The sequence below is a fragment of the Amblyraja radiata genome, chromosome 9 (genome assembly GCF_010909765.2).
Source record: "Amblyraja radiata isolate CabotCenter1 chromosome 9, sAmbRad1.1.pri, whole genome shotgun sequence".
NCBI lineage: Eukaryota > Metazoa > Chordata > Chondrichthyes > Rajiformes > Rajidae > Amblyraja > Amblyraja radiata.
The window spans coordinates 21,810,513-21,870,795 of NC_045964.1; the positions used below are offsets into that span (position 1 = coordinate 21,810,513).

Here is a 60,283-nt window from a genome sequence, read left to right on the forward strand (position 1 = left end):
ATCAAACTTCGAGCTTCAATTTTCATGCAGGGTCAATATCCGAAAGTCTACACATCCCTTTTTGCCTTTCATATGCTGTTTCACTCGCTGAGTTCTTGCTAGTTATTTATTTTTTGCTTATCACAATAAATGATAAACCATAAGTTCTTTTTAGTAATTCAAGCTTATTAAATGCATTTAAATTCCGCTGCTGCTATGGTGAAGTTTGAACACACATCTCAGGGTTATCAATCAAGGCCTTTGACTTTTTAGCACAATAACCAACCACCAGAGTTGGAAATTATCAGTCTGCTCTGCAAAGCAAATGCGCCTCAATCATGACGTATCAGTTAAGTTATAATTTGATACAGAATATTGCATTTGGTACAGAATAACACATCCAGTCTCTGAGATAACATTGTTATGTAGCAGAACATTGCCTGAAGTGCGTTAGAGGAAGATCCAGACGTAGTGGTGTTTTGCAACATATGACAGTCTCAATTTTTAAAATAATCTTGCCCTCACTTAAAAGTTTCATTTCTGAACAAACGACAAACATAAAAATGCAAACAGATTTTTACTATGTTCTCAAAGCCATAAACAGCTCTAAATGACAGTCAGGAAGACGAACCCTTAATGGTGAAATCATACAGCTAATTCAATCATGATATTTAGGAACCTATATACTAACCAATGAGCAATGCAAATTCCTGATCGTAAATAAGTACGAAAAAAATGAATTTTCTCAGTATGTGAAAATTGTCTTTATGCTGTGAGTAGTATTGGTTTGAAATCCACCGACCAAAAGGGTGATGGAAGCCCTTTCAAATATAATTAAACAAATACTTGAAGGGAAAAATGCATTTTTGGGAGAAAGGGCTGAGACATAAAACTAACTGGACTGCTCTATGAAAAAGCTGTCGCTGGTTAGATGGAGAGAATGGCCTATTATAACTAGCAAATTCAGGCTGAAAGCCCTGCACTATAAACTACGAATCTACATTACTTGTCAATTGATTCTACCCTAAGCTTCCCTGCTTATTGGAATTCTTATTACATCCACTGCAGATAATTTATACTGGGATTTAAGAGCATGGGATGTAGTTGATAGCATGATATTAGCTAAAGCAATGCCACTCAAGCACTCTGGTCGAAAAGGAATAATTTAAACAATCAAACTTTGTGCTGCCAAACAACACGCAGATATCACAATTTTTATTCAAATTGCTTTTTTTTCCTTATTTCTCTTTTCTTACCTTCTAAATTCAAACTTTCATTTTTAATTGCTTTTCTGTAAAAAAAATATGACCCCAATTCCTTGCAGCTAGGCCACGTGTCCATGCAACCTCATAATTCAACATAATTCTATCATTCAACATTCATGTCCATTCACCCCATAATTAGAAAAATAAATTATCCCTATTTAGTCTAACAGTACCTTTCTAAATCCTAAAAATACTTCATTCATTTTTGCACACTATGCTTGCTTCACATTCAATATATTCTTTATAAAGTGCTGTGCGTAAAACTCCAAATGTGATCTAAACAGGGCTTAGAATCCTTGGTGGCTCTTTGGTTATAAAGTCTTATTAGCTGTTTTAATTACTTTTTAGCATCTTCCTAGACTTTTTTTTTTTGAACCAAGCAACTGCATTTCACTGATCTTTGCACATGGACCCTTTATTTTCTTTAGACTTCCACAATTCAGGGTTTCGCCAAAAGAAAATATTCTTTAGAATTTACTTTAGAGATACAGCATGGAAACAGGACCATTGGCCCACTGAGCCCAAGCCAACCAGCGAACACCCCATACACTAGCACTATCCTACACACTTGGGATAATTTACAATTTACAAAAACTAATTGACCTATAAACCTGTACGTCTTTGAAATGTTGGTGGAAACCGGAGCACCTGAAGGGAGAACGTGCCACTGTGCCGTCCTTACACAAATAGGCTGTTTTATATTTTTGTGCACACCCACTAACCGTAGTATTCCTACTAACAAAAGAGACAAAGGCTCTATTGAATCAATAGTATATTTTTGCAGTCCCACAAACATCAGTTCTTCTGTTTTAATAGCTTTGAGTGAGGGATAAATATTGGCCATTAGAATCTCAGCACTTTGTCTTTAAAATAACATTACAAGAGAAGATAGGCTCTTGATTTAATATATCATGAAAAAGAACACCCAAAAATGCAGTATTAGGCGAGAATTCTGTGCCCAGTTATGTGGAGTTGGACTTAAATGGTTTCTCTTTCCATGTTACTTGACTGGCTGAGATCTTCCAGCATTTCTGATTTTAGTTGGTGCCCAGATCTGTGAAGTTAGATGTGAGCAAGGACACATAAGCTACTTACAAAACAATAGATGTCAACAGATAGACATAAAGTGCGTCAGGTAGCATCTCTGGAGAGAAAGGATGGGTAACATTATTGGTTGGGACCCTTCTTCAACTAGCACAAAGTTGTTTGTTAACAATTGTTGCATTTGTGGTTTAGATTTTTTTTCTTCATGTAAACTGGAAGCCATAAACTGCAGACACAAATAAACTTACTTTGGATTTTTTAGGTCATCATAACCAACAAAATAAAAAATATGGCCAGTGAATTACATTGTATCACTTTCATTTTGATGGACAGGATTGCTACCATCTACAATTTACAAATGGTCATGATTAGAAGCTTTATCAAAGTAATTAACAATATTTAGGATGATGGTGGTCTTGTTGGTGTTGTCCACTAGTGATGCTTCAGGTTTCTTGTAAAATTGATATCATACATAAATTGTAGGACATCATGCTTGGTGGAAAACTTTGTTTAGTTTATTTAGTTTAGTATCAGGTGTGTCGACGTACAGTGAAAAGCTATTTTATCGTGTGCTATCCAGTTAGAGAAAAGACAATACATGATACAATCTAGTTTAGAATAAAGAGAATAATGTTTAGTGCAAGATAAAGTCCAGTAAAGTCTGATTAATGATAATCCAAGGGTCTCCAATGAGGTAGATGGTAGGTCAGGACCACTCTCTAATTGTGATAGGATGGTTCAGTTGTCTGACAACAGCTGGGAAGATACTGTCCCTGCACCTGGATGTATGCGTTTTCACACTTCTGTACCTCTTGCCTGAAGGGAGAGGGGAGAAGAGGGAGAGACTGGGATGAGACACATCCTTGATTATGCTGGTGGCCTTGCCGAGGAAACTTGATGTGTAGATGGAGTCAAAGGAAGGGAGGTTGGTTTACATGATATTCTCGGCTACGTCCACAACTCTCTGCAATTTCTTGCGGCCTTGGATGGAGTTGTTCCCAAACCATGCTGTGATGCATGCCAATAAAATACTTTCTACAGCGTATCTGGTGATAGTTGTTGGGGACATGCAGAACTCCCTAAGTTCGGTAGCAGTTTGGTGTGCTTTCTTGGCCTTTGCTTTGATATGGCTGGTCCAGGACAAGTGGCTGGTGATAATTACTCCTAAGAACGAACCTTCAACCATTTCTACTTTGGTGGTGTAAATGTATAACGGGGTATGGGTACCACTTTGCTTCCTGAGGTCAATCACAATCTCCTTTGTCTTCTTTACATTGAGGGAAAGGTTGTTGGCTTGGCACCACTACAGTAGTGTTGTTTGCAAATTAGTAAATTGAGTTAGATTGTTATTTGGTTGCATAGTTGTGGATGTGTGAGGAGTAATGAAGGGGGCTAAGAACACATCCTTGTGGGGAACTAGTACTGAGGACTATTGTCTCTTGCAACCATTTCCAAATTTATCTATGGCAGAAATCGGTGTCTGGCTTTATTTTTGACGATCCTTCCTGACAAATCTTTGAACAAAATTTTATTCTCTCCCGATATCTTTTTTCCTTTTCTCCCATGATCTCTCGATCAAGATTTTACCCCTGCCATTATCATCAATATCATTATCTGTTGGTTTGTCTCTTGTCAATTACTTATGTTGATACTTATTCATAATTTGGGCACATCAGCAGCATCAGAGAACGGAGCATAAAAGGCCGGCAATGGAGAAGTGTTTATTTATATATGTTGAACAGGCCACAGTATCGAATTTAGTTCATGTATGGATGAATTATTCATTTCTTATATTGAATTGCCTCTTAATGACACAGTGGAGAGACATTCAATAGCCAGGGAAAGTTAATAGTTGAAATTGATTGAACGAGGACATACCTAAGGGCAGTGAATAAAACAGTCGCCTAAATTGGGCAGCACCTTGCAAAGCATCACCAGAAAATTGCCACATCTCTACTGAGTGTTGGAAAACCATACCCCATGACCATTCAAAGTGGCAAATGAGCATTTGGGATGGTACTAACAACTCAAATCCTGCATCAGGAACATGTAGAGGGTTAGAATTAACTGCAGAAGAATCACACCACCTCACAAATACCCATCTGCTCTTCTCATCTGTGGTGGAGTCTGTGGAACTCACCTCATCTGTCACCTCAGAAACTACTGAACAGGAGTACAAGCAAGTTGCCGCAACCTTGAGTAACAGCCTAACAGGATCCTGCAGCTTAGTTATCAAAATATTATCAGGCTTTATTTTGAGGTTTACCAAATGCCACAGGATGTGAATGTGACAGCAGGAATTCTGGCCAGTCACAAGAAAATCCAGCTGTTACATGTTTATTGGCGGAGCTGTTTGCTTTCTCCTCAAGGAGGTAAATATGGTTATAATTTTTTCCATCTCAATGTTGTGATATTTATAGACTAGTTTGTATCTTTATCACTCAGGTGCCATTTTACATGCTTCAGTGCAAAAGCCACTTGGTGCCTGTTTTGTTAATCAGCCTTAGATTCTTCAGTGTTTGTGGTGTCCCATCGGGAACCCCGTTCCCCATGGGCCAATAATTGAATCTTCATTGCACCCTGTACAGCTTTATATTATCTTTGTGTTTCAGGGGGCACTCCAAATTTCTCAGTGTTATTTGGTAAGGCTTGTCGAGTTCAGACTGCACAGATTATATGTGTCATGTCTGATTAGTTTAACAAACATGGTCGCGTTTGTGGCTGACCTACAATTTAAAAAAAGGCTGCCCATTATTCGCAATTAGTACCATAATGTTCATGGACCAATTACAGGCAATAGTGCAAAGAATTTTCCAAGAAGGCTTATAACTGTGGAGACACAACGATTAAGAAATTGGGACTATTCTTACAAGATCAAGAGCATCAAAAGCCTCTATTTCAGGCACTTATGAACCTTTAAATTGGCACCATTGGGTAACAACCTGACGTCATTTAATCATAGGTACACAAAAATGCTGGAGAAACTCAGCGGGTGCAGCAGCATAAATTTAATTTAATTAAATTTCATTTAATCAAAAGTTCAAAGTTCAAAGGTTATTTATTAGTCACATACACCTAGGTGTAGTGTAGTGAAATGCTTCTTGCCAATGCAGCACATAAAGAAAGAATACAGACATAACATTAATAACATAACATTAATAACATAACATTAATCATCCCTTATTTAGGTGAAAAGCCTAATGGTTGATAGGAAGAAACTGTTCTAGAACCTGGAGATAACAGTTCTCAGGCTCCTGTACAGCGAGATGAGAGTGGCGTGGGTCTTTGATGATATTATCTGCCTTCTTAAAGCAGAGCTTCCTGTATATTTTGATGGTGGTAACATCAATACCCATGATGGACCGGGTAATGTCCACCACTTTCTGCAGCCTTCTTTGGTCTTGGGCGTTCAAGTTACTGAACCAGGCCATGATACAACCACAGTATGCTCTCTAATGTGACCTATAGAGGTTTGGCAGTGTATTTCATAAAATGGTTTACCAAAATTATATTCCTGATGACTTTGTTTGTATGGAATAAGTAGTAAAGCCAATGTTTAATTGATGAGTTCAGAATAATTAAACCATTTACTGCAGCAGAAGGATTTGTACCCAGGAGAATCAAATTTAAGGTAATTAGTGAAGGAGACAGCTGTGACCTCTTTATAAGCTGCATATTGTTATGATGAAATCTCAGTGCTTGAAAGAATGTGTGGAAGCAGATTTAATAATGACTTTCAAAATAGAATTGAGTAAATGCCAAGAGGCAAAAAGATGATTTCAACTAAGGAGAAAGGACAGAAGAACTTATGTAAGAGTTTCGATGGGCGTGTGAGAGGAAATGGACCAATATGGGCAAAACATGGGGTCCTTTACAGATAGTGGTGGAGAATTATTAATTACGAATAAGATAATGGCAGAGGAATTAAACAAATATTTTGTGCCTTTTGCTTCAAATTGCTAGAGAAGGAAGAGTCTAATGCAAGTGAGGAAGTAAAGAAATTAACATTATTCGAGAAATCTTACTGGAGAAATTAATAATCTGGAAATCTGATAAATCCCAAGGACTCAATGCTCCACATCGCAGAGTTTTGAAAGAGGTCATGTGATAGGAACAGAAAAATTTGAACAGAATTAGGCATAATATAATTCGGCCCATCAAGTCTGCTCTGCCGTTCAATCATTGCTGATCTACAGTATCTCTTCCTCTTAACCCCATTCTCATGCCATGTCCCCACACCCCCTGACACCCATACTAATCAAGAATCTATTTCTCACAGCTTTTAAAATATCCATAGACTTGGCCTCCAAGTCTATGGATATAATTCCACAGATACACCACCCTCTGACTATACAAATTCTCCCTCATCCCCTTCCTAAAGGAACGTCCTTTAATTCTGAGGCTATGACCTCTTGTACTAGACTCTCCCACTAGTGGAAACATTCTCTTCACATCCACTCTATCCAAGCCTTTCATTATTTGGTAAGTTTCAATGAGGTCCCCCTCATCTTTCTAAACTCCAGCAAGTACAGGCCCAGTGTTGTCAAACGCTCATTATATGTTAACCCAATCATTCCTGGGATCATTCTTGTAAACCTCCTCTGGACCCTCTCCAGAGCCAGCACATCCGTCCTCAGATATGGTGTCCAAAATTGCTCACATTACTCCAAATGCCGCCTGACCAGCACTTTATAGAGCCTCGGCATTACATCCGTTTTTGTATTCTAGCCCTCTTGAAATAAATGCTAGCATTGCGTTTGCCTTCCTTACTATCAATTTGACTTGCAAATTAGCTTTATGGGAATCCTTTTGCACCTCCAATTTCTCGATTCTATCCCCATTTAGAAAACAGTCTACGCCTTTATTCCTACTACCAGAATGCATGACTCCACACTTTGCTACACTATTTTCCATCTGCCACTTCTCTGCCCACTCTCCCAACCTGTCCAAGTCCTTCTGCAGAGTCCCTGCTTTCTCTATACTACCTGCCCCTCAGCCTATTTTCGTATCATCTGCAAACTTGGCCACAAAGCCTTCAATCCCCACATTCAAATCATTAATATACAACGTGAAGAGCAGCGCTCCCAGAACCGACCCCTGCGGAACTCCGCTAGTCACTGGCAGCCAACCAGAAAAGGCCCCCTTTATTGCCACTCTTTGCCTTCTGCCATCCAGCATTCAACTCCTCTGCCATTTCTTTATTCCCCATTATGACTTCTCCTGCACCATTTTCCTGTGGTCCACCATCCACTCTTGGCTCTTTCTTACTCTTTATATATCTGAAGAAACTCTTGCTATCCTCTTTTATATTATTGGCTAGCTTACCTTCGTATTTCATCTTTTCTCACCGTATTGTCCTTTTAGTTACCTTCGGTTGTTCTTTAAAAGCTTCCCAATCCTCTGGTTTCCTACTAATCTTTGCAATGTCATAAGCCTTCCCTTTTAGTTTTATGCTGTCCTTGACTTCCCTTGCCAGCCACGGTCGCCTCATTCTCCCCCAGAACCTCTTTGGAATGGAATGGAAAGATCCTGCATCTTCCGAATTATTCCAAGAAATTCCTGCCATTGCTGCTCCACCGTCATTCCTGCTAGGGTCCCTTTCCAGTCAACTTTGGTAGCTCCTCCCTCATGCCTCTGTAGTCCCCTTTGCTCAGCTGTAATACCGACACATCCAATTTCATCTTCTCCCTCTCAAATCGCAACTTAAATCTTATCATATTGCGGTCGCCACCTCCTAGTGGTTCCTTTACCCTCAGTCCCCTGATTAAATCCCATTCATTACACACTAAATCCAGAATTGCCTTTTCCCTGGTAGACTCCACAACAATCTGCTCTAAGAAACAACCTCGAAAGCACTCTACAAATATGTGATAAGTATACATTGGGTATGCAAGCAAATCATTTCACTGTGCCTAGTCACATGTGACATTAAAGTATTCAATTCCAAATTCCCTTTCTTGGGGTCCAGTACCAACCTGATTTTCCCAGTCTACTTGCATATTGAAATCTCCCATGACCATCGTAACATTGCCTTTCTTACATGCTGATTGTATCTCCTGATGTAACTTGTACCCTATATCCTGACTACTGTTTGGGTCCTGTAAATAACTCCCATTAGAGTCTTTTTACCCATGCAATTTCTCAGCTCTACCCACAATGACTCAACATCTTCTGCTCTTATGTCACCCCTTGCTATCGACTGAATTTAATTCCAACGATGCAAGGTGACAATGAACAAACAAATTTCTTTGGTTATCACCTTCCAAACTTTGATAAGTTTCTGAAATGGTTTCTACAATAGGAGTGGAGCAAATAATGTGACCTCATTGTGTAAGAAAGAAAACATGGAGCAACAAACCAAATTGTTGGCCTGACATTAGTACTTGGGAAATTGCCAGAATCTAGAATAAAATATGTGATATCAAGGGCACTTAGGAAATTATAATATATGATTGAACAGAGTCAACATGGATTTATAAAAAGGAAATTATGCTTAATTAATCCACGGGTATGTATCCTTTGTAGTAGTTGACAGTGATTAAGTGAAGTTGGTCTATTATAAGAAGGCATTCAGTCAGGTCCCACACCGGAGGTTACTGAACAAAGAACCTGTAGAATTGGGGCTAATATACCAGTGTGGATTGAGAATTGGTTCACATGTAGAAACCAAATAGCATTAAATGAGTCCTTCTACATTTGGCAGGCTGTGATTGGATTGGTTCTTGGGATGTGGTAGGGATTGGATCTTGGACCCAGATATCCATAATCTAGTTTTAATGATCAAAGTAAACCTTTACTCATTTGCTGCTGATAGGGCAATGTGGGAATGTAAGTAGTGATAAAACCAAGCAAATGCACAATTTGGACAAATGTTAAGTTATCCACGGTGCAAAAATACTGAGTTTGTTGAAAATGGAGACTGAGAAATGTTAATGTTTGAAGGGGCTTGGGTATCATTGTACATACGAATGAAACATTTTTTAAAGTGGATTTAGCAGGGGGGATGATTCTGCTGGATGAGGAATCTCAAATTAGGGTCACAGATTGAGGAGTGGGCCATATGGGAGTAAAATGATGTCACTTCTTTGAAGGTGAGTGTATTTCTACTCTGCAGAAGGATTATTCAGTTATTGATTGAATTCTAAACAGAAAAGGCCGTTTCTGGTTATTTGCGGAATAAAGGAATAGAGGAGGAAAGTGGTTTTGGGGCAGGATACAGGGTTTCTAGTTCTTTTTAAATTAATTACTTTTTTGCCAATAGGCATTTCTGGAACTGCAATAGATCGAAGATTTAACTATAATCAGCTCCCAATGGAGATCACCAGTTTCCCGTGTGGTAATTATTAAACCTTTAGTTACCCAACACAATACCTATAGTTCACTACCAAAGTGTGTGGTTCACCCATGGGCAAAATATTATTCATTCTATATGTTAGATCTGACATCACATTGAATATTCAGTAAGCGAAATGCTAGGACATTCTTGTTTATTAAGTCATTTGGAGTTCACTGAGAAGGGCTAGTTACAATTAAGAATTAAATACTGCAAAATAGTAACCCAGCAAGGTGCAATGTAACAAGGAAAGTGCCATACTTAATGCGACTTCAAACACTGAAGATTGTTACCCAGACATTTCCTAAAAATCCCTGAAGGTACATAAGAGAGTATTTGCTATTACGATGCCACTAACAGCAGTAGGTATAGCCAAATTCCCCATCCCAAATCGAACCGATATTCAGAAAATGAAGGATTTCCGCAGTGATCACCCGATCTGTATTATGTTCTCTCCAATGTAGAGCCTCCATCTTTGTTCAATGTTCAATGAAGTCGAACATATGCTAGAGGACCTATCAACCATGCACACTGCAGTCCACTGAACTCAATTTCAGATAACCAGGATTTTCTATTGTTCACTCATCCACTTCTATCATTGCTTGTGTTTTCTCTTTTCAAGAATGCTGCCTTGACTGTTGGGTATTTCCAGCATCTCTTTTATTTCAAATTTCAAGCTATCAACTTTTTTATTGTCCATGCCTGCATTAGTCTTGGAGGAGGGAATTTTGTTTATTTTGTGCTATACCCGTATGTGGTTTTACTCAGATAGGCACAACATAAAATATCTCGTAGATCAGTGGTGAGTCTATCAAATAAGTCGGTTTATCGAAGGCTGGCAAAAAAATAAAACAGGGAAGGCAGCTCAATCGTGGCTAATGAGGGAAATCAAGGATAGCGTTTAATCCAAGGAAAAAGCATATAAATTGGTCAGAGAAGTAGCAAACCGGAGGACTGGGAGAAATTTAGAACTCAACAGAGGAGAACAAAGGGGTTAATTAAGAGGGAGCAAAAAGAGCATGAAAGAAAGCTTGCGGGGAATATAAAAAGTGACTCTAAAAGCTTTTTTAGATATGTAAAAAGGAAAATATTAGTGGACGAATGTAGGTCCCTTACAATTAGAGACAGGTGAATCTATAATGGAAAACAAAGAAATGGCATAACAGTTAAACAAGTACTTTCTTTCTGTCTTCACTAAGGAAGATAAACAATCTTCCAGAAATACTAGGGGATTGAAGATCTAGTGGGAGGGAGGAACTGAAGGGAATCCACATTAGTCAGGAAATGGTGTTAAACTGTTGGGACTAAAGGTAAATAAATCTCCAGGGCCTGATGGTCTGCATTCCAGAGTATTTAAGGAGATGGCCCTGGAAATTGTGGCTGCATTGGTGGTCATTTTCCAATGTTCTCTCGACTCTGGATCAGTTCCTGTGGACTGGAAGGTAGCCAATGCAACCCCACTTTTTAAGAATGGAGGGAGAGAGAAAACGGGGAATTATACATCAGTTAGCCTTACATCGGTAGTGGGGAAGATGCTTGAGTCGATTGTTAAAGATGTTATAGCAGCACATTTGGAAAGCAGTAACAGGATCGGTCAAAGTGAGCGTGGATTTATAAAGGGGAAATCATGCTTGACTAATCTTCTGGAATTATTTGAGGATGTAACAAGTAGAATTAATGTGAGAGCCAGTGGATGTGGTGTATCTGGATTTTCAAAAAGCCTTTGACAAGGTCCCACACAAGAGATTAGTGTGCAAAATTAGAGCACATGATATTCGGTGTAGGGTATTGACATGGATAGAGAACTGGTAGGCAGACAGGAAGCAAAGAATAGGAATTAACGGGTCCTTTTCAGAATGGCAGGCAGTGACTAATCGGGTGCCGCAAGGCTCGGTGCTGGGAACCCAGTTATTTACAATATATATTAACGAATTAGATGAAGGAATTAAATGTGACATCTCCAAGTTTGCAGATGACACAAAGCTGGGTGGCAGTGTGAGCTGCGATGAGGATGCTATGAGGCTGCAGGTTGTCTTGAATAGGTTGGGTGAGTGGGCAGAAGCATGGCAGTTGCAATATAATGTGGATAAATGTGAGGTTATCCACTTTGGTCGCAAGAACAGGAAGGCAGATTACTATCTGAATGGTAAGATACCCTCAACAACTTCTCCTTCGACTCCTCCCACATCCTCCAAATCCAAGGCGTAGCTATGGGCACTCGCATGGGTCCCAGCTATGCCTGCCTCTTTGTAGGGTACGTCAAACAATCCTTGTTCCAGATGTACACTGGCCCTATCCCCGAACTCTACCTCCTCTACATTGACGACTGCATTGCTGCTACCTCCTGCACCCATGCAGAACTCACTGATTTAATCAACTTCACCACTAATTTCAATCCTGCACTCAAATTCACTTGGACCATCTCCGACATCTCCCAACCGTTTCTGGTCTCACCGTTTCCATCACAGGAAACAGACTATTGACCAACATCTACTACAAACCTACTGACTCCCATAGCTATCTAGACAACACTTCTTCCCACCCTGCTTCTTGTAAAGACTATCCCCTACTCCCAATTCCTCCGTCTATGCCGCATCGGCGCCCAGGATGAGGCGTTCCATACCATGTCCTCTTCCATTATAGATGAGGCTCTCACTAGGGTCTCCTCTATATCCCGTAGCTCCACTCTTACTCTCCATCCCCCTACTCGTAACAAGGACAGAGTCCCCCTTGTCTTCACCTTCCACCCCATCAGTCGTTGCATACACCATATAGTCCTCCAGCATTTTCGCCACCTCCAACGGGATCCCACTACTGGCCACATCTTCCCAACTCCACCCCTTTCTGCTTTACGCAGACCGTTCCCTCCAAAACACCCTGGCCAGCTTGTCCCTTCCCATCCAAACTACCCCCTCCCCAGGTACTTTCCTCTGCAACTGCAGGGGATGCAACACCTGTCCCTTTACCTCCCCTCTCGACTCCATCCAAAGACCCAAACAGTCTTTCCAGGTGAGGCAGAGGTTCACTTGCACCTCCTCCAGCCTCATCTACTGTATCCGCTGTTCCAGGTGTCAACTTCTCTACATCAGCGAGACCAAGCGCAGACTCTGCGATCGTTTCACAGAACACCTCCACTCAGTCCGTCTTAACCTACCTGATCTCCCGGTTGCTCAGCATTTCAACTCCCCCTCCTATTCCCAATATGACCTCCATTGTTAGAGTGAGGCCCAGTGCAAATCGGAGGAACAGCACCTCATATTTTGCTTTGGTAGTTTACACCCCAGCGGTATGAACATCGACTTCCCTAACTTCAGATAGCCCTTGCTTTCTCTCTCCATCCTCTTCTCCTTCCCAGTTCTCCCACTAGTCTTACTGTCTCCGACTACATTCTATCTTTGTCCTGCCCCCTCCCCTGACATCAGTTTGAAGAAGGGTCTCGACCCGAAACGTCACCCATTCCTTCTCTCCTGAGATGCTGCCTCATCCGCTGAGTTACTCCAGCATTTTGTGTCTACTATCTGAATGGTGTCAGATTAGGAAAAGGGGAGGTGCAACGAGACCTGGGTGTGCTTGTACATCAGTCACTGAAAGTAAGCATGCAGGTACAGCAGGCAGCCATTCATTGCAAGTAAGCAAGAGGATTTGAGTTTAGGAGCAAGGAGGTCCTACTGCACTTGTACAGGGCCCTGGAGAGACCGCACCTGGAGTATTGTGTCCAATTTTGGTCTCCTAATTTGAGGAAGGGCATTATTGCTATTGAGGGAGTGCAGCACAGGTTCACCAGGTTAATTCTCAGGATGGCGGGACTGACATATGATGAAAGAATGGGTCGACTGGGCTTGTATTCACTGGAATTTGGAAGGATGAGAAGGGATCTTATAGAAACATATAAAATTCTTAAAGGATTGGGCAGACGTCAGGAAATCCTTCAGAGGGGTGAACCCTCGAAAAGCGCCTGGACCTGATGGTATACCCGGTCGTGTTCTAAAAACCTGTGCGGACCAGCTGGCTGGAGATTTTACGGACATTTTCAACCTCTCACTTCTGAGGTCCCCATCTGCATTAAAAGGGCATCAATTATACCAGTGCCCAAGAAGAGTACGGTGACGTGCCTCAATGACTATCGACCAGTGGCACTAACGCCGGTGGTGAGGTTGATCATGGAGCAAATCAACTTATACCTCGACAAAAACCTGGACCCACTGCAGTTCGCTTACCGCCACAACAGATCAACGATGGATGCGATCTCGCTGGCTCCGCTCTGGACCACTTGGAAAATAAAAACTCATATGTCAGGCTGTTATTCATTGATTACAGCTCGGCATTTAACACAATCATCCCCTCCAAGCTGATTACCAAACTCGCAGAACTGGGTATCTGCGCATCCCTCTGCAATTGGATCCTCGACTTCCTCATTCACAGACCACAGTCTGTTCGTATTGGTGGAAATGTGTCAGCCTCGATAACAATCAGCACGGGAGCACCTCAAGGCTGCGTGCTCAGCCCCCTGCTGTACTCCCTCTATACTCATGACCGCGTAGCCGGTCACAGTGCGAACTCCATCATCAAGTTCGCTGACGACAACACTGTTGTGGGACGTATCACTGATGGGGATGAGTCAGAGTATCGAAGAGAGATCGAGCAACTGTCCATATGGTGCCAGCGCAATAACCTGGCCCTCAACACCAGCAAAACCAAGGAACTAATTGTGGACTTTGGAAGGAGTAGGATGGGGATCCACAGCCCCATTTATATCAACGGGTCGATGGTTGAAAGTGTCAAGAGCTTCAAATTCCTGGGCGTGCACATCTCTGAAGATCTTTCCTGGTTCGAGAACACTAATGCAATCATCAAGAAAGCTCATCAGCGCCTCTACTTCCTGAGAAGATTACGGAGAGTCGGTTCGTCAAGGAGGACTCTCTCTAACTTCTACAGGTGCACAGTAGAGAGCATGCTGACCGGTTGCATCGTGGCTTGGTACGGCAACTTGAGCGCCCTGGAGAGGAAAAGACTATAAAAAGTAGTAAACACTGCCCAGTCCATCATCGGCTCTGACCTTCCTTCCATCGAGGGGATTTATCGCAGTCACTGCCTCAAAAAGGCTGGCAGTATCATCAAAGACCCACACCATCCTGGCCACACACTCATCTCCCTGCTACCTTCAGGTAGAAGATACAAGAGCCTGAAGACTGCAACAACCAGGTTCAGGAATAGCTACTTCCCCACAGCCATCAGGCTATTAAACCTGGCTCGGACAAAACTCTGATTATTAATAACCACTTATCTGCTATTTGCACTTTATCATTTTATTTATTCATGTGTGTATATATTTATATTATAGTATATGGACACATTGATCTGTTTTGTAGTAAATGCCTACTATGTTCTGTGTGCTGAAGCAAAGCAAGAATGTCATTGTCCTATCAGGGACACATGACAATAAACTCACTTGAACTTGAACTTGAACTTGGCTAGATGCAGGAAAAATGTTCCCGATGTTGGGGTAGTCCAGTACCAGGTCTCACAGTTTAAGAGTAAGGAGTAGACCATTTAGGACTGAGATGAGGAAAAAATTATTCACCCAGTTGTAAATCTGTGGAATTCTCTGCCACAGAAGGCAGTGTAGGCCAATTCACTGGATGTTTTCAAGAGAGAGTTAGATTTAGCTCTTAGAGCCAAAGGAATCAAGGGATATGGGGAAAAAGCAGGAACGGCGTGTTAATTTTAGATGATCAGCCATGATCATATTGTATGGCAGTGCTGGCTCGAAGAGCCGAATGGCCAACTTCTGCACCTATTGTTCTATGTTTCTATTTTTCTATGTTAACAGTTGTTACAAGGAAACAGGTTCAAGGATCTGACTAATAGAACAGAAAAAAAGGCACACACTCGTTCGTCCCTTAACATCTTAAGGGACGAACTTAGGGGCCCATCTTACAGCAGCACACCACCCTCGCTCTCAGCCTCCGTCCGCGGCGTTGATCGCAACCCAGCCCATCAGTGAACCCCTCTCGTCAAGAACTACCTTATGGCTTGCCTTTATACAGTAAGAAATCAGTCGTTGAAATAACCGCCGGTAAGTCCTGGCCAATAGCGCTGCTCCCAAATTCAAATTACAACCAATGGCAGGGGACTGCATCCGAGCAAGTACCCCCCCCCCCCCCACCCTTTGGAAACAAAGTGTTATCAGCCGCAGACTGGCGTGCAAGGTAATACACACAGCGCTATCAGCTGCAGACTTGGCGCGTAAAGCAATACACATAGCGTTGCATACTTGGCGCGCAAAGGTTTAAACAGAGCACTCTCAACAGTGTGTGGGAATTTAAACAAAGCGCTGTCTGCTGCAGCGCTATGGTTCTAACTATAGCGTTACCGGCCACAGCGCTGTGGGCTTTATGCACAGTGTTATTGTTTTCAAACACAGCGCCGTGTGCTTTAAACACAGCGCTATGGGCTTTAAATACAGCACTATGGGCTTCAAACATAGTGTCACAGACTGTTCGGGCAAAATTCCCGTATAACATTCCACCCCTCGAAGTCTAGTTACCATCACATCCGGCCCGCAGGCATTACCTCGTTATATCCGGCCCACAGGCTTTAGTAAAGTCCACGCGGTCGTGATTCCAATCCGCACATACAACACAGTAATATAGTTGCCAACAAGATTGTCCCGATGGTTAATCCTCAGTGCTCCACTGTTGTCCACCAGCCTCCAAACATTGCGAAAAGCCACCATCCTCCCGGGCGGTTGTAATCGTGGTACAGACCCTTCGAATCTTCTTCACAGCTTCCTGGATGTGGTCAGCGAGGTTGGTGATGTTCTCTAAATCATCTGGAATATAAGTACAGCACTCCTTCCGAACACTGCAACCAGGCAAGCAACAGTATACCAACTTAATAATTCACCCATGACAATCACAGCACCCGATACAATAGTGATGGACCCGATTTCCGTCACAAGGTACTTGGGTCGGGGTGTTCCACTAGTATCTGGGGCCGGACCATTCAGTCCTGGTGATACTCCTCCGTGAGCACTTGGGCCTGCAGCGTGTCGGTCTGTTGTTGCTTTGTGATGGGGGGAAAAAGAACACTCACTCTCTTTTAGTTAGCCTCTGGGTGTTTAAGTATACCTCCCCGTTCCCCCGGCAACGCTACCCATCACATATTACCCGGTCCGCGCGCCACAATCTCCCCCTTTTCCGGCGGCTATTGGGAATACTGTACCCAGACCTTTCCTGATTCTTCCTCCACCAATTCCACTTCCTCAGTCTTTGGAGGGTCCGACACTGCCAAGTGTCACGACATAGGTGATCCTACTTGGCCGAGAGTTCAGGTTGCTCACGGCTGGTTGCAGGACTCCCAACCACCCCTGGAGGGTCCGCATCCATGTCAGCGACTCGATTTGCTGTTTCAGTAGTCCATTCATGCGTTTGATAAGTTCAGCAGTACGGGATGAGGAAAACCCATTTAATGCCAGATTCCACAGCCCATTCCTGGACTTGGGATCCAGCAAAGTGGGAGCAGTTGTCAGACTCCCATGGGATCCCATACACAGAGGACAGTTGCTTCAATCCTTTTACTGTGCTGTCCTGATCAGCGTGGCTGCAAGGGGTACACCATCAATACTCCTGAATAGCTATCCACCATGGTTAATACATTTTTTTTTCATTTGTTGTGGGAGTGGCCCAATATAATCAATCTGCCAAATTTGGCCGCATTTGGTGTCACGTCCAATTTGACCGCATGGGCCTATTGGGCAGCCTCGGGGCTTTATGTAGCAATGTTACAAAATTTTGAGATTTTAAAAATCAAGTCTGTAATTTATCCCATCAGATAAAGCATAAAAATAAGTTTAATTTGACACCTAATTCACTTTCATATCTCAAGTATTTAAAAAGTTATGGCCATTTTCATACTGGGAAATGAGCATCTTGTTCCCTATTGATTTTCTATGGACATAACAAAAAAGCTGTGATCGTGAACAGTCAAAAGCCCATAACTTTCTTAAAAATTAAGAGAACTGAATGAAATTTTCAGTTATCATAGATTGAAGCATTCTGAAACAAATATAAAATAATCTTACTTGGATGACCTGAAATTAAAGCATATAATTAGTTAGTTACCTAATTGTAGCTAATTTCAGACTTCAATTACTAGATCTAAACATCTATCCATTTCTTAATAAATGATTAACATTTTTAAATAGCCTAAATGTCCAAATAATATTCACAAATAATTCATAATAAAACATGATTTTAAAATCTCATTTACATTAATTTATAGGCCAAATGGAAGGAATTTAGTGTTTAATTGCTGTAAATAAATGCCCATTTAAATCAGCTTTCCAGTGGGTCCCTGTGGAACGCGCTGGTTTAGAACGTTCACATTGCGGTAGATTTGTGCCCCAAATGCCCAGAAAAATACTGCGCGATATAATGGGCCCAAATTGAGCTACTCGCAATATTAAACTTTGTATAAAGGGATCTTTAGAAGCCCTTTTTAATGTAAAAATATACAACCTAACTTCAGCTGTCTGCTTTATGAGACCCTGCGGTTGCTGGCTGTCGCGGGTTTAGAGATTGATTTTTAAACTACTATAACTATTATTCAAGGCCTTTAAACCTAATAATAGCTTTTGCGACGGGGTCTTCCAGCGATTTTTCGTTAATAATTAACTAGGCTGAACATTTTCGATTGGAACAGCTTAGAGAAAATCGCGTTTTAAACCCGCCCCCTCTAAACGGCGCCAAAATCGCGCACACCCTCATCAGCAGATCTTCAACGACGCTTCAGGTAGGCTTTGCAACATACCTACTTTATGTGTTGGCAAACCTTGCAGTTAGTAACCGCCTCTAGGGAAGAGCGGAAGGGGGACGAACGGGAATCCTCCAAGGGGGAGGGGAGGACTGTGGTGCAGGAGGACTCCCGCCCATTGGTTCGGGCCCCGGTCCCATGTTCTGGAGGGGTTTCTGGGGAGGGTGGCGATGGGGACCACTCGGGTGATATTGAGCAGGAGGAGATTCCTGTTGGTGAGTCCCGCATCAGGCACCCGAGGAAGCCCAGGGGCAACCCACCCAGGACGAGGTGCAGAGCACCCCTCTGGAGGTAGAGACTGTAGGCGGGGAGGGGGTAGGGGAAACCAGCCCTTTTCACCCTCAGGACCTGGCTCCAGAGGGACTCCCTGGGTACATCTGGGGAAGGCCCCTCTGCCACTGGCCCCAGGGTTGGGACTGAGATGGAGGAGAGATCAGTGGGTGGGGCAGAGGCAACCGCCGCACAGGGTGGGGCGTGAGTCTCGAGCACTAAGATTGTGTCTGGGGATGGGGATGGTGTCTCCATCTGCAGTGAGCGGGGGGAAGGGGACTCCTCAGTGGAGGAAATCCGCGAGTTCATCAAGGCCACCGGAGGAGCCCAACATCGGCCCAGGCTATACTCCCTCCAGTGGCCAAACTTACACGGGCTCACCAGCTCGCTGAACCTCATCCTCAAAAGGAGGGGGAGGGGAAAGGAGGTGCAGAGGAATGACCGGTGTCAGCTTAGGTCCTTCTTGGAAGCCCTGGAGGACGCCACGAGCAGTGTCTCTTGTAGCCAGGGTCCAGAGGACAAGGAGCACCGTCACTCCAGGAGGAGTGGCACTGCTGTCATTGACCGAAGGACTGGTGACGGGATCTAGGAAGTGGGCAGGGCCGAAGATATCCTGGTTGGGTTGCTCCTAGGCCTGGCCAAGCTGGCTATCCGCGAGTCACGGTGCCAGGCGGAAGAGGGTTTTGCCCGAGCCAGATACTTGCCCCTTTACCGGGGTTACGTCCGCGCCTGGGTGGTGTTATTTGTAACATAGATGTTTGTAATTTAATGTCTGAATAGTTTGGCGATTCTGTAATATGGTGGTTGATCCAAAAAAAAGCTGGTTACCAAGCCCACGCATCCCTCTGCAATTGGATCCTCGACTTCCTCATCCACAGACCAGTCTGTTCAAATTGGCAGAAATACTTGAGTACTTGGGTACTTTACACGCCAGCAGTATGAACATTGACCTCCAATTTCAGGTAGTCCTTGCTTTCTCCCTCCTTCCCTCCCCTTCCCAGCTCTCCCACAGACCACTGTCTCTGCTTCTTCCTTTCTTCTTCCCGCGACAACCCCCCCCCCCCACCCCCACATCAGTCTGAAGAAGGGTCTCGAACCGAAACATCACCTATTCCATCGCTCCATAGATGCTGCCTCAATCGCTGAGTTTCTCCAGCATTTTTGTCTACCTTCACCCTCATTAACAATCAGAACGGGAGCACCTCAAGGCTGCGAGTGCAACCCCCTGCTCTACTCACTCTATACTCATGACTGTGTAACCAGACATGGTGCGAACTCCATCGTCAAGTTCGCTGACGACACCACCGCTGTGGGACGAATTGCAGATGGCGATGAGTCAGAGTATAGAAGTGAAATCGACCGATTGACCAAAATGGTGCCAGCACAACAACCTGGCTCTCAATATCAATAAAACCAAAGAACTGATTGTGGACTTTGGAAGAGGAAGGATGAGGACCCACAATCCTGTTTATATCAATGGGACGATGGTGGAGAGAGTAACATATTTCCAAAGATCTTTCACAATCACAATAATACTTTATTAGCCAAGTATGTTGTGCAACATACGAGGAATTTCATTTGCCAAGTCAGTCATACAAATAAAAAGTAACAGAACACACAAAACACATTTTAACATAAATATCCACAACAGAGATTCCACTCTGACGGAAGCGAAAAAAAGTTAAATCTCTTCCCTTAGCTCTCCTGCGGTCAGAGGTCTTGAGCTTCACTTCCGTAGCCGGCGGCGTTTTAGGCCCTCCACGTCAGGGAGATCCAGCTCTGCATTGGGGGGATGTCAGCTCCTACTAGCCAGGAGAACGAAACCCACATCGGCGCTGATCGAGCCTCTGCATTCGTTGGAGCTCCCGAGACTGCGAGCTCTTGATAGTAAGTCCGCAGGCCGTAGTTGGAGCGATTCCAGGCAAGGGATTGCTCCAAAATAAGACATAAAACAAACCGGAGAACATTTACACAAACTTATAAAATGCACTAAAAATAAAAAGACGAAATAACAGACTGTTGGCGGGGCTGCCAATCGTTCGGCACTCCTGGACCCAGCACACAGATGCAAATATAAGGAAAGCACATCAGCGACTCTATTTCCTAAGAAGATTACGGAGAATCGGTGTGCCAAAGAGGATTCTTTTGAACTTCTACAGGTGCATAGTAGAGAGCATATTGACTGCTTGCATCATTGTCCAGTTGTGAACATTGCCCAGTCCATCACTGGCTCCCACCATCGAAGGGATTTATCGGGGTTGCTTCCTCAAAAAGGCAGCTAACATCATCAGAGACCCACACCATCCTTTCACCACTGCCATCGGGAAGAAGGTACAGGGGCCTGAAAACTGTAACGTCCAGGTTCAGGAACAGCTACTTCCCTACAGCCTATTAAACACTACAACCTCATATAGGCTCTGAACTACAATAGACTATTATTATTATTATTATTATTGTTGCACTATTTTGTTTGTTTTTTGAGTATGTGTGTCTGTCTGTCTATCTATCTGTCTGTCTGTCTGTCTGTCTGTCTGTCTGTCTGTCTGTCTGTCTGTCTGTCTGTCTGTCTATCTATCTATCTATCTATCTATCTATCTATCTATCTATCTATCTATCTATCTATCTACTTTTAAAACTGTGTGTGTGTGTTTGTTTGTTGGTGTATGTCAGATTAGATTTTCAGATGAGATTTTAGGCCTTTGATTCGTTGGTCTGCCGAAACCACACGCAAAAACTCAGAGATTTTTCCATTTCGCTAGCCATTTCACTTTTACATTCGCAAATCCACTCCTCATTAAATCCTTCCCTTCCCCCTTGGATGTGTGTGTGTGTGTGTGTGTGTGTGTAAATCATACTGCTCGAAAAAAACGACACCCTCTCTCTCCATCCCCAGGGCTCTCTTCCCTACCCACCCCCGCCCCCCCCCCCCCCCCCCCCCCGGCCTCTCTTTCACCCTCCCCCCCCCCCCGGCCTCTCTTTCACCCTCCCCCCCCCGGCCTCTCTTTCACCCTCCCCCCCCCCCCCCCCCAGCCTCTCTTTAACCCTCCCCCCCCCCCCCCGGGCTCTCTCTCCCCCCCCCCCCCCCCCCCCCCTCAGCCTCCCTCTCTCCATCCCCTTCCCCCAGGGACGGGATCCAACGGCACGGTCTAGTATACTTATAAAACTCTGATCTTGGATGTGTGTGTGTGTATAATCATACAGTTCGAAAAAAAACGACGCCCTGACGATAAAATTTTGTAGAGATTTATCCGGTGAAGTCAAAAATCGGCTTACATGAACATTTTGAGCTTTATTTCTTGAGTTATTAATCAAAATGTTAAAACATTTCAAATAACTTAGAAAATGAAACCGCTTTGGCTGATGACGTCACAATGGCAGCACGTTGTGTTCACGCGCTGCGAGTCACGTTGCCCGGCCGCGCCGCTTGCAAGACCTTTAAAAAAAAACCACGCTGTCTTCTTGCTCGCGCTGGGAGTGACGTCGCCCCCCCCCCCCCCGACCACCAGTTCTCGGGCCCTGACTGCAGCCTGAAGCGAGGTTTGGGAATCAGCCCTTCCCTCTGGCGATGCGCCCCCCCCACCCACCCAAGCCCCTCAAACTCTACCCCCCTCCCACTCTGCCCCCCCCACCCACCCAAATCCCTCAAACTCTACCCCCCCTCATGCTCCGTCTCTCCCCCACTCCCTCTCTGTGCCTGTGTCCCTCTCTGTCCCTATGTGTGCCTCTATGTGCCCCTGTGTGCCTGTTTCCCTATGTGTGCCTGTGTCCCTCTCTGTGCCTCTGTGCCGCTCTCTCTATCCCCCTCCCTCTCTTGCCGCGCCTGCGAGTTGGGGGCTATGCGTGAGTGGATAGGGCGGGGCATGGGGTGAAAGGAGTGAATGAATAATAATATAATATCAATGGGGGTGGTTAGTGTGTGTGTGTGGGGGTGGTTAGAGTGTGTGACACCGCAGACCGCCCCTCCCCCCACAACCCCATGTTGAGGGAACGGGACCCAACAGGTCCCACTTGGTCTAGTGTATATATATATATATATATATATATATATATATATATATATATATATATGGGTATGTTGTGAGTATATACACACTGAGCTTTTCTTTTCCCTCTCTCGTTTGTTATATCATACTATATTTGTATATTCTGTTGTGCTGCAGCAAGTAAGAATTTCATTGTTTTATCTGGGACATCATATCTATCTATTATATATTAAAACTGTGTGTGTGTGTGTGTTTTTGTGGGTGTATGTAGTTTGGCCTTTGATTCCTTGCTCCGCCAAAACAACACCGAAAAACTCCGATATTTTTTCCATTTCGCCAGCGATTTCACTTTTACATTCACTCATCCACTCCTCAAAACATTTGGACATTTTTATGTACACATCTATTTATCTATATATTAAAACTCTGTGGCTGGGTGTGTGTGTGGCTGTGTGTGTGTGTTTCTGCCAGCCTTTGATTCGTTGCTACGCCAACACCACACAGAAACGCCGAGATGTTTTCCATTTCGGTAGAGATTCCACTTTAACATCCACATATCCACTCCTGATTACATTTCGTCGTGTTTATGTACACATTTTTATTAAAATCCTTCTCCCCCCCCCCCCAAAAATTTCAAAATGTTAAAAAAAAAAACAGCTCTCACCCATAGAATGTTGGTGAACATTCCATCGTGTGATGTCACAATGCCCAATGCTCACAGATGTCCAATCGGAATGGACCCATTTACATATGCCTTTGCACCAGCCCCAGCCCCCACCCCCGCAGCCTGTGTCAAAGCGCGTCATCACGTGTGTGGGAATAGAGAAAGAGGATTGGAGGTGATAGGGAATGGGGAACAGATGGACTGCCTCTACCCCTCCCCTTTCCACTCTCCCTCCCCACTATTTCCCCTCTCCCCCTCCCTCCCCTACCCCATCTACCCTCCCCCACACCTCTCTCCCCATTCATCTCTCCTCCCCTCCCCAACCCCCCTCTCCATCTCCCTCTCCTCACCCCTCTCCTCCTCCTCCCAACCCCATCCCCCTTGTCCCTCCCCACTCTTCCCCCTCCCTCCAAACTCTTCCCCCTCTCTCCCCTACCCCATCTCCTGCCCTCCCTCCCCTGTCCCCACCCCTCTCTCCCTCTCCCCCTCCCACCCCACTTCTCTCCCCCCCTCTCCCCCAACCCCTCTCCCCCTCCCTCCACACTCTTCCCCCCTCCCTCCCCTACCCATTTCCCTCCTCCCCTCCCTCCCCCACACCTCTATCCCCCTCCCCATCCCTCTCTCCTCCACCCCTCTCCTCCCCCTCTCCATCTCCTCCCCCTTTCACCCCCATCCCTCTCCCCCACTCCCCTTCTCTCCCCACCCCATCTCCCTCCTCCCTCCCGCCCCCCTCCCCCACACCTCTCTCCTCCCCCTCCCCACCCCTCTCCTCCCCTTCTCCATCTCCCACACCTCCCCCTCCTACCCCCATCCCTCTTTCCCCACCCCCTTCCCTCTCCCCCACCCCTTCCCCCTCCCCCACTCTTCCCCCTCTCTCCCCTACCCCCACATCTCTCCCCTCTCTCCTCCCCCTCCTCCCACCCCATCCCTCTCCCACACCCCCCTTCCCTCTCTACCCCACCCCCTTCCCACTCTCCCCCTCCCCACTTCTCTCCCCCTCCCCACTTCTCTCCCCCTTACTCCACCCCTCTCCCTCCCCAACCCCTCTGTCCCTCTTCCACCACTCCCTCTACCCCTTCCCTCCCCACTCTACCACTTCTCTCCTCCCTTCCCCCACCCCCACCCTCTCTCACCCCTCCCCTCTCCTCACCCCTCCCACCCCAACCCCCCTCCCCAACCCATCTCTGCCTCTTCCACCACTCCCCCTACCCCTCTTCCGCACTCTTACCCTCCTCCTCCCTCACCACTATTCCCTACCCCTCATCCCTCTTCCCCCGCCCCCTCTCCCTCCTCCTTCCCCAACCCCTCTCATCCCCTCCCCCACCCCACTCTCCTCCTCCACCCCACTCTCCTCCTCCCCTTCCCCCCCTCTCCATCTCCTCCCCCCTCTCCCTCCTCCCCTTCCCCCCACCCCCTCTCTCTTGCACCACTCCCCACTACCCCTCTCCCCCCTTCCTGCTCTCCTCCTAGCTATGTCACTTTTACATTCACTCATACACTCCACAAAACATTTGGACATCCTCTTCTTCCGCTCCTCTCACAATCTCGAGCTCCATGGGCTCGGCGGCCTTGCTCGGGGTCCACGCCCGTCCACATCCTCGCTCGGGTCCGGCGCCTGGTGGGGAGGCTGCTGCCGCGGGCCAAGACCGGTTCGACGCCCGCCCACCGCCTCGCTCGGGGTCCTCAGGTCGATCCCCGCCCGTGGCCTCCCTCGAGTCCAGCGCCTGGTGAGGAGCCTGCTTCCTGGGCTGGAGCAGAGCCTGGAGCTGGAGTGAGGGCCAAACACGGGCTTTGGGATGGGGCCGTGACCAGGGCTAAAAAGAAGCCGCCCCACGCCCGCCAGCACTCTCTCTCTGCCCTCTCTCTGTCTCTGCCTCTGCCCACTCTTTCTCTGCACCTTCTCTACCCTCACACTCCCCGCCCCGCCCGTTCAAGACCTCTGCACACTACAACTGGGATCTGGAAATGGTGCCAAACCGGTGACTCTGTATACCAGGGGTCTCCAAACGATGCCTCTGCCCTCTCTCTGATTCTGCCCTTTCTCTCTGCGCACTCTGTCTTCTCTCTGCCCTCTATCTCTACCCCCTCCCTTTCTAGCCGCGCCTGCGCAGTTGGGGGCTGTGCGTCAGTGGATAGGGCGGGGGATGGGGTTAAAGGACCAAATGAATAATATTAATATATCTAGGTGGGGGGTTAGTGTGTGTCCCTTCCTGTGGCCCTCTGTGTGTGCCTGTGTCCCTCCGTGTTATCTCTGTGCCTCCGTGTTATCTCTCTGTGCCTCCATGTCCCTCTCTGTGCCTCCGTGTCCCTCTCTGTGCCTCTGTCTCCCTCGCTGTGCCTCCGTGTCTCCCTCTGTGCCTCCGACTCCCCCTCCGTGCCTGCGAATTGGAGGCTATGTGTGAGTGGATAGGGCAGGGCATGGGGTAAAAGGAATGAATTAATAATATTAATATAATACCAATGGGGATGGTTAGTGTGTGTGTGAGAGGGGTGGTTAGTGTGTGTGTGAGATGTTGGTTAGTGTGTGTGTGACGCCTCAGGCCGCCCCCTCCCCTCGCAACCGTGCGTTGGGGGAACAGACCCAACGGGTCTGCACTTGGTCTAGTATACTTATAAAACTCTGATCCTGGATGTGTGTGTGTATAATCATTCTGCTCGAAAAAACAATGCTCTAACGGTAAAAATGTTTACATATTCTTGTAGAGATTTATCCCATGAAGTAAAAAATCGCCTGATCTGAAATTATTACTCGTTATTAATCAAAATGTTCAAAAATTTTAAATAATATAGAAATTCGGCTGGCTTTGGCTGATGACGTCACAATGGCTGCATGTTGTTCACGCGCTGCAAGTGACCTCACACGCTCGCTCGCAGACCGGCTCCCCTCCTCCTCTCCCTCCACCCCCCTCCGCATGTGTAGGGGTGGTTAGTGCGTGTATGTGATGCCGCAGGCCTCCCCCAACCAAGCATTGAGGGGACGGGACCCAACGGGTCCCACTTGGTCCAGTAACTATTAAAAGTCTGATCTTGGATTGTGTGTGTGTGTGTGTGTTTAATCACATCTGCTCGGGTGAAAAAAATGACGACCCGACGGTAATTTTTTTTCATATTCTTGTAGTTTTATCCAGCCTAGTCCTAAATCGTCTTATCTGAAAAATTCATACTTTAACTCGTTATTTATGAAAATGTTCACAAATCTCAAATACTGTTGAAAATAAACGAGCTGATGATGTCACAATGGATCTGCTTGCTGCCGACTTGCTCACGCTGCGAGTGACTGTTTTCCACGTGTACTTTGGTCGCCGTGTTGACGCCCGCTCCCCCCCCCCCCCCCCCCGCTGCTAACCAAATCCTCCCCGCTAATACCTGCCCCCCCCATCCTCTCCTCTACACCCCCACCCCCCCACCCCCCCCCCTAGACAGGCCTGCGAGTTGGGGGCTATGCATCAGTGGATAAGGTAAAAGGAGCCAATGAATAATATTAATATAATATCAAGGAGGGTGGTGAGCGTGTGTGACGCCGCAGGCCTCCTCCTCTCTCCCCCCCCCCCCCCAGCGTTGAGGGACGGGACCCAACTGGCTAATATAATAAAACACTCTTGACTCAACTCCCCTTGTGGATGCGACCCCAAGGGTATCGCGACTGACCGTCTGTAGGGTGTCAGGGGGATGGTTGAGAGAAGACTTCCATCCCTCTTTCCGGGTGATGTTGGTTCCTTTCTCCCCAGACTCGCTCATCCCTCGACAGTGATCTTTCCACAAAGCATAGATGGCGGGAGTGGGTATCCCATCCACCCACTCCCTAGGGATCCCGGCCCTCTACAAGGCCCTAAACATCGCCTTAAGGCTGAGACGGAATGCCCCGCAGTCCCCATCTTGCGCACCCGTCTGGGGTAAAAGGAATGAATTAATAATATTAATATAATACCAATGGGGATGGTTAGTGTGTGTGTGAGAGGGGTGGTTAGTGTGTGTGTGAGATGTTGGTTAGTGTGTGTGTGTGACGCCTCAGGCCGCCCCCTCCCCTCGCAACCGTGCGTTGGGGGAACAGACCCAACGGGTCTGCACTTGGTCTAGTATACTTATAAAACTCTGATCCTGGATGTGTGTGTGTATAATCATTCTGCTCGAAAAAACAATGCTCTAACGGTAAAAATGTTTACATATTCTTGTAGAGATTTATCCCATGAAGTAAAAAATCGCCTGATCTGAAAAATTCATGCATTATTACTCGTTATTAATCAAAATGTTCAAAAAATTTAAATAATATAGAAATTCGGCTGGCTTTGGCTGATGACGTCACAATGGCTGCATGTTGTTCACGCGCTGCAAGTGACCTCACACGCTCGCTCGCAGACCGGCTCACCTCCTCCTCTCCCTCCACCCCCCTCCGCATGCGTAGGGGTGGTTAGTGCGTGTATGTGATGCCGCAGGCCTCCCCCAACCAAGCATTGAGGGGACGGGACCCAACGGGTCCCACTTGGTCCAGTAACTATTAAAAGTCTGATCTTGGATTGTGTGTGTGTGTGTGTGTGTGTGTTTAATCACATCTGCTCGGGTGAAAAAAATGACGACCCGACGGTAATTTTTTTTCATATTCTTGTAGTTTTATCCAGCCTAGTCCTAAATCGTCTTATCTGAAAAATTCATACTTTAACTCGTTATTTATGAAAATGTTCACAAATCTCAAATACCGTTGAAAATAAACGAGCTGATGATGTCACAATGGATCTGCTTGCTGCCGACTTGCTCACGCTGCGAGTGACTGTTTTCCACGTGTACTTTGGTCGCCGTGTTGACGCCCGCTCCCCCCCCCCCCGCTAACCAAATCCTCCCCGCTAATACCTGCTCCCCCCATCCCCTCCTCTACACCCCCCCCCCCCCCCCCCCCCCCCCCCCCTAGACAGGCCTGCGAGTTGGGGGCTATGCATCAGTGGATAAGGTAAAAGGAGCCAATGAATAATATTAATATAATATCAAGGAGGGTGGTGAGCGTGTGTGACGCCGCAGGCCTCCTCCTCTCTCCCCCCCCCCCCCCAGCGTTGAGGGACGGGACCCAACTGGCTAATATAACAATAAAACACTCTTGACTCAACTCCCCTTGTGGATGCGACCCCAAGGGTATCGCGACTGACCGTCTGTAGGGTGTCAGGGGGATGGTTGAGAGAAGACTTCCATCCCTCTTTCCGGGTGATGTTGGTTCCTTTCTCCCCAGACTCGCTCATCCCCTCGACAGTGATCTTTCCACAAAGCATAGATGGCGGGAGTGGGTATCCCATCCACCCACTCCCTAGGGATCCCGGCCCTCTACAAGGCCCTAAACATCGCCTTAAGGCTGAGACGGAATGCCCCGCAGTCCCCATCTTGCGCACCCGTCTGGGGTAAAAGGAATGAATTAATAATATTAATATAATACCAATGGGGATGGTTAGTGTGTGTGTGAGAGGGGTGGTTAGTGTGTGTGTGAGATGTTGGTTAGTGTGTGTGTGTGACGCCTCAGGCCGCCCCCTCCCCTCGCAACCGTGCGTTGGGGGAACAGACCCAACGGGTCTGCACTTGGTCTAGTATACTTATAAAACTCTGATCCTGGATGTGTGTGTGTATAATCATTCTGCTCGAAAAAACAATGCTCTAACGGTAAAAATGTTTACATATTCTTGTAGAGATTTATCCCATGAAGTAAAAAATCGCCTGATCTGAAAAACTCATGCATTATTACTCGTTATTAATCAAAATGTTCAAAAAATTTAAATAATATAGAAATTCGGCTGGCTTTGGCTGATGACGTCACAATGGCTGCATGTTGTTCACGCGCTGCAAGTGACCTCACACGCTCGCTCGCAGACCGGCTCACCTCCTCCTCTCCCTCCACCCCCCTCCGCATGCGTAGGGGTGGTTAGTGCGTGTATGTGATGCCGCAGGCCTCCCCCAACCAAGCATTGAGGGGACGGGACCCAACGGGTCCCACTTGGTCCAGTAACTATTAAAAGTCTGATCTTGGATTGTGTGTGTGTGTGTGTGTGTGTGTTTAATCACATCTGCTCGGGTGAAAAAAATGACGACCCGACGGTAATTTTTTTTCATATTCTTGTAGTTTTATCCAGCCTAGTCCTAAATCGTCTTATCTGAAAAATTCATACTTTAACTCGTTATTTATGAAAATGTTCACAAATCTCAAATACCGTTGAAAATAAACGAGCTGATGATGTCACAATGGATCTGCTTGCTGCCGACTTGCTCACGCTGCGAGTGACTGTTTTCCACGTGTACTTTGGTCGCCGTGTTGACGCCCGCTTCCCCCCCCCCGCTAACCAAATCCTCCCCGCTAATACCTGCTCCCCCCATCCTCTCCTCTACACCCCCCCACCCCCCCACCCCCCCCCCCCTAGACAGGCCTGCGAGTTGGGGGCTATGCATCAGTGGATAAGGTAAAAGGAGCCAATGAATAATATTAATATAATATCAAGGAGGGTGGTGAGCGTGTGTGACGCCGCAGGCCTCCTCCTCTCTCCCCCCCCCCCCCCCAGCATTGAGGGACGGGACCCAACTGGCTAATATAACAATAAAACACTCTTGACTCAACTCCCCTTGTGGATGCGACCCCAAGGGTATCGCGACTGACCGTCTGTAGGGTGTCAGGGGGATGGTTGAGAGAAGACTTCCATCCCTCTTTCCGGGTGATGTTGGTTCCTTTCTCCCCAGACTCGCTCATCCCCTCGACAGTGATCTTTCCACAAAGCATAGATGGCGGGAGTGGGTATCCCATCCACCCACTCCCTAGGGATCCCGGCCCTCTACAAGGCCCTAAACATCGCCTTAAGGCTGAGACGGAATGCCCCGCAGTCCCCATCTTGCGCACCCGTCTGGGGTAAAAGGAATGAATTAATAATATTAATATAATACCAATGGGGATGGTTAGTGTGTGTGTGAGAGGGGTGGTTAGTGTGTGTGTGAGATGTTGGTTAGTGTGTGTGTGTGACGCCTCAGGCCGCCCCCTCCCCTCGCAACCGTGCGTTGGGGGAACAGACCCAACGGGTCTGCACTTGGTCTAGTATACTTATAAAACTCTGATCCTGGATGTGTGTGTGTATAATCATTCTGCTCGAAAAAACAATGCTCTAACGGTAAAAATGTTTACATATTCTTGTAGAGATTTATCCCATGAAGTAAAAAATCGCCTGATCTGAAAAACTCATGCATTATTACTCGTTATTAATCAAAATGTTCAAAAAATTTAAATAATATAGAAATTCGGCTGGCTTTGGCTGATGACGTCACAATGGCTGCATGTTGTTCACGCGCTGCAAGTGACCTCACACGCTCGCTCGCAGACCGGCTCCCCTCCTCCTCTCCCTCCACCCCCCTCCGCATGCGTAGGGGTGGTTAGTGCGTGTATGTGATGCCGCAGGCCTCCCCCAACCAAGCATTGAGGGGACGGGACCCAACGGGTCCCACTTGGTCCAGTAACTATTAAAAGTCTGATCTTGGATTGTGTGTGTGTGTGTGTGTGTGTGTTTAATCACATCTGCTCGGGTGAAAAAAATGACGACCCGATGGTAATTTTTTTTCATATTCTTGTAGTTTTATCCAGCCTAGTCCTAAATCGTCTTATCTGAAAAATTCATACTTTAACTCGTTATTTATGAAAATGTTCACAAATCTCAAATACCGTTGAAAATAAACGAGCTGATGATGTCACAATGGATCTGCTTGCTGCCGACTTGCTCACGCTGCGAGTGACTGTTTTCCACGTGTACTTTGGTCGCCGTGTTGACGCCCGCTCCCCCCCCCCCGCTAACCAAATCCTCCCCGCTAATACCTGCTCCCCCCATCCTCTCCTCTACACCCCCCCACCCCCCCACCCCCCCCCCCTAGACAGGCCTGCGAGTTGGGGGCTATGCATCAGTGGATAAGGTAAAAGGAGCCAATGAATAATATTAATATAATATCAAGGAGGGTGGTGAGCGTGTGTGACGCCGCAGGCCTCCTCCTCTCTCCCCCCCCCCCCAGCGTTGAGGGACGGGACCCAACTGGCTAATATAACAATAAAACACTCTTGACTCAACTCCCCTTGTGGATGCGACCCCAAGGGTATCGCGACTGACCGTCTGTAGGGTGTCAGGGGGATGGTTGAGAGAAGACTTCCATCCCTCTTTCCGGGTGATGTTGGTTCCTTTCTCCCCAGACTCGCTCATCCCCTCGACAGTGATCTTTCCACAAAGCATAGATGGCGGGAGTGGGTATCCCATCCACCCACTCCCTAGGGATCCCGGCCCTCTACAAGGCCCTAAACATCGCCTTAAGGCTGAGACGGAATGCCCCGCAGTCCCCATCTTGCGCACCCGTCTGGGGTAAAAGGAATGAATTAATAATATTAATATAATACCAATGGGGATGGTTAGTGTGTGTGTGAGAGGGGTGGTTAGTGTGTGTGTGAGATGTTGGTTAGTGTGTGTGTGTGACGCCTCAGGCCGCCCCCTCCCCTCGCAACCGTGCGTTGGGGGAACAGACCCAACGGGTCTGCACTTGGTCTAGTATACTTATAAAACTCTGATCCTGGATGTGTGTGTGTATAATCATTCTGCTCGAAAAAACAATGCTCTAACGGTAAAAATGTTTACATATTCTTGTAGAGATTTATCCCATGAAGTAAAAAATCGCCTGATCTGAAAAACTCATGCATTATTACTCGTTATTAATCAAAATGTTCAAAAAATTTAAATAATATAGAAATTCGGCTGGCTTTGGCTGATGACGTCACAATGGCTGCATGTTGTTCACGCGCTGCAAGTGACCTCACACGCTCGCTCGCAGACCGGCTCCCCTCCTCCTCTCCCTCCACCCCCCTCCGCATGCGTAGGGGTGGTTAGTGCGTGTATGTGATGCCGCAGGCCTCCCCCAACCAAGCATTGAGGGGACGGGACCCAACGGGTCCCACTTGGTCCAGTAACTATTAAAAGTCTGATCTTGGATTGTGTGTGTGTGTGTGTGTGTGTGTGTGTGTTTAATCACATCTGCTCGGGTGAAAAAAATGACGACCCGACGGTAATTTTTTTTCATATTCTTGTAGTTTTATCCAGCCTAGTCCTAAATCGTCTTATCTGAAAAATTCATACTTTAACTCGTTATTTATGAAAATGTTCACAAATCTCAAATACCATTGAAAATAAACGAGCTGATGATGTCACAATGGATCTGCTTGCTGCCGACTTGCTCACGCTGCGAGTGACTGTTTTCCACGTGTACTTTGGTCGCCGTGTTGACGCCCGCTCCCCCCCCCCCGCTAACCAAATCCTCCCCGCTAATACCTGCTCCCCCCATCCTCTCCTCTACACCCCCCCACCCCCCCCTAGACAGGCCTGCGAGTTGGGGGCTATGCATCAGTGGATAAGGTAAAAGGAGCCAATGAATAATATTAATATAATATCAAGGAGGGTGGTGAGCGTGTGTGACGCCGCAGGCCTCCTCCTCTCTCCCCCCCCCCCCCCCCCCAGCGTTGAGGGACGGGACCCAACTGGCTAATATAACAATAAAACACTCTTGACTCAACTCCCCTTGTGGATGCAACCCCAAGGGTATCGCGACTGACCATCTGTAGGGTGTCAGGGGGATGGTTGAGAGAAGACTTCCATCCCTCTTTCCGGGTGATGTTGGTTCCTTTCTCCCCAGACTCGCTCATCCCCTCGACAGTGATCTTTCCACAAAGCATAGATGGCGGGAGTGGGTATCCCATCCACCCACTCCCTAGGGATCCCGGCCCTCTACAAGGCCCTAAACATCGCCTTAAGGCTGAGACGGAATGCCCCGCAGTCCCCATCTTGCGCACCCGTCTGGGGTAAAAGGAATGAATTAATAATATTAATATAATACCAATGGGGATGGTTAGTGTGTGTGTGAGAGGGGTGGTTAGTGTGTGTGTGAGATGTTGGTTAGTGTGTGTGTGTGACGCCTCAGGCCGCCCCCTCCCCTCGCAACCGTGCGTTGGGGGAACAGACCCAACGGGTCTGCACTTGGTCTAGTATACTTATAAAACTCTGATCCTGGATGTGTGTGTGTATAATCATTCTGCTCGAAAAAACAATGCTCTAACGGTAAAAATGTTTACATATTCTTGTAGAGATTTATCCCATGAAGTAAAAAATCGCCTGATCTGAAAAACTCATGCATTATTACTCGTTATTAATCAAAATGTTCAAAAAATTTAAATAATATAGAAATTCGGCTGGCTTTGGCTGATGACGTCACAATGGCTGCATGTTGTTCACGCGCTGCAAGTGACCTCACACGCTCGCTCGCAGACCGGCTCCCCTCCTCCTCTCCCTCCACCCCCCTCCGCATGCGTAGGGGTGGTTAGTGCGTGTATGTGATGCCGCAGGCCTCCCCCAACCAAGCATTGAGGGGACGGGACCCAACGGGTCCCACTTGGTCCAGTAACTATTAAAAGTCTGATCTTGGATTGTGTGTGTGTGTGTGTGTGTGTGTTTAATCACATCTGCTCGGGTGAAAAAAATGACGACCCGATGGTAATTTTTTTTCATATTCTTGTAGTTTTATCCAGCCTAGTCCTAAATCGTCTTATCTGAAAAATTCATACTTTAACTCGTTATTTATGAAAATGTTCACAAATCTCAAATACCGTTGAAAATAAACGAGCTGATGATGTCACAATGGATCTGCTTGCTGCCGACTTGCTCACGCTGCGAGTGACTGTTTTCCACGTGTACTTTGGTCGCCGTGTTGATGCCCGCTCCCCCCCCCCCGCTAACCAAATCCTCCCCGCTAATACCTGCTCCCCCCATCCTCTCCTCTACACCCCCCCCCCCCCCCCACCCCCCCCCCCTAGACAGGCCTGCGAGTTGGGGGCTATGCATCAGTGGATAAGGTAAAAGGAGCCAATGAATAATATTAATATAATATCAAGGAGGGTGGTGAGCGTGTGTGACGCCGCAGGCCTCCTCCTCTCTCCCCCCCCCCCCCAGCGTTGAGGGACGGGACCCAACTGGCTAATATAACAATAAAACACTCTTGACTCAACTCCCCTTGTGGATGCGACCCCAAGGGTATCGCGACTGACCGTCTGTAGGGTGTCAGGGGGATGGTTGAGAGAAGACTTCCATCCCTCTTTCCGGGTGATGTTGGTTCCTTTCTCCCCAGACTCGCTCATCCCCTCGACAGTGATCTTTCCACAAAGCATAGATGGCGGGAGTGGGTATCCCATCCACCCACTCCCTAGGGATCCCGGCCCTCTACAAGGCCCTAAACATCGCCTTAAGGCTGAGACGGAATGCCCCGCAGTCCCCATCTTGCGCACCCGTCTGGGGTAAAAGGAATGAATTAATAATATTAATATAATACCAATGGGGATGGTTAGTGTGTGTGTGAGGGGTGGTTAGTGTGTGTGTGAGATGTTGGTTAGTGTGTGTGTGTGACGCCTCAGGCCGCCCCCTCCCCTCGCAACCGTGCGTTGGGGGAACAGACCCAACGGGTCTGCACTTGGTCTAGTATACTTATAAAACTCTGATCCTGGATGTGTGTGTGTATAATCATTCTGCTCGAAAAAACAATGCTCTAACGGTAAAAATGTTTACATATTCTTGTAGAGATTTATCCCATGAAGTAAAAAATCGCCTGATCTGAAATTATTACTCGTTATTAATCAAAATGTTCAAAAATTTTAAATAATATAGAAATTCGGCTGGCTTTGGCTGATGACGTCACAATGGCTGCATGTTGTTCACGCGCTGCAAGTGACCTCACACGCTCGCTCGCAGACCGGCTCCCCTCCTCCTCTCCCTCCACCCCCCTCCGCATGTGTAGGGGTGGTTAGTGCGTGTATGTGATGCCGCAGGCCTCCCCCAACCAAGCATTGAGGGGACGGGACCCAACGGGTCCCACTTGGTCCAGTAACTATTAAAAGTCTGATCTTGGATTGTGTGTGTGTGTGTGTGTGTGTTTAATCACATCTGCTCGGGTGAAAAAAATGACGACCCGACGGTAATTTTTTTTCATATTCTTGTAGTTTTATCCAGCCTAGTCCTAAATCGTCTTATCTGAAAAATTCATACTTTAACTCGTTATTTATGAAAATGTTCACAAATCTCAAATACATTGAAAATAAACGAGCTGATGATGTCACAATGGATCTGCTTGCTGCCGACTTGCTCACGCTGCGAGTGACTGTTTTCCACGTGTACTTTGGTCGCCGTGTTGACGCCCGCTCCCCCCCCCCCCCCCCCCGCTAACCAAATCCTCCCCGCTAATACCTGCTCCCCCCATCCTCTCCTCTACCCCCCCCCACCCCCCCCTAGACAGGCCTGCGAGTTGGGGGCTATGCATCAGTGGATAAGGTAAAAGGAGCCAATGAATAATATTAATATAATATCAAGGAGGGTGGTGAGCGTGTGTGACGCCGCAGGCCTCCTCCTCTCTCCCCCCCCCCCCCCCAGCGTTGAGGGACGGGACCCAACTGGCTAATATAATAAAACACTCTTGACTCAACTCCCCTTGTGGATGCGACCCCAAGGGTATCGCGACTGACCGTCTGTAGGGTGTCAGGGGGATGGTTGAGAGAAGACTTCCATCCCTCTTTCCGGGTGATGTTGGTTCCTTTCTCCCCAGACTCGCTCATCCCGACAGTGATCTTTCCACAAAGCATAGATGGCGGGAGTGGGTATCCCATCCACCCACTCCCTAGGGATCCCGGCCCTCTACAAGGCCCTAAACATCGCCTTAAGGCTGAGACGGAATGCCCCGCAGTCCCCATCTTGCGCACCCGTCTACTGTAAGGACCCGCCCCATGTTCTAGCTCCTCCAGGAGAACCAGGGCCTTCCCCACAGATTTGCCTAGTCAGTCCCAAAAGAGACAGAAGTATACCCTTTATGTGGGGAGCCGCCGTTTTCACTAGGAGGTCAGCGCTCGCTCCTCAGGGAATTCCAGCAGCCCATTTACTATGGGTCAGACTGGGCGAAATTCTCGTATAACACTGCGCACCGAAAAAAACTGAGAGAAGCCAAGTGTTTCAAAGATTCACAGCACGTACAGCATTTTTATATTCTCATGACACAATGGTTACTTGTGGATTTGATATAAATTATCATTGATCAATGTCTCTGTAACCTTTCATCTTTGTCTTTCCCCAGTTATCTGTAACCTTATGCATCCTGTTATTTTGAAAATCTCACATATCTAACAAATAGATATTATTATCCCTGAAGGTAGAATTGATGGGGTCTACTTATTTTTTTTAAAAAGACAGTTTGTTAACTTCTAGATTTGCCTGCAGTGACAAAGAGCAGCTGTAATCTCATAACGGATAAGAATCTTGACAGAACTGCAAACAATTATCCCCCCCACAATGGATAAGGAAGCCTGGTTTTCAGCAGTGTATCAATTTCAGCATTTTACGACTCCCAATGCCTATTTTAATTAAGCTTGCTGTGAAGGCTAAATACATTGATACATCTATTTTATTACCTTCCAAACATTCTATGTTGGCCATTTTCCCCACCATTCCCCAGTAAGTGAGCTCCAGGGATAAACAGATTATAACCTACTTATCTTCCTTATAATTTTTAAAACTTCTGACAAGTCTCCATCCTAACATAGACATTCCTTACATTTCCCTTTGTTGCAACTTAAAACAAGCTTATTTTTCACTGCCTGCCCGGGCTGCTGAATATTTCCCTCATTTTGTTTTTGCATCTCCATTCTTTTATTAGCCACTCCAGGTTACCTGCTATAGTGATAACACCAAATAGTCAAGTGTCTTGGGACTGATTTACATCTTCAACCAATGAATATAACAAAGCGTGATGTCAACTTCAAAGATATGCAGAACAGAAATCAGGGAAAATGTACCAAAACTTGCAAGACAAAGAATGCGAAACTGTGACCAACTCTGGGGCACATTCTTAATGGTTATAAATCAAACAATTGAAACGTAATATTTTGCGCAATCTTTTCATTTTAATTCTTTTCCATCTACATAGATACAAACAAATCAATGTTATTTCATTATAAAATTTACTAAGCCTTAAGGATATAATGAACAGCGACGGCTCAGTACAGAGGAAATTTCAATTCTTTGTACACTTCCCTAATGATCAGCATGATTGGCCTCGGCAGCTCAATTGTTTCTCAGACATTAGTTGAACACAATGGTGGTTAAACCTCTCCCTAAGACCTCTATTGAAAGATCAAAACTATGTCTAGATTCACAATAAGCATAGCTGCCTAACCAAGAGCATTTTCATCCCAGAGTTATACTATAGCATAAACCACCAACTTACTGGAAGTAAAGAAATTTGAGTCAAGATCAATGACTCAGCAATAGGATCAAATTCGAGGACTTATTGCAATTTAAAAAAAAAAGAATTTACTTCAAATCTAATGTCATGAGCTGTCAACAATCTGGCAGAAGTAAATAAAATAGAAATGCTGCATTCTATAGTGCATGACATTAAAAACCATATTTCCCAAGGACATAAAATAATACAATTCCACGAATATTTTCCAAAACAACCTGGGAGCCAGGCGTGTTCGTTCTCCATCTTTATAAGCATTAGGGTCAAGTTATTCAAAGCATGTTAATTTTCCTAACGTTGCACAAATGCAAAAATTACAGCAACACAAAGTAGGTATTTAATATACAAAAGGGGCGGACACGCAATATTACACAACATTTTTCTTTCTGTCTATCTTAAACACAGTGGTACATAGAAGATTTGCTGCAATGGAATTTCTAAAACCTATCCAACAATGGGAAAAGTTACCTCAGATGATATGCAAGGCCAAGGGCAGAAAAGAATTACAGAAACATATTCACATAATCATTGTAAATCATTTTGTGGGATGTTTGTTTATTTGAAGCTATGCATAAGAAAAAAAAAATTGATGAAATGGCATTCGGTATTGGCGTACAGAAAGTAAATGGAACAGAAAGATTACCAAATGAAATATCGAAAACAAAGATAAAAATTGTTTCCTAAAGTAAAGTGAATTGTAATCGTCAAACGTACTGTACGTTCAATAACCACGCATACTGTGCCTATAAGTAAACAAATGAAATATGCGAGCCATTGACAGAAATTTACCAATTCCTACTTGGCTTATAGTACACCAATTTTTACTTAGGATATCAGTCCAAATTATGAATTAACAAATACATTTATTCAGCACTCTCAGCAGAAGGCGATCTGGATCGGGATCGCGATTTTGATCGTGAACGAGACCGGGATCGAGAACGAGATCTTGGACGTTCTGCTGAGGGGGATTTAGCTGGTGAAGGAGACCTGCCCTTCTGCTCTTTAGCAGGCACAGGGGATCTACTACGAGAACGTGTTTTACTGCGACTCCTACTCTTTGACCTACTGTAGGACTTGCGGCCTCGGGAACGAGATCGGCTACGTGTTCGGCTACGAGACCTGGATGAACTGCGACTACGGGATCGGGACCTGGTCCGAGACCTGAAAAAATAAAGAATGTGAGAACTCAAGTATCTGTGCATTGTGAACCTATGCATAGAGACAAGAATTTAATTCAAAAACCTCCAGTGATCCTGAATTTCCAGTTGCCAGACACTTTAATTCTCTGTCCTACCTGTTTTTGACATCTTAAAATTCAAACGAAACCCAAGAAAACTCATCTGTTTTTTCCGACTTTGCATGCAACTTCCATGGGAATTCAACATTCAATTCAACCTTTTCTGGACCAGCCAATTTTAATAAAAGGTCCACCTTTAACATTAATTCAATTTCTTTCTCCCAACAAATGCTACTTGACCAGCTGGGTATTTCCAGTATTTGCTTTTATGTCAGATTTTCAGCCACCTGCACTATTTTCGTCTTGATTATTTTCTTTCTCTAATTAACCCTCTATTCACTCCCCCACTGAACAGGTTATCTGCAATCAACAAGCCCTCATTTGTCTGAATCCTAAGAGACATTCGCCTAGACATTCCTAGACATTCGCCTAGTTCTCTCCACCACATCCCCTTCTCCATAAATTTAGAGTTCAGTTTAGAGAGAATGGAAATAGGGCCTTCACTCCACCTAGTCCACATCCCTGGAGGAAACCCACGCGGTCAGGGAGAACGCAAAAACTCCACACAGTACCCAAGGTCAGGATGCTATGAGGCAGTTCTACCAGCTGTGCCACTGTAATTTAAAATATTTTTTTTTTGTGCCTTGTTTTGTTGCATGGTCAACAATCTAAAATGTTCTCTCCCTTCAGATGCTAAATATTCCCGGCATATCATTTAAAATGAAATGGCTTGTTCCAACAATAAATCTATTAAAACTATCCAACCTAGAATTTAAGACTGTCTTCATAACCAAAATTACTAACAGTAGTTACGAAAATACAACCTCCCCACAAAATTGCAGTGTAATATAAACTGCATATCTCAGAATTCTAGTTTTCATTAAGATAATATAGCACCCTCCAAAATGTTAACCCCAAAAGATTATGATGTGGTATAAACCAAACAGAACACTGGAGCAGCATTTACCTGTATTGTTTACGTTCCTCAATGAGTCGGATCCTCCTCCCATTAAGCTCTGTTCCAGACAGCTTGTCAAGAGCATTCTTTAAGTCACTATAAGAGGCAAATTCTACAATCCTTTGAAAGAAAGATCAAATTCAGAAAAATCTATTCAGACTTTTGGTGTCATGCAAATTTTAACGCGATTTTTTATTTGTGTGGTGACAAAGAAATATGTGGGTGGAGAGCTAAATGGTGGCAAGTATAGGCACTTGGCAAAAACAAGTGAAATATGTGATTCCTAATAAAACCGTAGACTAATAAGATAGATTGTCCTAATGTAATCAAACTTCATATAGACACACATTAACAAAAATCTGATCAATTTGATCTACGTTTGCAAACAGATTTTTTTTTTTTTAAATCAGTCACATCACTGATATTTTTATTTAGCAGAAAGAAAGGGGCATTTATATGGTAGCAACTATTACATAATTCTGTTCCGCAATGAATACACCATTAAAACAATTTATATATCAATTTTCAACCAAATTCGATGTGCGAACTCAGCAGAAACATGATGTTTGTATTATTTTAGCATCTTAAATCTCAGCCTCTAAAAAGTTGTTTCTTTTTCAAATTCAATGTTAGCATACAGGATTACACTTTCACTGGTGCTATTAACATTCAACAGGTTGTTCCTATTCACGTCAGCTGTTTCAAGCTACTAGCCCAATTCATTCTCGGAACTTACCCTTCATTGAGCTTGTGTCTGTGCGCATCAGCAAATGTCACTTCTCCAGCCTGTCTCATAAAATCTTTCAGATCCTAAGTAAGATCAGATCAGTTAGGTAAAAAGGAGCACATTAAAACACTTGATCTGTTATTTTCCAATATACAAGATTATTGGAAAAATTGTTTAAAAACAATTCTAATTTCAAAATTTGTATTACCTTCCTGTACAAATCCCTAGGCTATTCACCCAGCCAAATGCAACAATCACTTGCAGAGGTACCACCACGACTGGAGACCAGATGGTGCTCTTCACCACCCACTGGACCGACGCTATCATTCGATGCGAGCCTTCCCCGGACATCGCCCCACCTTAAAGGCAGACGCTGACATTTCCATGGGAATAAACATTGCTACTCTTGCGTCGTACCAGAGACTCCTCACCTCACTTCAATCGAGCTTCCAACCAACCCTACTAGCGAATTTCTCCCAACAAGGACCTCATTTTAGAGTGGGCGCCCAGACCTCTCGACTTTAGGAAGACACCATTTTCGGGGTGCAGCACGGAACACTGGCATTAACCAAGTGCCCACCATGTAGGTCAGACCACCACACACAGATCTAGATCACCAAATGACAAACGTAGGAGCGGACTGGCATTTCAACTAGGCCCAAGAGACCAAGCCAGAGCGATTAGGAAAACCAACGGCACTCCTCGTCACAAGGCCAACGACATAACGAGAGGCTGGTAAATAAAGGTTTTAATATTTGGTTAAACTTTGTAAACATTAAGCATAAAAACCAAACAAATGTCATACTTAAGGCTTTCAAGGTTAACAGGCAAACAAGTTAAACTGGCTTAACTGAACGTCCAGAAAACAAGCTGACTAATAGTACTGCAAGTTAAACAGTTCACAAACTACTCAATGCCACACTCTATTTACCTGTACAAAAGGCAGGTATTTGGTCAGCTTCCCCACTGATGGTGAAAACAATATGCCCAGTACCTGCCTTCTTCATGGGCAAGTCTATCCCTCCCCAGTCACCCGAGAGGAGCTAGTCTGGTGAGAGATCATGGGCATTTGACCCATACCTCACCGCAAATATTCCTGTTCCACCTCTTTTCACAATGAGGCCAACAGGATGAGCATCACCTTAGACACTCAGCAAATATTCAAATGTAATAGGGCTGGAGGTCTAAGAATAATAATTCAAGTTACGGGATAGACCTTCCAAAACATTTAGCTTAGGATATTATTTTACAGAACTTTAAATTAAACTGTGCACAATGACATGTAATATCAACAACGCAGTGCTTCAAAAGCTTACACGAGACTTAAGGATGATAGGTTGTATGTGACCAAGCCATTTTACAGTAAAGGAACACAGATTCACAATCATGAAGCACAAAGTTTGAAATAATATGTAGATCTGGATGAATAGTGTAATAATATATTTTCAAATATCACACCCACGTGCTTGTTAGCCATGTTGTGGTCGACAGTATGGGAATATCAACATCATTTTTTCAATTTCCAATGTAATTTAGCAGCATAATTTGTAGTTTTCCAAAATTATCTATAGCTATGTAACAATTATTTGCTTTTTCCCTTTATTTATTAGATTTAAATTTGTTGAATGAGCGAGCTCCTGAACTATGATGCGCCCTTCACTGTAAAGAGTCTTGACCAACCTTGAAAGCCCTATTCATATTTAATCCAAAAGGAATAACCAGTTTTATTTCATTTTACAATTTGTGTTAACACCAGAAAACACAATTTACTATTTTACATAACATACCTGCCAGCTAACTCTTGAAGACAGATTTTCAACAATCACTCGGTTTTCTGTCCGAACTGGAGGTCCATTTCTAAAAGAGAAATAATGGAGATCATCACATTATCAAAACTTACTATTGAGGCATTTGAGTCCAAAGTTAATTAAAAGCAAACAATGAACTTCTGAAATCAACCAAATGATATTAAACTCTCTGTACTGAACCATTAACAGAAGGGCGTTGGGTCATGCCAGATCTATAATGCCTAACTGCAGCTGAACTTCTAGACTAAAATAAATACGCAGTAACGGACATGGAACACAAGGAAATAAGAATATTAATTAAAAAAATATCCCAATACAATAACTTTACCAACATGCTGCACACCTTGTGATAAAGTTATGAATGACACCATTTCCAAACATTCCAAGTTGTATTCAAACATGTGAACATATCCAACTATGGTCCAATGGGAGTTGGCTCTTAGAAGGCTATACGCCTGTTCTGCTTGTTATTTATTTATTTATTCAATTGAAGAGTGTTCCCAACACTTTGAACTCACCTTCCCCCTCCACTACTACGGGACCAACGTTGGCTAAAACGACCTTGAAACCGTCCCCCTCCACGACCTCCTCTAGGGCGAGCTCGGGCATGTTCAACTGTAACTCTGAAGATTTGATAACATTAATATATATAAATATCTATAAATAGTATTGACAAAGAAACACAAAAACTATTTTTATACCTTTCATTGCACAATTCTTTTCCATCCAGCTCATAAACTGCATCTTCTGCATCTCTGTAATCTTCAAACTCCTAAAAAGAATTCATCTTTTTTCCATTAATGAGCTTATGGAATATACCCTCAAACACATGTAAGCCTATTCAAGTAACATTATTATTGCATTGACTGTTTCTTTTACCACAGATCTGCTGCGTGTTTCTGATAATATTTGTTTCTACTTTAGCCTTTTTTAAGGAATAAACCATGGGTATTGGTAATTCTACCAATGCATGTGTCTACCTTTAATCCTCTTTATTAATATTTTAAAAGTATAAACGCTCAGTTAATGCACCTTAAGATTAGCTTACATTAGCTTACCAGATAACAAAATTAATTAAATTGCAGAGTTAAAACAACCAAGCTAAAATACGTTGCTATATAAATACTACATCAAGAAGTACTCCACCGTGTTCTTTAAAAAGTCATCAGCATGGGACAGGCAGACATGAAACCAAGGAGAGGTCAAACCAAGGGATCTAAGGAAAGATAGCTGACTGGATAGAAAATAGGTTTCATGGAAGGAAGCAGTAGGTGATTGTAGAAAGTTGCTGGAGGTCTGTGACTTGCGGTGTGGCTCAGGATTCGGTTGGTGTTCCCATTGGTGTTTGCCCAAATCAAAAATTTGGATGAGAACATAAAAGGCATGATGAGCAAGTTTGCAGATGACACTAAAGTGGGTGGTAAAGGGTCTTGACCCAAAACGTCACCTATTCCATCTCTCCAGAGATGCTGCCTGCCCCACTGAGTTACTCCACCATTTTGTGCCTATTTTCAGTCTAAACCAGCACCTGCCGTTCCTGTCTGCACATTGTAAATTGTCCCTAGTGTGTAGGATAGTGCTAATGTACGGGGTGATTGCTGGCTGGCGCAGACTCTGTGGGCCAAAGGGCCTGTTTCCGCACAATATCTCTACACTAAACTAAACAAAGATCATCGATGAGCCAAATTAGAAGTGAATGAAAAGTGGTATCTGCTGAGCCTTTTCGTTGACTATCACATGTTTCTAGGCCATACATAAATATTGGGAATAAAGTAGCTTTTAAATAAAGCCTTTTGCAGAGGACAAGTAATTGATATGACCTCATACCAGCAATAGTTATACTAAGTGGACTGGTATGATGTCATATCAATTACTTGTGCTCTGCAAAAGGCTTTATTTAAAAGATACTGTATTTCCAATAATTATGTATGCCCTAGAAACATGTTACAATACAACAATGTAGCAATATACAGCAATACTAAAATATTTGTCTTTTATGCCTGCCATTGATGTATTGAAAGTGACGTGACATAAATATGAGAGATTAGAAAATGGACGAGGGCATTACATGTGGATGAGTGACAAGAGAACTCACACGGGGAGGTGGAAATGTGTTGTTAAAGGTCCATTTTCTGTTGAAAATATGATTTTAAATGTAAGGTACAGCTGGTTATTTTCAGCAGTGTCAGCCTTAATTTTGGTGATCAACACAATGCAAAATAATGCTAAACTCTGAAATGGGTAGGAAGAAAAATGAAGTAATGACTTCTTGCAAATTTATTTGAGCCTATTCAAACACCTAAAATAAAAACTTACCACAAATCCAAAACCATTCTTCAAATCAATTTCCTTAATTCGTCCATACCCCTTGAAAAATTTTTCCACGTTTCTCTCAGTAGCATGAGGGCTCAGTCTACCGATGAACACTCGGGAACTCATCCTAAACAATGAACACCTAGAAAAATATGAGAGAAAAGTTCTTCTCTTAAATATGCATACAACGATATCGGCATCATTCAAAAACAGCCATACCTTGAATTTAAACTTTTTAATAATGCTTCACATGCTTCCTAACAATGAAAAAAAATCCACAACACTTTCAGATAATAACAATGAAAGAACGTTCACTATTTTCAAATTGATGTGAGCCTCTGCCTGTAATCTTTAAGGGAGTACAAAGCATGGATTGGGGGAGGTTTAAGCAACAAAGTGCTATTTTTTTAACAATGGTATACTAGAGCTATAATTTAACAGTACGGAAGTGAAAAAAGCTTTGTGCGGATGGTGGTGTGCTTGTGCAAATGTACTGCTTATAAAATTGTTCTGGGGCTGATACAATTGATTTACTGCCACAATTACTTTCCTGAATAAAGAACTGTACTAGATGAAATCCAGCAGATTCCTTCATTCTTAAGTACTGTGCTTTTATTGGCGTTTTTATGATGCGGCAATTAGTCAAATGCTGCAAAACTGTCAACATTTTGACAAAAATGATATTGCAATATCCTCTATTTTTCTTTAAGGTTTCCAGCACTATAGTTGAATAAAATATCTTGGTGATGGATACCAACTAATAAAAGGTGCCTAATTATTACTCATGTCACTTGAACAATCCCTCCCACAGCTAGTTCTGGAAGACATCACAACTCAGGCAGGGCTCATGGACTTGGCTACTTGATTCAAAAAGCTGGAGTAACTCAGCGGGGCAGGCAGTCTTCTTACACATTAATTCTAAGTATGCTCGATTCGCAGAATGAAAAGAATAACCTGAACACTAGTTACGGTCGATGTGAGCAACCTCAAGAGTGCAGATGGATCGAGTCATTCCGACAAAGATAGCACTCAACACTTTGCAATAATGCGGCTCCTCCGGCCGAAACAGCCAATGAATGAATCGTCCGTGCCTATTCCCCGATTATAATAGCCAATCTAATCGGACGAGATAGCAAAGGAACAGGAGGGAAAAAGTCATTTCATAAATCAAGAGGAAACCCCGTCTCACGTCTGCAACTCGCAGGCATAAAATAGAAACAGGAACTGATAGCGATGGTAGTTGTAATCTGGAACGAACTGCCTGTAGATGTGTTGTGGGAGGTTCTATTTAGCCTTGAGAGAATTGGATATGGCGATGGAGAAGGGGGGGGCAGCACGAACTACAGCTCTAGGGCGAGGACAAGGCGGCAGATGCTCGGATGAGAATGGGGGTGGGGGTGTTACAGGCGAACAGGCAACTTCCAGCTGCATCTTTGGATTGGGGGGGGGGGGGGCGCAACCTACACATGGGTCAAAGTACAGCGAATGTAATGGGGGGGATGGGAATGCGATCCGTGGGCCGCCCGCACGACAGCCTGAGCCGAGGTGCTCAAAATGGCGGCTGCGCCGCGCCGCGCCGCTCCCCAAGCCCCGGGCAACGATGACTCGGCGCCTTCCCGCACCCGGGCAAACTCCCCGCCGACTGCGGGAGATTATTCACCATTGTTTAACTTTTTTTTGAAAAAAGATGCGACGAACACATCGATCTACACTGCGGCAGTCACACCGAGATTCGATTCCGCCCACATCGGCGACGCTGCTAAATTAATTGCATGGTTGTCGTCGTTGGTGAGGGAGATGGGGAAGGAAGGTGGAGAGCTAATACTAAAAGAAATCCCACCAGGCCACCACCCGTCGCTTCTCCCTCTCCAAGTGAACGATGGAAAAAAACCCGAAAGTGGTTCCATTTTCGGAACTAAAGCGTCCGCTGCCCTCCGCGCCTGTTACCTGCACGGAGCCTCCGCTGGAATGACGCAGTTGGAATAAAAGTCGATCACAAAATGGAGGCTGCCGGGGGTGGGGGTTGGGGGGCGGCCTCTACGTCACTTCCGGCCCCGCGCAGCAAGCGTGGCGTGGAATGAATGTACTGCAAGTTGTTGCTTTCATTGCTTCTGCTTCGGACACGCGGCATTGACACAATAGCAAGGCCTTTTTAAGCCTGCCTCATCGTGCAATCATTGCACATCACCAAGGCTTTGGGGGTATTTTTTTTTTTTTTTTTTAAGTGAAGATTGACAGAAACAAAGGAATACAGATGCTGGTTAATACACAGGACACAAAGTGCTGGAGTAACTCAGCATCTCTGCAGAACATGGTTAGGTGAAGAAGGGTCTCAGCCCGAAGCATTACCTATCCATGTTCTCCAGACATGTTGCCTGGCCTACTGATTCATTTAGCACCTTTTTACGTGTCAAAGGTTAAAAAGAGAAGAGGGAGAATGGGCTTGTCGGAAAAAAATGGCAGGGTAGACTCGTTTGGCTAAATGGCCAAATTCTGCTCCTGTATTATGATCAGTGCTGCTTTACGCTTACATTGACACTACGAGTTCACCATAGTCCTCCATACACTAAACTTTAAAAAATGTCCTCATCTCCTTAAATAATCCGATGATTTAGTCTCCACAACACTGGAATAGAGAATCACCGCCCTACAATTTAAAATAATTCAGTTTTAAATGACTGCCCCATACATTGTAACTACTGTATATCTCAAAGTCTATCCCGTCAAGTCCTTCAGATCTAATGTTTCAATAAGATCAACTCTCATTCTTCCAAGTCCAAAGATTACAAATCTCAGGCAGATGCCATTGTCCTTTGCTTCCGCTTTTGTTCTCATCCCCCACCCTCAATCCAGTTTTCACCCAAATCTCTGCATATCCTCTGCACTTCTCACCCAACTTTGATCTCACTTTCTATCTCAAGACTTCCTTCCAGCTCAACTCCCGCTCCGAGATCCCACCTGCATGTTTGTCAGCTGTTCTGGCTCAGGCTGTCCACGCAACCTACCATGCACTCTGCTTTACACCTGGATAATCACCTGCCCATGTTCCAGTCACATACCTACCAGCCCCTCATTTTTATACAACTGCTCAAGTTCCTAGCCTGTTCCCTTTTGCACTACTTCCCATGTTCCCTCTGCCGTTAGTGCAAGTGAGTTGTGCCGAGAATGTTGGTGAGTTTGCTTGGTTAGGGCAGTAGCAAATCCCTCAAGGTTAAAGGTGACTTGATCCCACACCATTGAGCCTTATGTATCATTATTAAATCGTTGAAAACATTAGCAACGCAGTGTTGCTGGTTTTTGATGGGCACGGTGACAGACGCACCACACATCTGTCCTCTATGCAGCTGACAAACAATGTGGACTGGTGGCTATTTGGGGAAATGCATACGCTCTACCAATTACGCTTGCGTCTGTGTGCTCTCACCAAAGAAACATGGTTCCCAAGCCATCTTGGATGTATCTTCTCCATATCTGTCACAGGTCAGGGACTCTCAAGAGTTTAAGATAACTTTGAGAATGTTCTTGAATCACTTTGTCCAACTGGCGACCATTAAGGGTAAAGAGTGTAGCAAGTGCAACCAAATGTGTCCCAGTAACAAGCAGGGGAAGGGATTCAAGAATATGGAACAGTGGGCCCTTTGCGTACTAGCAGGCTTAAAATATTACAGTATATTAAGATCCCCCAGGATCTAGCCAGGTATATCCTAGGATATTAAAGGGAAGAAATTGCTGGAGCCCTGGCTAAGATATTTGCATTATCTTTATCCATGGGGATATACCAGAAGACTGAAGGTTGGCTAATGTTGTACCTTTGATGGCTGCAAGGACAAGCCAAGAAACTACAGACGGGTGTGCCTAGAGTAAATTATTGGAGGAGTTTGTATCAATCAAGATCTACCAGCATTTGAATAGGCAAGGACTAGGAATAGAAATAGTCTGCATGGCAGTGGACATTGCCTTTACGAACTTTGTCTTCATACCCTAGCAAAATCTATGCTTTGGCTCAGCAGCATTAATTTGAGATTACGAGTTGCCATGGGATATCTTTTACACTTAAATCATACACGAATAAAAGTTGTTAGTAATCCTTAGAAATTCTCGAGATAATGACATCCAGATACTGGAGCAGATATGAAACAATGTCACTTAAGTCCAGTGGATTGTAATATGGAACATCATTTCATAGTCAGGGTCACACATTATCAGGGCTACACATTATCAGGGCTTTGAGGAATGACTACTCTTGAAGAATATATGTTTGTGTCTTTGCATGGTACCATCTGAATCTCATAAATACTTAATTGATATTGCCATTTTTGAGATTTGTCAATGAATTAAGTTAGAGATTTGTCATGGGTGATTCTCCATTGGCCAAATTTTTGTTCACTCTCTCTTTCAGGTCTCCTCTTGTTCACTGCATATCTTGCTTCCATATTCATCTTTAGCAACCATACCCTCACAGTGCCTTAATCCAAGCAATTAAACAAATTGCCAAATATTCAAGCCCCAGCACAGATCTGTGAGACATCACTTGCTAGATTTTGCACTTCAGGAAAAGACCAATACCTCCAGTTTTCTATAAAACGTCCAATCTACCCACTACAATGGTATTTTGCTACCAGCAAGTCTGCCAGTTGACGCTTAATTTCAAATCTAAAATTGGTTGGGCAAGGAAAAAAAATTGCAGTAACTTCTACATAAACACTTTTTACCATGGTAAAATGCCTCCGGGTGGGGTTAGCATCCACACAATTGTCATGATATTTTACACCCGCTGATTTCTACAACCTTCAATCATTTGCTTTAGAGTTCAATATTTCACTTCTCAAAACTCTAAAACACAAATCTGACATGATAAAATGTTGTTCAATAGTTATCAGCTTCATTTGCTAACATGGAAGTAATTGGAGAATAATTTAGCAGTTTGACAGAAACATGGCTTAGAGGCTATTTTTTTTGTTCAAGTTTCCAGCATCTGGACTGAAGGGTCCCGACCAAAAACATCATCTGCAATCCCCACCGCAGATGCCCGCTGACTTTCACCAGCACTTTGCCAAACCTAATGATCTCCACTAACTTTAAAATTTTATTTTCTCATCTTTTTAAATTTATTATTCAACCTTGATTTCTATTTCTTTGTAACACCAACAGCCAAAAGTACATCTTTCTCTCAGTATAACTATGAACCAGATCCAAGACAAGTACTGTACATATTAAAGATTAATTGCATAAAATGGGGAAGTTTATCCAAGATCCAGTCGAGACTTCAAACCTTGGTAATTGGCCTTGTGCGAAAAAAGCTTTCTATTTCAGTTTTGAATGTAAAGTACTATAAATAAACCAATGGAAAAGGTGCTTTAAATAGAAACACGCACCTTTAATAATCAATCTGAACATGCAATCAAATTTCTTATTAAACCAGTTTATACTTAAGTGTTTAAGCAGCAAGTTCTATTATGCTCCCCAATTTAAAAACAGAAATACAATACCTATAGAAATCCAAAAAAGTTAACATTTATGCAATGTGAAAGCTTATTTGCTTAATTTATCAGGACACTACATCCAACACTGAACTTCACTATTTTTCCAAACAAGTCACTTGGCTAAAATCTGAGAACAGTAACCACAAAAATCAACATTGCTATCTACTCCCTTATTTACATACATTCCCCCTTCACCCATCTATTCACTCAACATTCCACACCTTCCGTTTCCTTTCTCCCTTCCCCTAGTCTTTGACCTCTACTCATTCTGGAAACACCTACCCACTGTCCTTGCCACGCAGTCGCCAACTCTTTTCCCCCCCCGAAGGATCTGCACACCCGATTCAGAGTGTTCTAATTTTCAACCTTGTTTATGATTGGTTTTAGTACCTTACTAGATTCAAAACAATGTTTCTGCAATACAAGGCTTTTCGATAGGGTGAACAATACCTTATACATTTCCATTTCAGATGACTTGCACAACAAAGATAAAAAGACCAAATCATTTAGTGAGAAAACCATTCATGTGTAGATTTAAGTCATGCTCACCTTTGATGGTCTCTTGAGGTTAGCTAATCAAGGAGGCTTCAGTCACATAATGTCATATCAAGATAACAACCCTAGTTTTTGTTGAAGAAACTGTACTACATTATTAAGTACATTAACATTTCTAAATCTATTTTCTCTGCCCCAACTTATTAAACATAGGAATTCACTAAAATCATAGTCATAGAGTTTACCATGTTTAAAAAGGAAAGACATAAATTACTATAAATAAACCCCCCCTTCAATTTGTGGAGCAAATCAAGAGGTGCATCCAGACCTAAACTAAACATAATTACCATGAGGAATGTATGCCCGACTTAATTTCTTGTAAAATGAAATATATTTTTAAAAGACATTGAGATGAGAACTTAAACCATCAGATACAATGGAATATCCACAAAGAACAAGTGGAAAGAAAATGAGCAGTTTCAATGCATTAGGTTTGCAACTTTTATTTAAAGAAAAACGTAATATAATGAAAGACAATATTTATCCCAGGAAAGGTGTGGTTGAATACAAATTTAGGCATCTTTAAAGTTATTAATTGCATGTTTCGGTGGAATAAATTGGCATCTTGGGCATACAACTTTTTTTTTTTTTAAAAAGGACTGCAAATATAAACAATACAATTCAAATATACTTCCAAGAATTGCAAACACTCTGGTCCAAAGAAAACAAATTAAGTTTTGTATTTAATTTTACATTAACTACTTTCTACAACTTTCATTTACTTGGTAAAAGTCCACTTTTGTTATAACATATCCAAAACGTGTAACTTAATCCACACTTGCACCAGAAGGTGACCTTGACATTGACCGAGAACGAGAGCGCGAACGAGAGCGAGACCTCGACCTCGGCCGCTCCAACGAGGCGGGAGATTTGGTTGGTGAAGGAGAATTCGCTTTTTGTTCCCTGACTGGGACACGGGACCTGCTGCGAGATCGGGATTTACTGCGGCTTCTACTCTTTGACCTACTGTAGGATTTTCGGCTCCTGGAGCGAGAGCGACTTCGAGACCTGGAATATGAACGGCTATGTGAACGGGACCTGCTGCGAGATCTGCAAGTGAAAAACAAGAATATATTTCAGGAAAATTCAATTGCCATTTCCGGCAAGATATTGTATAAACAAAACAAATTGGTATAGTTTCTTGATTTAAAATATCAGCTGAAAGCCAAACCCTTTCTTCAAGAACTGACTTTCAAAGTGACATATTACCTCCGCAGTATTGGTAACACAAGCTTTGGACTCACCCCACTACCCCGAAAGAACAAAATCAAATGATGTTACCATCAATAGCAATTTATGTTTGAAAGTTGTCCTGCCAATTAGCTGTTTTAAGTTACTCAAAATTAACATTTATTCAGTGTGCTGGTGCTAATTGTACCAGACACAATAGTTGACATAAAATTTGTTCAGCACTTGCCTGTGATTTTTCGGTTCCTCAATCAGTCTGATCTTTCTTCCATTTATTTCTGTGCCAGATAATTTTTCAACTGCATTCTTCAAGTCGCTGTACGAGGCAAACTCAACCACCCTGTAGAAAGATTATTTTAATTTAACAATATTAAATTATATTCAAAATGTAACAAATACTCTGAACAAGTAACTTATGTATGCCAAACTGCTCAGGTCAAGAGAATCATCTATCAAACTATTAAACTGTACCATTCTTAGACCTGCCATGCAAACATCATAAATATTTGTCAAGAGTAATCCAAGTTTACCAACAATCACAGGTGGTTATCACATTTTGAGATCCAATTGGTAAAGGCAGAGAGTTAGATATAGCTCTTAGGACTAACAAAATCAAGGGATATGGGGAGAAAGCAGGAACAGTGAACTGATTTTGGATGATCAGCCATGATCATATTGAATGACGGAGCTGGCTCGAAGGGCCAAATGGCCTACTCCGGCACCTATTTTAGAATAGAATAGAATGTTTATTGTCATTGCACAACTGTACAACGAAATTCCATTTCATCTCCTTCGGTGTGTACATAGAATACACAGGATAAAAGATTTAAAAAGAACAAAACACAACAGCCATTGACTCACATATACACAAGGTCAGTAAAGAAAATAATAGGAATTAAAAATATTTTAAAAGAATATTGCGCATTATCTTGCACCCCGAATTATATTGTGCTTCCCCAAGTGTTCTCTGTTAGAGTTAAGTTCTCTGTTAGAGTTAAGACTATTTTTTAGTCTACCGCTGCGAGCCTTCAGAGACCTGTATCGCCTCCCAGAGGGTAGCAGAGTGAATAGGTGGTTGGCAGGGTGGGATGTGTCCTGCTTGATGTTTGTGGCCCGGCGCAAGCATCGATCCCTGTATATGTCATCCAGGGAGGGCAGTTGAGCGTTTGTGATGCTCTGTGCAGTTTTAATAACTCTCTGCAGCGCCCTCCTCTCAGCCACAGTGCAGCTAGCAACCACACCAGGATGCCATAGGAGAGGATACTTTCCACGGCGCACCGGTAGAAGGACTAACTGTTTAACTAACAAAGATCATTTTTCTGTACATAAAAATTAGCAAATTCTTCCCAGTTATCTGCTAGGATATTGCCAACACCCCAACTAAATCCATTCCTTTTACTTACCCCTCATTCATTTTGTGCCTGTGCGCATCCGCAAAGGTAACCTCTCCAGCCTGCCTCATGAAATCTTTCAGATCCTATACAAGATCAAATCAATTAGGTTAGAAAATCAGAGGCACACCGTCAGTTGTCTTCTAACAAAGTCACTAAAATGAAACCAAAGCTAAATCATCAAAAAATTATTACCTTCCCGCACAATTCCCTAGGCTAGTCAACCAGTCAAATGCAAGAACTTCTTGCAGGAGCATCATCACGGCTGACGACCCGAGAGTGCTCTTCAGCACCTGCTCCACGCGAGCCCTCTTGGACATCACCCATCCTAAACGTGGACTTTGGCGGCGCCAGGGGAACAGGAATGGCTAAATCTTGTGTTGTTACCAAGGATTCCTCACTCACTCCCAATCGAGCTTCCAAATAAACCTACTGGCGAATTTCTTTCAATCAAGGATCTCTCATTTTAGAGACAGCTCTCACAACTCGACTTTAGGACAATTCGTTACCAGCATTTTCAGAGGCGCAGGAACGAACCCGAGCACTTAAGCTAGTGCCCACCAATGTTGGTCAGACCAGCATAATACAGATCACCAACTGATTGAAACGTAGGACTGGCAATTCAACTAGGCCCACCAAGAGACCAAACCAGAGCGATTAGGAAAACGTCACTCGTCACAAGGCCAACGATACGAGAGGCTGGTAAATAAAGGTTTTAATATTTGGTTAAAAGGTTTGCACACAATTCAAAACAGAACCAAACAAAAGAGTCACACTAATGGTTTTCAAAGACAAATTACTTAAATCAGTGTCAACTTTTTTTAAAAATTGAATCTGCTGTACTTTTGTAAATGGGCAATTTTTAAATTAGCTCAATACTGTGCATACGCAAATCAAATCACCTTTCTGCCATTCCTTCCAGGAGTCAAATGATATAGGCTCAGCTTTGGCTAATTGCCCACGAAAATGACCCCACCATGCTTATCAGTCTTACAAAATGATCACCTATTTCTCCCAAAAAGGAATCCAGGTGCTCCTAATGGTACTAAGTTGGTGGATTTTAACTAATTTGGAACTTGTCAATCACAGACAGCATTAACAAAGGAAGTTAAAGCTAATCTACAAGGTAATGGATTAAATTATTCAGACATTATTCAGCAATATCTGCAGACGCATGCATGTGGCATAAGCCTCATTAAGATAGAGGATGGGCAAAATAAATTATTTGTAACAATCCAGCCTAATTTGAGAAGAATCGCAAATTGGTCAGGATTGTAGAGTAGGGTCTCACCATGGAATCATATCCAGCATGAGCCATCAGCTTCAGGGAAAAGAAACGAAGGACAACATCTACAAGAAAGGTTGTTTCATTACTGCAATAATTGTTTGCAAACACTAACATGTTAGTAATAATTCTAAAAAGCAAATTTGGGATTGAGTTATTACATGAAGCAAGCACACCTGGGAAGATTTTGTATGTCGGGCCATGAGGTTTCTTTCAGATTCTTAAAAATTCAACGTACCACTGGGAAGAAAACTTGGAATTGAAAGCACCTAAGAAATACATCCTTTTGTGCCAGTCAATTTGCTTGAAAATACTCAATTCATTTTCATTATATACATTAATATTGCCCCAACTTCTTCCCCCAGCCCCCTTAATACACACACACACACACACAGACAGTGCTATGAAATTGTAATAAAGCTAATTGCAATTCCACTCATTCCAAAAGGCAAGGTGAATTTTAGTTTCCATCTTTGTGCAGTCCCAGGTTTTGTAGATTTTGGTCACCTTTTACATTGGTTATCCACAGCAATATATAATTTCATACCTATTTGTTTCATGAAATCATTTATATCTCAGCACAAACTTCGATTATAACAAATGAGTGAATCAAAAGCATAGTTACATGCAACATACCTGCCAACTAACCCTTGAAGACAGATTCTCAACTATCAGTCTGTTCTCGGTGCGAACTGGAGGTCCATTCCTGAAACACATTACAATAAATAGAATTTGCACCTGTGCTCAAGATTCCAATGTTTACTACAATTTCCTTTACATAAAATGCCAAATTTAATGGTACAGGTTTTCTTTCTGATATTAACAGGGCAACATGTGAAAATGTTTTGTTTCTGCCTTTGGAAGTACAAATTCACACTGTGTACTACAAACACACAATTACAGTTAACGACATAAAAATGCAGGAGTAACTCAGTGGATCACGCAGCATCCCAGAAGAAAATGGATAGTTGATGTATTGGGTCGGGACCCTTCTCTAGACTGATTGTGTGTGGTGGGAGGAGTGGTGGAAGAGAGGAGAAGCAGAACAAAATGCGGATGGTAGGTGGACAAAGACGAGGGATTTTGATAGGCAGATAGTTTGATCAAAGGCCAGTGACCATTTATACCATTCCTCTAAAATTGACTCACCTTGACTCACTACGTGGACGCCGTGGGCTAAAGCGACCCTGATATCGTCCTCCTCCACGTCCCCCTCTAGGACGTGCTCTTGCATGTTCAACTGTAACTCTGCAGGAAAATATTCAGTCAAACTCAACTTATTTTAATATTAATTAAAAAGTAATAATATTTAGAGTAGACTGTGATATTCTTTTACCTTTCACTGCACAGTTCTTTGCCATCCAATTCGTAAACAGCATCATCTGCATCTCTGTGATCGTCAAATTCCTAGTGGCCATATCAGCAGTAGTGTTAATATTTTTGCTTGAAGCAGATATACACATGTTGATTCGTTCTTAGTCTCTAAAGTTTAAGAATCTAAAAATGTTAGGCACAATGTTCAAATTTGTTGAATTGATAAGCAATCTTACCACAAATCCAAACCCATTTTTCAAATCAATTTCTTTTATGCGTCCATATCCTTTGAAGAATTTCTCCACATCTCTCTCTCTGGCATGCGGGCTGAGTCTACCAATAAACACGCGGGAGCTCATTGTATCTAGTGAAAATCAGTAGAATGTAAAGTTAGTCACTAGATGGCAGTCTGATAGTTGCATGCAAATTCATTCTATGCATTTTAGTAGACAAACCAAATCCAAACTATGGTGGCAATTTCAGTGAACCAAATAATATGGTGCTTATTAAAGTGGTATTATTTGATATACAAGTGGAAAGAGAACTGCATGGCTTATATGGCTGCAGGAAATGGAGGACAGTGAGGAAATGAGAGGAATTAGAAATGGTTGATAGATAACTAAAACAATCTCTGGTGAGAAAATCCAAAGCAAATTTATATAACAAAGAAATAATTTGTGTGTTCAAGATAAGTAAAGAAAACCAAACTGGCTGAAGTGCATTTATTTTAAGTGAAGGCTGCAGAAGTGTTATTAGAGTCGTGAACTCAACACAATGTTGTTACACAACCATCAACTTAAAACCATGCCAACTCTCTTCCGAATTAATTCTCTCTATCTGGTTTCAGTGTTCAACAACAGTGTGGCAATTTACAAAAACCTTCAACGGTCTGAAAGAACCCAGGGGGCAATGCAGCAATTGGCACGCTCGCCATAAAAAAACAAGTGCAGCAGAAAGTTAAAACACAAAATACAGTTAACCCTTGTTTCAACAGACCTCTTTGAAACAGATTTCAGCTATAGCAGATTGGCCTACCTCTGGATACCATCAACATCCATGACTTGTGCCACTTTCCCCCACCATTTACAGTACCGGCTGCTCGCTCTGCCAACCACACTGCTTGCGCAGCCGGCCTCCCCACCACTTACAGCATCGGCTGCTCGCACCATCCCCGGCTTGTAGCCAGACCTTCTACCACCACCCCTGCCCTGCTAAAAAACTTTCACGTACAAGCGGAAAAATATACTAATGTCCTACAAAGTTCTCATCTATACCAAAACACATGGGTATTCGAGGAGCTGTTCAAATTAAAATTATTCCATATAGCACTCTGCTTTTAATGCAACAAAGATTTGGTTGTTCAAGTCAAATATCAAAAGCTTGGGTAGAGTTGGATTCTCCTCTACCTCATTGTGGACATTGTCTTTGAAACTGTTGAGAACTATATTCTGCACTTTGGATCTTTCCCTTCACTCCACCTATTGTACCTAAAGTTTACATAGAAACATAGAAAGTAGGTGCAGTAGGCACTTCGAGCCAGCACCACCATTCAATATCACCATTCATCCAGAATCAGTGTCCTGTTCCTTCCCCATATCTCTTAATTCCATTAGCCTCAAGAGCTATATCTAAATCATTCTTGAATATATCCAGTGAATTGGCCTCCACTGCCTTCTGTGCTAGAAAATGTCACAGATTCACAATATTCTGGGTGGAAAAAAAAAATCCTCATCAGTCCTAAATGGTCTGCCCCTTATTCTTAAACTGTGACCCCTGGTTCTGGACTTCCCCAACATCGGGGACATTTTTCCTGCATCTAACCTGTCCATTCCCTTAAGAATGTTATACGTTTGGCTGGATTGTATTTATCTAAAGCATTTTCAAACACAGAGAAAAGCAGCAGGCCAGAGCTCCAACATCCTTCATTTGCCACTACGCATTTCTCCTCAGCGTGAAATTGAGTGCACATTCTGGGAGAGTAAATAGGAATGTGGAGTATAATTGGATGAGTACAAGATTATTATACTTGAAATACACACTATAAAAAGGAGATAGTGGCACCTTTAAAGTGCATTCATGAAACATTTCCAATGCCCAACGAAGTGCATCCTCTGACCTTAAAATTAAGGAAAAACTGTGGAGCTATTTGCATCATCTTTAGCCATCGATTAAGTTTCAGCAGACTCGAGAGCAGCTAATATTGTATTGTTATTTAAGAAAGACAGCAAGAAGAGGAAGGGAACTACAGTTTGAGAGATCGTTGGTGGAAAAACTATTGCAGGAATTCTTATGGAAAAGATCTGCCAGCATTTGGATAGGTGCGGAAAACCTATCCAAGTCTCACAAACCTGTTCAATGTTTTTTTTGAAGAGGGCAACAAGAGGATCGATGAGGGAAGAGAATTTAAAATAACATGTGGGGTAGGAAAAGTTTAGAGGGACATGGGTTAAGTGGGGGAAATTGGGGCCTGCTCAATACGAAATACGGTCAGCATGTGGGCGGAGGGTCCCGTTTTCGTGCTGTGCGGCTCTATAACGTTTCCAGGCTGAATGACTCTCCAACAAAGGGGCGATGGCGAGGAAGCCGCCTCAGCCCGAGTCTGCAGGGGATCGCTCCGTGGCAAACAAGCCACGACTTACCCACCATGAGACGCGTTAAATTACCCCCGCACCCCTTCCGCGTCAAAGCAGCGTCGCCCCAGTCCCCGCTCCAGCCATCTCCGAGCCCCACAGCGGTCAGTGACGGGCGGGCGGGGAGATGCCCGGCCTGGGGATCGACCCTGCTCCTCCCCGGCCCAGGCCCAGACCCAGACCCGATCCAGCCCGGCCCCACGTTACCTCCTCGGCCGCTCCGTCCGTCTGACTGACGCAGGAGAAATAAAGCCGATGCACAAAATGGAGCCCGCAGCACGGCGGCAGCCAATCGCAGCCGCGCCCTGCGTCACGTCCGCTCTCTGTCGCGTCACCGAGGCCGGGCGCGAGGAGAGTTCCGCGCAAAGAGCGGAACAAAGATCCTATAGCGGCGCGCTAGTATCTCTGGTTCCGGGGGACAGAGCGGGGGCAGCGAGCGACACACGGTGCACCAGGGGCGGTGTACTGGGCACCACACGGTGTACCAGGGGCGGTGCACTGGGTACTGGGCACCACACGGTGTACCAGGGGCGGTGCACTGGGTACTGGGCACCACACGGTGTACCAGGGGCGGTGCACTGGGCACTGGGCACCACACGGTGTACCAGGGGCGGTGCACTGGGCACTGGGCACCACACGGTGTACCAGGGGGTAACACCGGGCACCACACAGTGTAGCAGGGACAGGGGGTAACACTGGGCACCACACAGTGTACCAGGGGGTAACACTGGGCACCACACAGTGTAGCAGGGACAGGGGGTAACACTGGGCACCACACAGTGTACCAGGGGGTAACACTGTGCACCAGGGGAGTTACACTGGGCACCATGCACTGTACTGGGCATCAGGGGTTAACACTGGGAACCATGCAATGTACCAGGGAACGGGATAACACTGAGCACAATGCACTGTACCAGGCACTGGTGGATAACAATGGGCACGACACAATGTACTGGGCACCAGGTGGTTCCACTGGGCACCACGCTGTGTACGAGGCACCAGGGGGCAAGACTGGTATCCCTGAGCACCGTTGCATCAGTGGTCACCATACTATGAACAATGAGTCCACAGGGCACCATGCATTATCACTAGACTTTATCTAGTCAAATCACACCATGAGTACAATTGTACACAAGTAAAGGAATCGGAATGATTGTAGGGGAATAATAGTAGATCTTTTGGGAGAACACACAAAGTGTAGCCTAGTTCCGGCGCCAACTTTCATGTCTGAAAAGTCTAATCTTAGCTTAAGGACTTATGAATTAATTTTCTTAAGGTCTAGTTCATGCGTCATAGAAACAGAATTAGGCCATTCGGCCCATCAAGTCTATTCTGCCATTCAAACATGGCTGATCTATCTTTCCCTATTAACCCCATTCTTTTGCCTTCTCCCTGTAACCTTTGATACCCTTACTAATCAAGAACATAAATCTATGCTTTAAAAATACGCAAAGCTTGGCCTCTATGTCTGCCTGTGGCAATGAGTTCCATAGATTTACCACTCTCGGACTAGAGAAATTCCTCCTCATCCCCTTTCTAAAGGTACGTCCTTTTATTCTGAAGCTGTGCCCTCGGGTCCTAGACTCTCGCACTAGTGGAAACATCCTGGTGGTACTGGTTCGCACGTCCTTCAGCAGACGCCTCGTCTTCCCACCTGTCCAAGACACCCTGCATCCTCATAGCATCCTCATCATAGTTCACACTGTCTCCCAGCTTTGTGTCATCTACACTAAGAGGA

The 60,283-nt window shown here is 44.3% G+C and overlaps 2 protein-coding genes across 5 annotated transcripts; both read right to left on the minus strand.

The window, feature by feature from the left end:
• Nucleotides 1–37,298: 37,298 nt before the first annotated feature.
• LOC116976855 (serine/arginine-rich splicing factor 5-like) lies at nt 37,299–46,738 on the minus strand. Of its 3 annotated transcripts, none has more exons than XM_033026845.1 (8): nt 46,647–46,738; nt 44,703–44,841; nt 43,088–43,158; nt 42,905–43,009; nt 42,366–42,435; nt 40,588–40,661; nt 39,861–39,971; nt 37,299–38,817 (listed from the first exon to the last, which is right to left on the minus strand). In XM_033026845.1, exons 2-8 carry the CDS (start codon nt 44,823–44,825, stop codon nt 38,520–38,522), a joined length of 852 nt encoding a protein of 283 aa, XP_032882736.1. In that variant the 5' UTR covers nt 44,826–44,841; nt 46,647–46,738; the 3' UTR covers nt 37,299–38,519. The 3 variants fall into 3 exon arrangements, with proteins under 3 accessions (XP_032882736.1, XP_032882738.1, XP_032882739.1); XM_033026847.1 differs by having other exon boundaries at nt 46,540–46,669; XM_033026848.1 differs by lacking the exon at nt 46,647–46,738 and adding an exon at nt 45,654–46,019.
• Nucleotides 46,739–51,164: 4,426 nt separating this feature from the next.
• LOC116976856 (serine/arginine-rich splicing factor 5-like) lies at nt 51,165–58,854 on the minus strand. 2 transcript variants are annotated; one of them, XM_033026849.1, is made up of 8 exons: nt 58,753–58,854; nt 56,152–56,279; nt 55,938–56,008; nt 55,751–55,849; nt 55,238–55,307; nt 53,329–53,402; nt 52,155–52,265; nt 51,165–51,787 (listed from the first exon to the last, which is right to left on the minus strand). In XM_033026849.1, exons 2-8 carry the CDS (start codon nt 56,272–56,274, stop codon nt 51,505–51,507), a joined length of 831 nt encoding a protein of 276 aa, XP_032882740.1. In that variant the 5' UTR covers nt 56,275–56,279; nt 58,753–58,854; the 3' UTR covers nt 51,165–51,504. The 2 variants fall into 2 exon arrangements, with proteins under 2 accessions (XP_032882740.1, XP_032882741.1); XM_033026850.1 differs by lacking the exon at nt 58,753–58,854 and adding an exon at nt 56,753–56,775.
• Nucleotides 58,855–60,283: the final 1,429 nt, after the last annotated feature.

What these genes read in the sequence shown, in the direction of transcription:
- LOC116976855 (XM_033026845.1), bottom strand. Translation starts at nt 44,825, where the DNA reads ATGAGTTCCCGAGTGTTCATCGGTAGACTGAGCCCTCATGCTACTGAG. An exon ending in CGTAGTAGTGGAGGGGGAAG is followed by an intron (nt 42,436 to 42,904) that starts GTGAGTTCAAAG and finishes TTTCTCTTTTAG; the next exon opens with AAATGGACCTCCAGTTCGGA. An exon ending in AGACACAAGCTCAATGAAGG is followed by an intron (nt 39,972 to 40,587) that starts GTAAGTTCCGAG and finishes TTTCTTTCAAAG; the next exon opens with GATTGTAGAATTTGCCTCTT.
- LOC116976856 (XM_033026849.1), bottom strand. Translation starts at nt 56,274, where the DNA reads ATGAGCTCCCGCGTGTTTATTGGTAGACTCAGCCCGCATGCCAGAGAG. An exon ending in CGTCCACGTAGTGAGTCAAG is followed by an intron (nt 55,308 to 55,750) that starts GTGAGTCAATTT and finishes AATGTGTTTCAG; the next exon opens with GAATGGACCTCCAGTTCGCA. An exon ending in AGGCACAAAATGAATGAGGG is followed by an intron (nt 52,266 to 53,328) that starts GTAAGTAAAAGG and finishes ATCTTTCTACAG; the next exon opens with GGTGGTTGAGTTTGCCTCGT.